Source organism: Microtus pennsylvanicus, chromosome 13 (genome assembly GCF_037038515.1).
Source record: "Microtus pennsylvanicus isolate mMicPen1 chromosome 13, mMicPen1.hap1, whole genome shotgun sequence".
NCBI classification, from domain to species: domain Eukaryota; kingdom Metazoa; phylum Chordata; class Mammalia; order Rodentia; family Cricetidae; genus Microtus; species Microtus pennsylvanicus.
This window is the reverse complement of record NC_134591.1, coordinates 26,933,130-26,991,140: the sequence shown is the minus strand read 5'-3', so window position 1 is coordinate 26,991,140 and position 58,011 is coordinate 26,933,130. Positions and strand designations below refer to the sequence as shown.

At 43.8% G+C, this 58,011-nt stretch overlaps 2 protein-coding genes, 1 long non-coding RNA gene and 1 pseudogene across 4 annotated transcripts; all 4 read left to right on the top strand.

The window, feature by feature from the left end:
- The first annotated feature begins 12,951 nt into the window (after positions 1-12,951).
- Positions 12,952-18,177, top strand: Cdkn2b (cyclin dependent kinase inhibitor 2B). Its single transcript, XM_075944914.1, has 2 exons — positions 12,952-13,352; positions 16,585-18,177. Exons 1-2 carry the CDS (start codon positions 13,221-13,223, stop codon positions 16,843-16,845), a joined length of 393 nt encoding a protein of 130 aa, XP_075801029.1. The 5' UTR covers positions 12,952-13,220; the 3' UTR covers positions 16,846-18,177.
- An 11,251-nt stretch (positions 18,178-29,428) lies between these two features.
- Positions 29,429-53,205, top strand: LOC142833469 (cyclin-dependent kinase inhibitor 2A-like). 2 transcript variants are annotated; one of them, XM_075944912.1, is made up of 3 exons: positions 44,713-45,024; positions 50,959-51,265; positions 53,012-53,205. In XM_075944912.1, exons 1-3 carry the CDS (start codon positions 44,899-44,901, stop codon positions 53,020-53,022), a joined length of 444 nt encoding a protein of 147 aa, XP_075801027.1. In that variant the 5' UTR covers positions 44,713-44,898; the 3' UTR covers positions 53,023-53,205. The 2 variants fall into 2 exon arrangements, with proteins under 2 accessions (XP_075801028.1, XP_075801027.1); XM_075944913.1 differs by lacking the exons at positions 44,713-45,024; positions 53,012-53,205 and adding an exon at positions 29,429-29,708 and having other exon boundaries at positions 50,959-51,259.
- Positions 33,351-40,545, top strand: LOC142833473 (uncharacterized). Its single transcript, XR_012907416.1, has 3 exons — positions 33,351-33,434; positions 38,939-39,096; positions 40,019-40,545. It is a non-coding gene; the product is annotated as an uncharacterized LOC142833473 (long non-coding RNA).
- On the top strand, positions 48,743-49,333 carry LOC142833470 (ATP synthase F(0) complex subunit C1, mitochondrial pseudogene; annotated as a pseudogene).
- Positions 53,206-58,011: the final 4,806 nt, after the last annotated feature.

Here is a 58,011-nt window from a genome sequence, read left to right as displayed (position 1 = left end):
AATGATGCCAGCTAAAACGCCTAGGAGAGGGTGCTGAAACTGGACATCTACTGTAGTCAGAATGTAGTCAGAACCTTAATTGTTATCAGAGAGCTTTTATCCAGTAACTGATGGAAGCAGATGCAGAGATCCACAACCAAGCATTTGGGGCACAGACTCAGAACCAACAGTTGGGGAACCTGCATGGGACCAACCTAAGCCCTCTGTATATGTGTGATAGCTGGGTCCTGTCTAAACTTGATGTGCCTTTGTTCACGCCCATGGGAGGTCTGTCCCTTTCTGAATGGAGACAGAGGAGTGGATGGGGAGGGGAGTAGATGGGAGGAGGACGGGTAGAAAGAGAGGAGGGGAAAATGTGGTCAGTCTATAAAATAAATGAAAAACATGTAATTAAAAAATGCAGCGATGGCAACAAAAAAATCAGTATCTAGACCCTGTCCTGTGGCTTCTTTGTTGGAGTGATTGGTACAGTTTTCTCTTTTGGCCAAAACTGTCTGTTGAAGTAAGTTCACACCTGTAAGGGTTAAGACTCACAGGAAAATTTATTAATGAAATGAATGAATGAATGAATGAATGAAATAAATTATAAAAATTTATTAATAAAAATTTGTTTGTTTTATTATTCTTTTGCTAGTTCTGATTTTAGTTTTTGCACTTTGTGGGGGGTATTGAAAGAGAAAGAACATAAGTCAGATAGATAGGGAAATGAGGAGTTGGAGGAAGAGGAAAAGATGATCAAAATATATCGTATGTAAAAAATGCTTTAAAAAAAACCACTATCACTCTCAAGAGCCAAACTCATCTCTAGAAATGAGGTGGAATTACACAGCAGAAAGTCACTGTGACCTACGCAGGATGTGGGGCTCAACCCGAGAGCACAAAAAAAAGCTGGTGGCCTTTCACACAGACAGAGAAACAGCCACTGTGCTAGCAGCCGCAAGCTACGAATGGACCGGTGCTACCTCTGGCACCACAGACAGAGTTTGAGACGCTCAGACTTCCCACTCACACTGCAAACATCCAGAAGTGAGAGATGACAGGATTCAGCCATGTGTAGGTCACTCTCGAGTATGCTTCCTGGTCCAGATGAAAAAGGCACTTTAATTATGAACCAGTAAAACAGTTCCAAGCACCTTCAACACTGGTTAGCGGAATGTAAACGTAAGCCATTTAGTTAGGCAACAGTCCTCTGAAATGCTTAGAGAAATTAGGACACTAAATTGAGGGTCACAGCAACTAGAGCTACCTCTAATTACATAATTACACAGCTACTAAGTACCATTCAGTTTGGTAGGGTTATGGAGGTCACTCTTAGGCAGGCTCTATTATTTTAGAAATAATAATTTAGAAATAATAATTTTAATAAGTAATAATTTAGAAATAATTTAGAAACAAAGAAGAAAATGTGGTCAAGTTTCAAAACAAACTAGAACCAAAGAAAATCCCAAACGAAACAGGTCAAAGGGATTGGGATCTAGCTCAGATGGTAGTTGCTACTTAGTATTTGAATCATTGGGAAATCCCAGAGACCACTCTAAGCCTCAATATAAACCAGAAAGAAAAAAAAATGAAAAGATTGCTCCCTGGATGCAGAGAGGATGCCCTGATACAGCACCTCAGTACCTAACAAATCACCTGGCATCCGATATGCTGTCTTGGTACCCAGCGAACAAGTTAGGTCCCACCGTGCCACTGCAGGCGCCTGTTAGACTGATCATCTGGTACTCATTACTGGAGAGAAAGCGTCTCTCTACTCTAGTCCGCACAATATTGTGCACGGGACAGCTGCCCACTGTGGAGACAAAACATTCTTACCTGGGAAAGCTTGCTGCTAAGTTTCTAATCAAGTCTTGTACCAGTTGCAAATAATTGTTATAATATGAGATGCTTTTGTGGACAGGCTTGTTTTTAATTAGGAGGGTTTTTATTGGGGAGGCAGGTTTCAGGGTAAGTCCAACTTGTCAGCACTTGCAGAAAGCGTCCATAGCGTGCCTCGTTTGCATATGTGCATTGAGAAGTGCTGTTATTAAATCCTGCTGCCATGCGGTCTCGGGCTTGTGATCCAATTTGTTTCAGACACACATGTCTCCCCCAGCCTGCTCTATCCCTGCCACCGATCAAAGCTTCATTCAGCTTTGCGCAGGTGAAAAGTAAACAATCCGCCAAAGCAAAACAGTGTTAGGTAGTGTCGTGGTTAGAAAAACCAGGGTGGGGGAAGGTGACACAAAGCATAGATGACATTTCCCCACGATCACTGCGAAAGCATCTTTGGGGGGGGGGTACCTGCAGGAAAAGTGGCTCCCATCTGACTCAGCCTGTGATACTGATCAGCACCATCAAGTTCCTGCAGAGGAACACAGAGAGAGCATAAGGATGCGACCAGGGCTCTTTAAAGAACAAAGCCACCTCCCTCCGTGAGAAAAAACGAGAACTCAGGGTGGCAGGGACAGAGATGAAGCAACTTCAAGATGATTCAACAAACAAACCCTCGCTAGCAACACCTACGTGTGTGCACCATGTGAAGCCCTAGCAGGGCATCTGCAGAAACAAACTACAGGGGACATTTTACCAATGCAGGAATCTACTCTGTGTTGGCTCCCTTTATGGGTTTAGCTGTCTTGTTTATTAAAAGAACAGGAAGGCACAGAGCCCATAACAAGAAAGAGGGAAGGCGACAGTGGGAGAACAGGAGAAGAAGCAAAGATGTCCAATGTCAGCTGTGGTTACTAGAGCTGTGCTCCCTGGGGCTTGAGGCCTGAGGTCAGGACTGTTCGCTTCCCACTTCCACCGCAACCCTTCTGACGACAAGTGTGGACTAGTATTATACTGCCAATAAAAAGTTGCCCCTTCCCCAAGAGTAAAAAAACAAAAACCTACTGTCATGAAACATCTGTGAGCTGTTGAAAGGGTTCTGGGACATCTCCACTGGGGCCACTGCGTCATGATGGTTGGTCTCTCACGAGGCTAGAGTCAAGGGATCTCAGTCAAGGGCTGTCTTAGGGATGAATCACAGGCAGGATCTGTTCCCTTGAGGGATGTTGAGCTGAAGGCCTGCGTGCTGCTGTCTGCTGTCCAGACACTACCCTCTTGATCGCATCAGGTAAGACCTCTCCCACAGCGACTTGCCTATCAAAGCCAGAAAGAGTCTTCTTAAGATGGAACGACAACAATTTGCAAACTCATCAGGGAAGCGGCCGGTTCTCAAGGCTGTCATGTTCCATTCATGGCACCAAAGTTACTCAAGTGGGGGTGATTACTGGAGGCCAAGAGTTACAGAGGCTGGCAGGTGGGAACAGCTCAGCTGCGGAAATCCACTCTGGGGGTCACGGCTCGCTCATGTCTTTATGTCTGGTCTATCTTTAAGTTATTACAAGACTCCAACATTCTCAGGTCTAACTGTATACAATTTGACTTTTAGTTCTGAAATTTTCTTCCTTAGTGGAGCTGGTGGCATGGTAGGAGCATTGGGTCCTTATAGAGAAAGCAAGGTGACATGGGTAATTCTGGTCGTCTATTGATCATAACATTTTACCCTTCAGTCTGATTTGCTCATTTGTGAAGTTAGATAATGATGTCGTACCTGCTTACCTCAAGGAGACACACAAGGGAAGGAAAGTTAAGTCGGTATTTTCCAAAGCATAGTGTAACACTGGAGTTCCTGAGCCAGTCCTGGGGGATGCATGGACGACAGGTGTAATGTTGGGGTACAGAAGTGCAGGGAGGGGGACGACTTCTCACCCAGGTTGCCTTTGAACTCACAGTTCTTCTGCCTCAGCCTCCCAAGTGCTTGGCTACAGATATCTACCATCACAGCAGCTCACAAGCTGCTTAAGGTCTGTGTTGTGGAACACATCAGGAAAATATGATATTGCCCGAAAATCCATGATCTTACCTATAAAGTTACTTAAAGTGAGGTGAGAGAGGTTTAAGGAGGTGAGTCACTATGAAGAAAAATACTTAGAAAATAACATTAAATGTTTGAGATCACGTGTTGGTCTTGCAGAGGACCCAAGTTCAGTTCCAAGCACCCAATGTCAGGCAGCTCACAATCACTTTGCATTTCTGGGGGGTTCTGATGCTTCTGGCCTACAGTCATCTGCATTCAACATGCATGCCCGCATGTACACACACACACACACACACACACACACACACACACAACTTTAAAATAGCTTAATAATTTTTAAATTGTTATGAGAAGAAAATAACAATAGTGGTCTGAGAATTCAACAAACATAGTGGAGCAATACAGTGACTGTGTAAAATATAAATACACTCTATAAGTACACCAATTACCTGTTCATTGCACTTCATGATAGTGGTTTAAGGAAGTATCTGGACATGTCTTGTTACAAGTACAGCAAACCTAACTGCACTTGCTTGCTTAAAAAGTGATTATTTGACGAACTGAATAGATAGTTCTCAAAAGAAGAGATACAAATGGGCTACATTAAAAAGTACTATATGATTATCCAGAAAAGAAATGCAATAAAAACTACACTGGTTCCTTCTCTCCCTAGTCATAATAAGGATCAAGAAACAAATGACAAATTCTGGCAAACATGCAAAGCAAAATGAATACTTCCGCATTCTAGGGGGGAAGGGAAATTGATCCAGCCACTGCTGAAATCTGTGCAAAGGTTCCTCCAAAACTGAAAAATAAAGCTTTCCATATGATCTTGCTCTGTACCATTCCTGGGTATGCACACAAAGAAATCCAAGCCCGCTCACCATAAAAATACCTGCACACCCACATCTACTGTAGACACGCTGTGAATTCAGCCTATGTGCTCACCAATAAATGAATAAATGATTATTTGCTTTGCTTAGCTGACAAAAAAATGGGTTCATTGTGATGTCTTCACACACATATATCATTATACCTTGTTCTTACTCACCCACCCACCTACCCTTCCACACTGTACATCCCCAGTCTTGCTGTTCACTCACCCCACCAATGTCCCCCACTCTTCTGCTTTTATGGTGCACATCATCCATTATCACTTGCTGCTCCCCACTGCCTCCCAGTGCTCCTTCTGCCTCACGTCCTACACACATACATGTTTAAATCTAGATTCCACGTGTGACAGGCTTGGGCTCATTTCATATAACTTAATGATCTTCAGTTGCATCCAATTAACCGGAAATGTCCTAACGCCATGCTTCTGCACAGCTGAATGAATTCCGTCATACGTAAGGGCCCCGCTGTCTTTACTCATCTACTGCCCGGAATCTAGGCTGGTTCTCTCTCTTGGCTATTGTAAATACTGCAGCAAAGCACACCTGCACTCATCTCTGTGGTGTGCTGACACCGAATCCTTCAGAAATATACCAAGGAGTGGCATAGATGGGTCATATGGTTGTCTTATTTTCAATTGTTTTGAGGAAGCTCCATACTGCATTCCACGGTAGCTGCACCAGTTTACGCTCCTACAGGCATTGGGCAAGAGTTCAGTTTCTCTACTTCCGCATTTGCTGCTTGTTTTCCTGATGGCAGCCATGCTGACTGCCATGAGTTAAGAGTCGCAAAGCAGCTCTGACAGACATGCTGGCTGCATTTCTCACTGTGCCCCCACTGTGTGACCTCCCTGGCAGCAAGATGCTTCACTGTGGTCCCTAAACGCTTGATGACCTCTTGGAACGCCAAGTCTCACCTCAGAAACAGACATGCATACACTACATGGCAGAAACAACTAAAATTCACTCATTCCCCTTCATGAAGAACTTTTGAGTTTACGTCTTTGGATCCAGAATTTTAAAGATCTATGAGTGGAATGGCACCATACAGAAATCAATACTTGTTATAGTCAGATTATCCATAATCCACTTTATAATAGAATATATTGCAATTTGAATCATGAATCACAATACTAATTTGAGCAGTGTGATATTAATATCACAACATTCAAATCTTGGTGATTACAAAGTGAGCTAAATTAACACAATAAAATGGAAATTTGAACATACCTGAAAACTGGTCCCTGAACTATTTCTGATAGGATACAGACTAAAATAAAAGGGTTATTTTTCCATTGCATTTCTGTTTCCACCCAACCCTGGAATAAGACCAGCTTCCAGATGACACAGGCAACAGCAGGTGTGTGCCGCAGTGGCATGTTCACAGTGACTTCTACAAAGAGAGTCGCGCGGGGGTCGGGAGAGCAGAGACCAGAGGGGAAGCCACACTGTGGCCACCAATATTCTCTTACATTCTTTGGGAAGTAGCACACTACTGCAGAGAATCCAGACCTGTGAAATTCAGGCCAGTTCCTTTCTGGTTAAATTTGGATCAAACAGTCTATTAAGAATTTCATTCAAATGGACTTTAGATTATATGGTCAGGACCTCCTCTGTACTGTGTGGTTATCATAATATTCTTTCAGAGATTCCTTCCCTGTCCCCCTCCCTCTGTGTATGTGTGTGTCTCCCCCTTCCTCTCTCTCTCCCCCTCCTCCTTCCCTTCCTCCTTTCCTCCCTCTCTCTTTCTCTTTCCTCCATTCCCTTCCATCTGTCTTTCATTAATAAACCGGAGGTCGATCATGAAAATATTCTTTCCCCTAACTACACTCTATCAGTGGTTCTGCCACTCCAACAGGGGACTGAGGGAACAAAATATGATATTTTTCTAATTCTAGAACTCACTCTATACTAGGTACCACACTTCTGAAAGATTCCCCCACCCCAGATCTTTTCTCAAATTCAGTGTAATTTAAATTGCATCCTATTGTTTATGTTAAAATTGTCCCAAATTAAGCCGTTTGAAAAGTTCATCACAATCAGCAACAGTTTCCTGAGCATAGTTAACACATGTTTTTGAGATGAGGTCTCATTGTGAAGCCTCATGCGGCCCGGGATTCACTATATAATCCAAGGGAGGCCTTAAATCAAAGCAATCCTCCTGCCTCAGTCCCCTGAGTTCTGGGATTTTAAGTGTGCACTATTCTAGCTGACTAATATTTCTTTGATAATTTTCTCTTTTCTTTTCTTTCTTTTTTTTCAGTTTTTTTTTTTTTTTTTTATTTTTCAAGACAGGGTTTCTCTCTGTAGCCTTGGCTGATCTGGAACTTGCTCTGTAGACCAGAATGGCCTCAAACTCCCAGAAATCTGCTTGCCTCTGCCTCCCAAGTGCTAGAATTAAAGGCATGCACCACCCCCACCCCTGGACTGTTCATTTCAAGTACTAATGTAAAAGCAGCATGCCAAATGAAAATTCCTGAGTTTGCTGCACATGCTTTTGTTAACTCTTGATTTTAACTAGCTCGTCACTTTCATTGCAGCGTGGTCTAGGCTGATGACCACATCAAAGGCTTTGAGATGAGGGTGTCAGGGTTAAAATCCTAAAACTGCTGCCATCATAATGATACTGAACTCTGGCTTACCATGCTTTGGTTGAAGCTTTCAGTTCGACTATGTCTTGGTTTGTGATGACATCTAGATTTCTCACTATTGAATGCCTGAGTATTTTCTAATCTACGAACGACAAAATCAAAAGAATTTAATGCTGTCTTCATTTTCAAACCAAGTTCTGCTTGTTGTAAAGCTTTAATCCTGCCAAGGTTTTCTCAGATGTGCTGTCATTTAGCAGTCAACTTAAAAAAATATTAAGATAATTGTTTTATTATTTATTTACTATATAATATAAATATTTTAATGACTATACACGATTGGATACTCATTTCTTACAAGCCAGTCTTAACCTGCTTTATTGCAAGTATAAAACATGGAGGGTGAGCCGGGCGATGGTGGCGCACGCCTTTAATCCCAGCACTCGGGAGGCAGAGGCAGGCGGATCTCTGTGAGTTCGAGACCAGCCTGGTCTACAGAGCTAGTTCCAGGACAGGCTCCAAAGCCACAGAGAAACCCTGTCTCGAAAAACCAAAAAAAAAAAAAAAAAAATGGAGGGTGTTAAATGATATGTAAATTTTTTTCATTTTCACATTCATTAATATTGGGGGGAGTGAGGTGTGTGTCATGGCACACCCGTAGAGATTAAAGGGCAGCTTGTAGGAGTCCATTCTCTCCTTCCATCGTGTGGATCCAGAGATCAAACTCAGGTTTGACAGCAAGTCCCCTGCCCCACTGAGCCATCTCACAAGCCCAGCAATCTTTCTTCTTCAAGTGTGACTTTATATTTCTTCAACTAGATATGCTCACTTTAGAGAATGAGCTCCACAGCTCAGACATGATGTGATATAATTAACAAGCAAGTTATTACATGTAAGAGTACAATATACCATGTGTGCACCGGAAGGAGTCCAAATCCACCCAGCACAGCTGAGGGGAGTGGGACTGTGTAGAAGGAATGGCCTCAGTGCTGAGAGGGAAGCAACTGTCCCCTAGATGTGGAAAACTCCTGATTTTGCTAAGTAGTATTTTGATTCCATCTCTCATTACCGATACATTATTTAAATGTGGTCTTTCTAAAATAGGCATATTATGGGGGCATTTTGGATATTTATCTGATGCTTTTCTTTGGTTGTAGTAATCATTCCAAGGACATACTTGCCCAAAGGTTCATGCTACTGAATTGTTAACAACTCCTTGGGTGCTCATATTGATGAAATTATATATAATTATTCTGAGTTAAGAACCAACTAAGTGCCGGGAGGTGGTAGCACTTTCCTTTAATCCCAGTGCTCAGGTGGCAGAAGCATGCAGATCTCCATGAGTTCGAGGCCAGTCTGGTCTACAGAATAAGTTCCAGGAAAGCCAGGGCTACATGGAGAAACCCTGTCTTGAAAAAACAAAACAAAACAAAAAAGAGCCAATTATGTTTCATGTATAAACACAAGGGCCAAGACATATAGTGACCAACCTGGAAACAAAAATGTTCCACCAACACCCAGATTGTGGCTTTTAAGTATTATTTCCTACTCAAAAGAAATTGTTGGTAATAAGTATACAACAGGAAGTGTGCAAGATTAACACTAGAACACACCATCAGAAGTTAGAGATTTTGAGCAAGACCATTGGCGTCATGCCAAAAGAATTCAGGAACCAACATACAAAGGACCAACAACAGAGCTCACACATCAGCAAAAATTCTACAGGATTGAAACAAACTAATTAAATCTATAACAATCTTCAAACCATTAATCATTTTCAGAATATGCTAGAGATAACTCATCACCTTGAAAACTTACGAGTGCGTCGGAAAACACTTTAGTGTTTGTCCTGACTTTCTTGGATGATGATGACCAAGCAGTGGTGAAGAGCAGGTCCTCTTTCGAGATAGTCCCCCTGCAAAATAAAGACAATAAAGATACCACTGTTCCTCAATCCCCTAACAATAAGAGAGAGGACCAGAGAAACCAGTGATGGGTGCATGCCTATAAGCTCAGCACTTAGGAGGCTGAGACGGGAGGGCAAAGTTCAAGGCCAGACTGAGCAACTTTGTAAGACCCTGTCTCAAAAGCCCAGGATAAGAAGAGAAGGGAAGGAAGAAAGAAGAACATGATGACATAAAAAAAAAACCCACAAAGTGGGATATGTGAATCCTGTAATAATTATTACCAACTAATGGAATAGAGAAATTAAGCCTTCTGAAGAGGAGATGGGTTGTATATAATTTGAAGAGTCCCAGAAATGATTCTGTATTTCCTTCTCGCCTCACTAGGAAGCACTGTACTTGGACACACAGATGACACCGTTTTGTCACTACTTTTCTCGGCCACTTACCTAATTCCATTCCCACTTTCATAGTGAGTTCGTATCCAGTGTCACACACTGTAACATCAACACCTCAGTGACCTGCATGATAGACAATACTGGAACCACTTTTACCCAGCCAGTTTATCATTTGGCTTGTCTTCCTCCTCAAGTGTGAGCACTCGCTCGACCAGGATATGGCTGAAACCCTTCCGCTGAAGCTATGTTTCAACCCTGCTTCATCTCTCGCTGGGTCTGAGTCACAAACATGAGGTTGTCCTTCATCCTGAAGGCAGCTGGGCTCCAGGGACAGATAAAATGCCTAATTATCTCACTCTGTTGTCCAAGACAAACACATTAACATATAAGTCTTACATATGAAATACCATCACTCAAGTCTTATAATAAGGGTGTGCTATGGTGTGAGCTACCTGAAAAAAAATATAGTTTGGAAAATAATTGCTGACCATGTTCCTGCTTCTTTCCTGTTGAGCCTACCACAGGTGCTGCCCTATACTACCTAGTGTAAAGGGCAGAGGCTCTGAAGCCACACAGGTTAGATCCCACCTCTGTGATTAGGTAATATGCAAGTTACTTATTTCTCTGATTAATTTTGTCTTATCTGGAAAATTGCAAAAGGAGTGTATGTTACATAGGAGTTTTATGGAGGTGGAATGTAATACTGCTTTGAAAGCACTTGGAACAGGAAACAGAATGAGTGTTTGTTTTTTTCTTTCAAATCAGTGAATATTATTCTTTATAGAGATAATAGTAAATAACACAATAATATATGGGAAACAAGTTGAGCAGGTTTTTAGGGGGAAAGCCCATCGAGTTTCCTCATAGGATGTTTCCTGTTGTCTTGTTTGTGCTTTTAAAACAAGGTCTTGCCCTGTAGTCCAGGCTGGCCTCAAACTTGCCACAATCCTCCTGCCACAGCCTCCCAGATGCTGAAATTCCAGGTGGGGGCGGGGGTGGCAATAAACCGTCGAGATTGGCGTCCTTCGAGTTCTGTTTGCTACCGGTAAGGACCACCCAGACTGGCGAGACGGGCTGGCGCTGTCCTTGGTGCTGGTAATTGCAATAGCGCGCTCCGCAAGCGTTGCCCCTACCCCAAATGCTTTTCCTTCCTCTGGATGAGCAAAGCTCCCATTTCTTCCTCATGGAAAAATTCTCAATCATTCTGCTCATTTGCTTTTTTCCTGTATTACTGTGATTTTCTTGTGTTCCCTTTAAAGGAAAACAATTCTTTTTATTTTCTTATTTATAAATGGTTTAATCCCCAGAAACGTTAACTATACAGAAAGTAGCTTAGAAATTGGTTCAAAGTACCTTTTCTTTGCAAGCTTCTAAGAAGTCCAAAGCTCACGGATTACATGAAGTAATGTGATTGTGGCGACTATTTTAACAACTTCAGCACATGCTGGAGATGCAGCCTAGTATGCGAAAGGCCCTGGGTTCAGTAGCCAGTACTAAAATAATTACGCAAACAGATAAAGACTCTCTTCAATAAAACTCCTCTAAAACGTTCCCTGAACCTTCGTCCAGAGTTAAACTCCTCTCTTTCTTAATACCAAAATACCTCGGTAAAAAAAATATATATGTATATTAAAATGTATCCATATTAAAAGTTAAAATATAGAACATAGTCAATAGTCAATAAAAGTATATTAACTAAATTTAATTACTGGATCCATTAGAAAAAAATAGTCCCTACAACATCCTTAAAAGACAGACTCCTGGGGCTAGAAAGATGATTCCGTGGGTAAAAGAGCTTGTGGCATAAACATGAGAATCTGAGCTCAAAATCATAGCATCTGCATAAAAACGATGAGCATTGTCTGGCTCACAGCCGTCACCACAGTGTTGGGGGAGTGGGAGGGGCAGAGACAGAATCACACCCATTAATATCAACCTGCTGGTTTAGTATTTCCACTTGGTAGCAAACACCAGTGCCATTCATTCCAGCAGCTCAGATTTCCCACTATCTTCCTCTCTCCCATTCTACCTGGGGAACACCTGTGACAGCAAATATATTTGGGGCTGGTTCCCAAGAAAAAACAGAAACAGTTTATGCACGTCTCATCCAGAAGGAGACTTTCTTCCCTGCCGAAGACTAAGAGTTAAGCAGCCATCAACAAATACTACTTCACGGGGAATCTCACAAACGGGTACCAGAAGGTGGGTTCTGAAGCCTTTGCTTTTTAAAAATAAAACAGCCTCCCTTGAGGGCTGTCCTCATCAGCACTCTGAACCTGTTTTGGAAATAAGAACTGCCCAGTCATCCTCACGCATCTATCTCCCCAGAGCTGTTTGGCAACAGGCATACAGCTTGTGGCTCTCTTCCAATTTTCACTGCAGCATCAGTTGTAACATTTTAAATCTGTAAAACGGTATGTTCGTCCCAACTCCCCTAGGAAGATTAGGGGGAAGTGCAGCACTTGATCTTTACATCTTCAGAGAAGGGCTTAATGACAGGTTCAGCCTGTTTAATGACAGGCCCAGCACCACGCCCGTGTTTTATTGTTTCATTATTCCTGCGTAAATGCCCTTTATTACACATGATAACTAAAAATCAAATACTGGCTGAGGTGGGTTAAAACAGGTAAGAGGGCAAACTAAGTTATAAGGTGGACACGTGGAACCGGACCTTCGGGGTTGTAGAAAGAGGCCTGGCTAGTTACACACTGGTGGTCTTTGAACTTCCGGATTCCAGGGACCCTCCTGTCACAGCTTCCCAAAGTAGCTAAACCCACGTCCAGAGATCTTATTTTTAAGACCTACTTTTGTATGTGTGACGTTATCTCTGTCTCTGAAACATTATTATTTTAACTTCAGAATTACAACTACAGCTCAAAGGGGAAAAAAAAGTAAAAACACGCAAAACAGGATTCTTGGAATGTTTTACTATTTTTTTTTCTGGCTGACTAAATAGTAAGGCATGGCCAACAGAAAATTGCTCTATCTGTCGCAAGGTGTGAAACTCGTTAAATTCAGATACCACCTAGAGATGAACTAGCCTCGCATGACAGATGCTGTCACTTTCAGATGTCTTCAGAAAGTGGGACTTTTTTTTTTTCCTAAAGACTTTCTTTCGACCTCGATTGCAAGGGAACGATTAACGTCTCCAGAGCGAAACCCGCAGGCCTGGACTAAATAAACGCCTCTGCTCCGCCTGCTGGGTACAGACACTCAGCTTTTTCAAAAATAGCCAACCCACCGTGTTGCGAACTCAAGAGCTCACTCTTCTGCGCATGCCTCTAGGACCTCAAGAAGTGGGCGGTGTTGGACGAGGGGCGTGGTCTGAGGGGGCGGGGCCGGCGGCGGTGCAGATCGCCAGCCGCTGCTCATTGCCCGCGGGCTCCCCACCGCGCCCTGGTCGCCTGTGCGGGCCGTGCGGTTCCCAGGCGCTGGCGCTAGAGCCCGTGCGCTCCCAGGACAGACACAGAAGCTGCTGGACCCCCCCCCCCGGGAAGCGGAGGAGTCGCTCACCGACCAGGGTGCTGCAATCTCTGCCAGCGGAGGACCATCCTTGCCGCTCCGAGTCGGGGCTGCAAGAAGAGGACAAGGGCATGCTGGGCGGCGGCAGTGACGCGGGCCTGGCCACCGCCGCCGCGCGGGGGCAGGTGGAGACGGTGCGGCAGCTCCTGGAAGCCGGCGCGGATCCCAACGCCGTCAACCGCTTCGGGAGGCGCCCAATTCAGGTAGCAGGGGACCCCGGGGCCTCGCCGGCAGGGGGCGCACGAGCACAGTGCCCTCCGCGGCTGCGAGTTGTGACCGCGCACCACCTGGGCAGCTGGCTGGTGCTGGACGTGTGCGGCCCAAGGGGAGGCAGGTTTTGAAAGAGCAGAAGCTCTGAAAAACAAAAATAATCGAAAAAACACACCGCATTTGTGTGGCTTTTTCTTCGTTTTGAGATGCTGGGTCTGGAACCCGCGACTCCGTACATGCTGGGCGGGCAAGTGCGCTACCCTTAAGCAACGTCCCCAGCCTCCCCATCTTTGTATTGGTGGGAAAATACCAATATTTATTCTGCCATCTTACAATTACAGCTACAAGGCCGACATTCGGGGAGCGAAGTGGGAAAGGAAGGGTCAGACAGAGGACGACACGATAAAGATGCGTAGATAGATTACCAGTTACACGGCCTGGATTCAAGGAATTTCACAAAATTGTAGTATGGAAGGAGAGCATTCACTGAAAACTTGTAAACAATGGCATGGATATTTTCTTTTTTTTTTCTCCTCAAAAACCAAAACGCATTCACAGGACTAAGGATTTCCCAAACCCAGCGCTTAATTTCCTGTATGCGGGCAGTGATATGGTGTAGTTTTTCACTGTTTAATGCGAACAGGCAAAGCGCTCCCTACAGAATTGTTGGGTCCTTTCAGAATTAATGGCAAGGCAGTTCGGTTCCCTAAACTTTCTCTTAATTTGTTCAGTGTTTACTAATCCTGCTTTGATTAGTGTTGACTTTATTTCTTGACGATCGAACACAATGGTTTTGTAGTCTGTTGATTATTATAGCAGCCTTTGTTGTTCACCTCCATCCCTCTCTGGAACTAAGGAAACAAAGGCTCTTATTAATAGTGTGGATTTTTAAGAAAATAAGTATTCATCCCTCTTGAAATTTTAGGGGAAAAAAGTGTTTAACAAAAGAATATTTTAAATCAACAAAAACATTATAAAGTGATTATAAAGACCTTATAGAAAAGATTTTCTTATAATCTTATTTTCTGTACCGAGAACTTTTAAACCTTCCTTTTGTGACTGTAAACATAGCCTTTACCTCACTAAAAGAAATAATAAGATTAGTATATTTCTTGAAGGAAGGAATGTTTCTAATGTTCATGTGATAAAAACTGACACATGACCACTGCCTCTCGCTACATGTAAATTTCTAAGCCCATAGACCAAATGTTTAGGACAATTAGATACCTAAAATTGTTTTATTATTAATATTTGCATAGCTACAAAATAGCTACTATAGGATCACATCTCCAAAACATCATTTTTTCCCTAACATATGCATCTTTGTGATTTAATTGCTACCAAGTCAAGCTTTTTATAGTCTTTTTATATAGAAAAATACTTCTTAGCATTAAATTTTCATACAATGTAAATGAATGTCAATTTCATATTACAATAGATTGCTCTAAACTTTCCACTGTATGTCACACTAGGTTTAAGATATTATAAGATGCTAAACATTTACAACAAATAATTTGTTTCTGTAATGTATAAGAAGCTTGGAACATGGTAACTTTCCTCTGATCTCCACTTCTAGCTTAAATGATCAGAGTACAGTTTGTGAGCGCAGACATTTGACACAGAAAGAGCAAAACCTTTTTTAAACTGACTTGTGTGTTGTTTCCTCCTCTAAAGCACTGCTCTAACTTCCAAAACAGAATAAGCAACAGTGAGTACCTATTTTACATGGTGCCTCAGTTTGCTTTCTGTTGCTGCGCTGATAATCATGACCAAAAGAAACCTGGAGAGAGAGGGGGTTATTTGCTTAGATGCTACATTGCATCACCATAGAAGTCCAGGCTGGAACTGAAGAACTGCTTCCTGATTTGCTTCGCAGGCTCCAGTTCAGCCACCTTTCTGACATCTTCCAGGGCCACCTATGGGTGGGGTACACCTAGAGTAGACTGGACCCTCCCCATATCTATCATGAGTTAAGAAAATGTCCCACAGACTTGCCTACACAGGCCAATCTGAGGGAGGCTTTTCCCAGCGGAAGTTCCTCTTCCCAAATGACTAGCTTGTGTCAAGTTGACAAACCAACAAGCATATACGGTTAGACCTAGAGCGATAAAGAAAGCAGTCTAAAAAACAACATAAAACGTTATCAAGCTTGGCTCTGGTATCCTGCCTGCAAGTTATGCAATGCTGGGAAGTAATCAACCAATACCTGATTTGACTAAAGGCTCACTCCACAAGACGGAACCCATCTCCAACACTTCTTGGGCAACCAAAAACCAGAACTAAAAAGTCCCGGGTCCTAGGGGGGGACACCAAATAGTACTGTTTAAAAAAAAAAGCACTAAAATGACTCATACTGACATCCTACTGTACTCATAGATCAGTGCCTTGCTCGGCCATCACCAGAAAAGCTTCCTCCTGCTGCAGGTGGGAACAAATACAGAGACCCACAGACAGACACTATGCTGAGTGGGAGAGACCTCATGTCAGTGTTTCCACCAAATCCCTCCCCCTCAGAGATCAGGAAACCCGTAGGAGCGGAGCAAAGCTCATATGAGCTCAGGGAGACTGAGGCAGCATGCACTGGGCCTGCATGGGTCTGCAGCAGGTCCTCTGTGTATGTTTGGCTTCAGGCTTAGTATTTTTAAGGCTCCTGTGTGGGTCTCTGAGTCTTGTGCCTTCTCTTGGGCTCTTTCCCTTCTGTTTGTTTGGTCCAATTTCCAACATACTAGTTTTTGTTTTGTTATATTTTATTTTGTTATTATTATCCCTTAGTAGCCTGGATTTTTTTAAAACAAGAGATAGAAAGGGCATTAGTCTGGATGAAGGGAGGTAGGGAGGGGCTAGGAGGAGTAGAAGGAGGGAAAACAATCAGGATAAATTATGTGAAGGAAAAAAGTCCTTTTTCAATAAAGGGACAAATGAAAAACAAATAAAAAGCCCGGTTCAAACTGAGCTAAGAAGTCACTTAAGATAAATCCCTCTAGCCCAGTATTCCATATTACAAATAAACAATTTGTCTGCCCTTTCCTGTTACTTGACCTGTAGAGAATAAAATCGAATCTATTTTGAGTTCAGCCTAAACTACAGCGGGAGTGAATTACACAGGCAAATGAGAAACCAGACACCTGAGGTTTGCCAGCTCCTTCGCTGGGCTGGCTCTACGTGTGCCCCCCCCCCACTATCCAGACTCACCCTGAGCACTCTCTTCCCCCCCCCCCACCCCAGGTCATGATGATGGGCAGCGCCCAGGTGGCAGAGTTGCTGCTGCTCCACGGAGCGGAACCCAACTGCGCCGATCCTGCCACTCTCACCAGACCTGTGCACGATGCCGCTCGGGAGGGCTTCCTGGACACACTGGTGATGCTGCACAAGGCAGGGGCGCAGCTGGATGTGTGTGACGCCTGGGGCCGCCTGCCGGTGGACCTGGCTGAAGAGCAGGGCCACCGGGATATTGCGAGGTATCTGCATGCTGCCAGTGGAGACTGATGCCAGGTTCCTCAGCCTCCCGCAAGGACTTTTTCTCACCCCAGCACCGTGTAGGCAGACTGCAAGCATGAAGGGAGCTGTGTACAACCTGCAAGACTCCAAAACTCAAAGCCTACCCAGGACGGCAAAGCCAATCAGAATTAACTCCCTAAGTGTTTTCTTGCATCTGGATCTGGTCCTCTGCCCTCACCCTGAAGCCAAAGGGATCACCAATTCGATTTCATACTGTGTGAAGTTCCCGGGGGGAGCTCGTTACCCTTCAGGGTGTGGTGTAAAATAACAAGGGAAGTTCTTGAATCTCCACAATATGATGTTGCAGTGGGAAGGGGGAATTGAAGACATTTGGGAGGGAGCTGTCAGTACCTCCCCAGGTGAACTCCAAATGCATCTAGATGGTTCACAGGCTAGAGGGGAACCCTGGAGTCTAGATGGATACCACCAAAGTGCACCTGGGGCTTTAAGCGCTGTGATGTGCCCATGGTGATTCACCTGCAAAATGGCATTCTGTTGAAACTGAGGACTCGCCCCCAGCTCCACCTGGAAGATAGTGTAAGAAGATGAAGGCAGATCTCTGTTGAACTCTGTGAACCACGGTGGCTTGATGCTCTGGTTCCTGACAGACTCACCCTACACAAAGTCCAGTGGTGAATTCATATGTAGCAACTTGTTCTATGTAAAATAGCTTAAGAACCCCTTTAGGTAGGCGTTTCCTACATTTGAATTCTTTAGTAACAGTGTATTTAATGAGTTATGCTTTTAACAGTGTAACTTCCGGTCCTCAGCAGAGGTGAGACTGAGGTGCAGCTTGTTATTCTATGGTTGGTTTTTTTCCCTTCCTTTTTTTCCTTCTTTTTTAAGGCAGCACTTTCCGCTGTAGCTCAAGCTAACCTCAAGTCAGGGCACCCCTGCCTTAGCCCCCTAAGTACTGGGCTTGTAGCAGGCATCCCTTCTGTAATACAGTGTCTTAGTCAAACTATGACATGTGGCAACTCCTAGTGGCAATGCACACTCTGCTTTTGTCCTTGACCTGTTTATTTCTCTGATCTTTGCTTCCTGTATAGTGAGTGTCTCAGGGGGGCTATTCTAGGTGCCCTTTTAAATGGCACATGTACCTGTTCTAGCCAGCTTCAGTGGGCTATCTCCTAGAATTTAGGACAAAGAGGTAGGGTATGAACTTACTGAAATTAAACGACAAGCTTGTGAGCTGCCTTGCTTGTCTACTGAACAAACTGTGGATACACTCTGTGGGGCTTCCATTTGGCTTGGTTCATTACAGCATTGAAATGATTGATTCATCCTTGTTTTAATAAAGAATAAGCAGTATAGAGAGACTCCCAAGATGTGAATAATCTGGCGTTCAAGTGTATTTCCAGAGCACTCAGGTGAGGTGGCTCAAAACCATGCACAAGTCCAGCACCAAGGAAGTTCAACACCTCTGCCTCCACAGGCACCTTCATTCATGCCCCCCCACACACACACAATTTTTTAAAAAGCTAAAATAAATCTGGGGCCTGGAACGAGGTCTCAGTGATTAAGAGCCATTGTTGTTCCTCTAGAGGACCCATTTAGTTCCCAGCAACCATATCAGGTCCAGAATATTATGACCTCCACAGGCACATATACATGGCAGGCACTCAAATGTTCACACAAATTTTTAGAAAATTAATGTATTTCCATGGGCTTACCACTAACTCACAAATGTTAAAAGATTCAAAAGTGCTCACGGCTTCTATCCTTTATAATAAACCTATTTTTAAAATATGCTTACTTATAGTAAAAAATGTAAGATTTGTATTTTATGCTTCTAGATGTCTATAGTAAATATTCACCCAAAATAGAGAAGAGGAACTAGAAAACTTCATTTGAGAGTAGAGACAAGGAGGGGTGCCTTTTAACTAGGTACACAAACTCCCCTATCAATTCCTTATTTTCCAAATTAGCACATTACCAAAGATGAATTGAGAACTAGACCCCATCTTCTCAGGGAAGGGAAACATGTTTATCGATTCAGTTTTCACTAGGCATGCTTTAAAACACATTTGTTCCTTCCACACTTAAACCTTCCATGATGTGCAAAAGTAAGTTGATTTGGTCCCCAAATGTGGATCTTTGAAAGTTTACAAATAATGGAATTTATTTTGGCTTGGGGAACAGATTTGCAAGTCTGGCATCCAGAGGCCACACCTTCTGTGGGTTTCTTGCTACATCATCATGTGGAAGACCCTCCCACCCCTGAGAGGGCTAAGTCTCAAGCAGTTGGGCAGCTCCCATTAATTAACTCATTAGGGAGGAGCCTGTTCTAGTCTCATTCTGCTGCTGGGACAAACACTGACCATAAGCAACTTGGGGAAGGAAGGGGTTTGTTTGACTCCAGCAAGAAAAGCTAAGCCAGGAAATCAAGGCAGGAAGTAAAGCAGAGACCACAGAGGAAGGTGCTTATTGGCATGTTCCTCTGCACTTGATCATCTTGCTTTCTCATAGAAACCAGGACCACCATACCTGGAGAGGCACCACCCACAGTGGGCTGGGTCCTCCCACATGAACCAATAACCATGAAAATAATCAAAGATTTGCACACAGGCCTATCCGATAGAGGCACTCCCCAGTTGAGGTGTCCTCTTTCCAGGTGACTCTAATTCACAAGAACTACCCAGCACAGTGGTCCCTTGGTTTCCAGCACTACTCAGCACAGACCACTGGTTAAGTTGAAACCACTGCTTGAGGAGACACAGTTAAAGGATAGCAGAGGCTCATTCTGCAGGTGCCATCTCATTACCCTTCATACCCATGACTTTACACAAGGCTTTCTCTCAAGCTCTTTGTTATGGACCCACTCATCCTTTATGTGTGTTGCTCAGCTCTGCTGAAAGAACAAATCCTTGTGGGTAATGAGATGGCTCAGTGGTTAAGAGCACTGGCTGCTCTCAAAGGACCTGGGATCAATTCCCAGCAACCACATGGCTGCTCAGAGCTGTCTGTAATTCCAGTTCCAGAGTATCTGACACCTCACACAGTCAGATATGCAGGCAGAACACCAATACATATAAAGTAAAAATAAGTTAAAAAAAAAAAAACAGATCCTCAGGGAGCTCCCTCATTAGCTGATGACCTATTGCTGACTAGGGAGCCTGTCCTGAAGCTCTCTCTTGTAGACCAGGTCGGCCTGGAACTCACAGAGATCTGCCTGCCTGCCTCTGCCTCCTGAGTGCTGGGATTAAAGGTGTTCTCCACCACTGCCTGGCCTCCTGAATCACTCCTTTGTGATGATCTGCACGATCCTCTAGCATAGAACTAAACCACATAATAGTGGCTGATCTTCCATCTCTGGTGGTAGTGAGTTGACCCTGATGACAAAACTGGATCTTGCTGGTTTTTGTACCTGAGCATCGTGCAGCCTCTGAGATGTAGTTGGCCCAATGAACAGAAAGGTAATTGTAAATAATTATTATTCAAGGTGGGGGGAGTAAAACTTATGATTGCTACATACTAGATTACAAATATCAATGCTTACTCAGAAAATCAAGTTTCAAGGAATAATAAAGTCCTCCATGTGTGTAAAAGATATTCTACATTTCCCTTTACAGTTTGTATTATAAGTTTAACTCATAATCATATGCATTTGTAGAGTACAAAATGTTAGGATTCCTAGCCAGGCGGTGGTGGCGCATGCATTTAATCCCAGCACTTGGGAGGCAGAGGCAGGCGAATCTCTGTGAGTCCGAGGCCAGCCTGGTCTAGAAGAGCCAGTTCCAGGACAGGAACCAAAAGCTACAGAGAAACCCTGTCTCGAAAATCAAAAAAAAAAAAAAAGTTAGGATTCCTGAACACAGTGGGGAATGGCTGAATCAAGCTAGTCAACACATTCATCATCACAAGCAGAACTAGGCTAAGGGAAACACAAAGGCCACAAGCCCTCCCATATGTGAAGACTCTGGAACTCACCAAAGCAGATATTTAAATACCACTCACAGACGGGAGGCATGTCACAAAACTTCAGAGTAGAGGAAAATGTTTGTTTTGCTTTTGTCTTTAATTCTAGTAAGTATTGTGGTAAATACAGTAGAGTGTGCAGATTTTAATGTGCTACAACAGAAAACAGCAGACAGTTCCTACCACAATGACTACATTTTTGTTCCCATTATTCCCATTTGTATACCATTCTGTCTTCAAATCATGAATGATACATGGATAAACGGGTATTTTTCTAAAGTGCAGAAATACATGATCTTTCTTTTACCTTCTGGGGGTGGCTCTTCTCATATAAAATCTCAGAAGTGTAAACGTATTAAACATGATTTGTACTAGCTTTCAGAGACTAACTCCCCCCAAAAAGCTCAAAAGTATCAACAGAAATCTTTCATCTCTGTCTAAAGAGACTTGCTAAGTCCTCCCCCATCCTAGCTCCACTCCCTGGGGATTCCACCTCTTGGTGAGGCCCCAGAGTCCCCTTAACTCTTTCCTGCCTAGCCTCTCAGCCTTCCCTCCTAGCTCACCTCCATCCTTTTCTGTCAGTCACCGACCTGCAGCTACACTGTCTACCGAAGACCCCCAGTGGCCACATCGATCTGAGATCCAGGGAGAGAATTTTCTCCACCTCCCTGGCCTCCATTCTCCTTTCCATGGTTACTCTACTCCTGTAGCAGCCTGCCTGCAGGACTTCCTCCCATCCTAACTCCGCTCCCTGAAGACTCCACCTTTGGTGCCCCTCTCAGTCTTCTCTCCCAGCCCATCAAGCACTCCTTTGTGTCCTTCACCGACCCACGAAGACACTCTCACAGGAAATCCCAGTCATCACATTTGCCTAAGATCCATAGTGGACAATAGCAGCCAAAGAGGGGAACAATCAGTCAACAAAGACAAGACCAAATAGCTACACCACAGAACACCTCCGACATCGTAACTCCAGATGTTTAGATCCAAGTACCAAAGCACAAACATGAACACCCAAGACAGTATGCCTCCTCCAGAAGTCAGTGACCATATTGCAACAGGCTCTGAGAAGTTCAGTTTAGCTGAAGCACATAAGAACCTCAAAATGGCAATTATGAGTATGTCCAAATCCCTTAAAGAGGGCATGAATGGATACCTTAATGAAGACTGTAAAAACACAAACAGCTGAATGAATAAAAACATCTCAAGACATGAAAACAGAAACAGAAAATATTTCACTACAGAAATTCCAAATTGAAATGAAAAATTTAGGATGTGAAACAAAAGCTGCATAGATATTCCTTCTAAGGTGAAGAATAAGTTGTTGCTCTCTCCATCAAATGGAACCCATACCTGGCACTGCTAAAGTGGCCGAGAATCTAGAGCAAGAACAAGTCACAGTCAAGGGGAAAACCCACTAGCATTACTCTGCTAAAGAAGCAGCAATAAAATGACTCCTAATGACACACTGCTTGCTGAACCACATCAGTGAAGGTTCCCTGCACATGGGAACTAACACAGAGGTCCACAACAAGGTGCTGAGAGATTTTGAAGCACCCAGTCCTGAATGAGGTGTCATTATCAAACCCCTCCCCACAGAGCTCAGGGAGCTACCTGGAAGAGGAGGCAGAAAGATTTTAAGAGCCTGGGGGATGGATGACATCAAGGAAACACAACATGATTGATAGACCTATGGACTCAGACTGCGGCAGCATCTACAAGCTGAAGCACTAAAAGGGTGAAGTGGACACTGGGTCTCACCGCTAACCAGGAAGCTACCTACAATTGATACCCACTGGCTAAGGCAAATTTGTTTTCTTCTATGGAGTCTCACTGGGTATATCAGCCACACCTCCAGGGCAGGTCCCATACTCAGAAGGCCAACACAACACAAATTCAATGGTATATTTGTGAACTTTCTGCTTCCTTTTGCTTTGTCATTTTTGTTTTGTTTCATTGGTCTTTTAATTGTTTTTGATTTTTGTTTTTGTGGGTTCAGGGGCTTTTGCCTTTGTTACTTGTTTGTTTTTGAGAAAATAAGACATAAAGTTGGTGGTAGGTAAGAAAGTGGGCAGGGGAAATTAGGGAAGGGAAAAAACATAATCAAAACATATTGTAAGAAAAAATTGAGCAAATATTGTAGAATACTCATTTTCATACTGAGCTATAAAAATGAAAAATATAATTCTAACCATCATTTAAATAATCAATAATGGCCAAAAATAGAATTTTAAGGATATATTATTATATAATAGCTTCAAAGAAAAATCACAGAAGTGGTAATATAAATCCTCCATTTGATCTGTAAAATCCCTTAGCTTCTCCTTTATTCCTTTTGGCCCAAGGTATTTGAATTTGCTAGTTGAGGAAGAGTGACTCAGAAATTCATTATCTCTTAAAATACAAATATTTGACATCTGTTACTTCGTTCCCAATTTAAAGAAATGGTGGGATAATTCTCAGTGACAGCTTAATATAATTAAAAATAATTTTTAAAATTTATGAACTCCACAATAGTGTAGTACATTGTTTTATTAGTTTTTTGTATAAAGCAAAATCAAAACATTCTTAGAAATCAACCACGACCTGGTTGTACTGAAATGGTGGACTGGACACAAACTAATTGGGCTCAAGGCCATCTGACACACAGTTTGGGTGATGTGTTTGTTAGCAGTGCTGTGAGGGAGCTAAGGTCATCAGGATGGAGCCCTGCTAAATTCAATTGGCTTTGCAAATCCATGAAACAAAGGCAGCTAACTATTGTCACAAGCCTTTTTCCTCATTCCATTGTAAAACTACAGAAGAATAAATAAACCTACTAACTGCTGTGTATTAGTCAAAACACACAGACCCTCTCCACTTGATTCCAAGAGGACGTGGGAGTCAGGCTTCCCACTACAATCCCTTACTCACTTAGTCTTTCATTTCTCATGGTGGTCTTTTTTCCCCCTTTGTCTAAGCATATATTGGAGGAAATGGGTAACTTACTGTAAAAATTTGCTCTGTTCTAATGGTTCTGATTACTTATTTCTGAACTAAGAAATAAAAGATGTTCAAAAGAGGGTCAAGATTCATAAAATCCCCCAAAAGATTTGGAACAGCATTATGTAGATTGTTTTTAGATATTTCATCTCTATATAACAGCGAACAATGCATTGTCCAGTTTATCTTCAGCTAGATACTACTAATACATTCCCAACTGCCCTTAACAGGAAATAATAAAAACAAGTTATGTATATATTTATATAACAGTTAACAGAGACTTTAATTGCCTTTACAATGACTCTTTGACTATTTTTAAATGAAAGATAAGCTAATTTCCTTTGATCCTGGTGCTTTTCATGGCAGGCTCAAAGCTTCACTATGCCAATACTGTACCACTCTAAAAAAAGCAAAGCAGTAGAATTAAATATCCACAAAAGTTGCAGGATCTATCCGAAGCAGCCTTGCATATGGCAGAAGCCAGTGTCCCCAGATGCAAAGAGGTCTGCTACCGTGTGCGTATGACCATCTAGCCACAACCATATTCTGATTTGGTGGGCATATTCCCATTACTAGCATAACTATTGATTAATTTATGAAAATTCAAGTTAGTGTTATTTGCTGTCATTTCAATATTCAATTATTACTACTCATGACTGGATGGATGGATATTATATCATTAAAACTAATTTCAAATACTTAAAGAAGTAATAACAGTTGTACCTCAATAGTTTGAAAAAATTCTCCAATTCTACTTGAAATTCCTGCACAGATTAGGGGAATGAAAAGGAGAAAAACTAAGCACTCTTTCATGTTATTAGTTAATTTAACATGTGACTGCTAAGCCACATAGCTTTAATTATCTCAATTTCCTTTATATATAAATATGGAAACTGGATTAGGGTCTTTCTACATTCGTATCATAACTAAAGTTCTATGTTTTTTGAATCTCTGTATATCTTACAGTGATATATGTATGTTGTATATATATATATGAAGATAGATCTGTGTTTACTTGTGAATATTTATTTCCATATCTTATTAGCAATTATTTTTGCCATGAGCTAAGCAAAGATATATAAGGGACAGGGACAAGAGGGAAAACACTGAAACTCTGTGCTCTGGAGAAAGGAGAATCCTTTAAAATGTTACTATAAAATGTTACATTGAGAGTTCTACCCCGGAACCACCCCTGCTGCACTGGTTCACTGAAAAATTAACAGAGAAATCTGACAAAGGCCATTGCAACAGAAATACATGGCTCAATTTAAGTCTTTCTCAGTTCCTCTTAGTTCTGATTTTTCTGGTGCTTTTTCTGTATTTTTCATTCTACTGAGACCCCTGAACTAAATAGTTTCTTATAATAATCTAGGCAGGCAAGTATGCTATAGAATATGGGGATTAGCTATTATAAATTAATATCAGTACACTGAAAATGTAATTTTTGTGTGATTACATGACAAGGCTTTCCACTCTATGTTTGCGTAAGAATTCAAAGAGAACATGGACTTGCAGTGGCTCTCGGGGGACTCCCAAATCAGAGAGTGACCTGAAAGTTTTCTGTATCCTCCCAAGAAACATAACATTCTTCAATCCAGTCTCTGTATCTCATTAGGCTGAAAATAATTTCACTGTATGCTACTACATATTTTATAATATGTTTATGAGATAATTAAACAGTAACAGTCTAGTGCATTCACAAAAATGGACAACTCAGTAGGTAGGTTACTGGTAACAAGAGTTTCTTCTTCCAAGGGTGACAACTGGGAAAATGTATGCACCGCAGCTCCTTGCCTCACTAGGGATTAGGATGCCCCAAGATCTTTCCCTCCATGCTGTACTCCCGGCTGGAAACAATCTGATCACCTTTACTAGTCCCCTCTCTGGACAGCCACTGAAACCGAGTGTTGCCACAGCAAGCCCACTCTAGGATTTGCAGTGGCTTTTTTCTGTTTAAATCTTAAACAGAAAAATGGAAGGTTGTCTTCTGGGGAAAAAATTAAATGGCACTTCATTCTACTTTCAAGCCTTTTTATATCATATAGACATAATAGATATAATACATGATGATGTTGGCCCCATTAGTTACTGGAAGGCAACAAGTTCAAAAACCTCTTTCTCTTGAAAAAATTGGGCCCCAGAAGGCCCCAAGGCTCAGAAAACACTGGAAAAAATTCATATTTGCTAATCAGCTCCAGGTTTACTCGACGATAATTGATCTGTGATGGTTACTATAATTCTTGTTGATGGCAAACTTTGAAATAGTTCAGAAAAGTAGCAAGTATTAAATAAAATGTCAGACTTTTATACTATTTTGTTTGTTTGTTTGTTTGTTTTTCGAGACAGGGTTTCCTTTATGTAGCCCTGGCTGTCCTAGAACTCGCTCTGTAGACCAGGCTGCCCTCAGATTCACGAGATCCACCTGCCTCTGCCTCCAGAGTGCTGGGATTAAAAGCGTGCACCACCACACTTGGCTTTTAAACTATTCTTACTATCCAAAAGTAACTAACTGTTACTCAACAATTTTAAGTATCATTCCAGAAACTATACAAGTGTTTGTGTGCATGTGTGTAATTTAAGCATGCCTACCCAACAGACATTTAAAATACACGTAGGATTATTGTATTCTAGAAGTCACTCTCTGCTGCTGTCATGGGCTCTGTGGCAACCGCTCCCCACATATACAACTGCGCTCCCATTTTCACAGCTATGAAGGCTTGCCTTTGTGGTGAGTCATGGTTTTTAGAAAACATCAATGTCACCAAAACATCATGTTTTATGTTTATTCTTTCTGCTTTTGCTACTGTATACTGTTATAAAGAACGTTTTCTCCAGACTTCCACGATCCACAGAGTGAAACAATTTGAAGTGAAATTTCTGCAGCTAAAGAGATATTTGTGTGTTCCCAATTTTTCTGTATGTGCATATATTCCTCATGCTTACAGATATGTGTGCACATATATAACACACATGAGCTTTAAGGCTGATTTAAAGCTCATGTGTACATATATAAATATACACAAACATCTAACATGCACTTCCCTATATTTTTGTACGCTATCTGTAAGTACAGTATGTATGTGTGAGGGTGCACGTGCCTGTGGAGAGGTCAATGGGTGAAGTCAAGGGTCAATCTCTCCACTTTAAATATTGAGGTAGGGTTTCTCACTTGAAGCCAGAACTCGCTGATTTGGTTTGTCCAGTTAGCCACCTTGCTCAGGGAATCCCCTTTCTTCACCTCTAGCAGTGGGATTACAGGGTCTGAGTTCAGTCCTGACATTGAGCCATCTCCCCAGCCCTACAGTGTCTTCTGCCTTATGTCTTGGTGGATTTGAGACTGAGTGTGTGTAATGCTCATAACATTTGTAATGAAAACTGGTCAGTTAGAGAGCTGAGATGCAGCTTGGTGAAGGAGTGTTTGCCTGGAACTCTGGGTTCTATTCCCAGAACACCTCAAAAAAGGAAAAGGTCCTCCCTACCCGAAAGACAAAGAAAACACTGTGCGGGAGGAGGGGGATATTTTCTATTCCTCTCTATAGAATGAGTTTGCTAATCCAAAACAGTACTGTTTTCCTTTATAAAAGACATAAAATGGACCATTATTTTTTTCAGGCCACTGATAAACAGCAAAGTCCCAATTACCACTGATTCTGTTTGCAAAATGACTCACAGATAACTCACTGCCCGTTCGTTGTCTCTGGGGGAAACAGAAAGACAGCACCACTTGAGTCCAAGGATGGTCCTGCTGGGTCTAACCTGCACACTTGAGGCCAGGCAGTGTCCAAGGCTTGAGTCACCTGTAACATAACGACAACCATCTTGAACTCAAAGGGCAACTCTGAGAACAAAATGGGTGATTCGAGTTTAAGTAAAAACTCATATCACCAGGTCATTATCAATTTTTTGAAGAGCACGTAGCCAAAAGTCACTTGGGACTCCAATATCTTCATGATTATATTTAAACGAAAATAAAATTTCACAACTCCTCCACATACAACTGATAGAGAAGAGACATCAGGGAATGCAATTAATTTTAAAAGTTCAGATTTTTCATTTTACATTCTTCAAAGAAAGGCTACAGTAGCCCGCCTATTCAAAGGGCCTTCCTGGGAAGTGGGAAACTGCCTTATGCAGAAACTTGGAGGAGGCCGCAGCTTTGTGAGGAGGGAGAAAGTTCTAAATAGAGTGGTCAGAAGCCCCAGGGCCAAGCACTGTTTGGGAAGTTTGAACTCTCAGTGAAGCTTACCCAAGGGCCTCTAGAATCTCATCCCATTTAGCAGACCCGGGGCTGAGAGGTTCTATTGCAAGTCGCACACCGAGATGAGGATGGGAAGGTAGCGGCTGGCTGGCCAGACCTCCTAGCTACAGCAAGGCCTGAACTGGGTTTTAGCTAAACTAACCCCAGGTCTCGCTTTCCTCTGTGTCTAGGGCTGGGGCTCAGAGCACTGTAAAGACCCTTGCCAGCTGTCACCCTGATGTGGACTTTTTACAGCAACCAGACCACTAGGCCCCAGCCTGTAAACTGGAAGCCACCGAGTCTCGGGCCCGCAATTCCAGGTTCCGAAAGCTAGCCCGGCTTCCACGTCATCTCGCACAGCTGGGCCACCCAGGCCCGCCAGGACCTTGCCGGTGAACTCGAAACAGGTCCCCTCTGCCCGGGGAGCCGCGACCCCGGGAAGCTGCCGCGCGCCCGCTAGAGGCGTCCTGGGCTCGACTTCCCGCTTTCGCAAGCGCAGAGGTCCGGACCCGCGACTGACCCAGCGCTTTCTCCGAGTCCCGGGTCGACTCGGCCCTCGGTTTTTACCGCTCCTTCCTCTCCCCCCCCCCCTCGCTTTTCCTGTTCCGCGGGGTCCGCGGCGGGGGAGGAGGGAAGGAGGGGGCAGCAGCGGGGTGGCGGGGAAAGGGGCAGCCCGGAGGAGGGGGAGGGGATCGCGGAGGGTGGGGACGCTGGGCGGAGAAAGAGGAAGACAGGCAGACGCTCCACTGGCGCTCTCTCTTAAAACCGAAAATAAACACGGTCCCCGAGCGGCGGCCTCGTGTCTGCCCATCCACTCGGGGACCGGCCGGGCCGCACCTACCGGTCCGCAGCGGAACACAGGTCCTGGGTCCCCATGCAGGCAGAAGCTCTTCTCTCCGTGCGGTCCTCCGCCGAGGAGCGCAGCTACATGGCGCTCGCGTTCAAAACGCCCGCGCGCGTCCTGATTGGCGGGCTGACACATGGCAGGCCTCGCTGATCTTCCTTTTTCTCCTTCAAATAGTTGAATTCGGAACCGGGCAAACCTCGCCAAGGGGCGTCGGGCTAAGAGGAAGGGGACCGGGACCCAAACCTGACCGCAGCGACAACGGACCCGCGCGCGGGGCGTGCCGAGCCAGCCGCTCTAGGTGACCGCTGCAGCCAGGGGGCGGGCGGTGCGCACGCGTCCCGAGGCGCCGGCTGTCACCGCGAGGGGTGGCGAGCGCGGCGAGCGGCCGGGGCGGGAGGCGTGCGCTGGGCGGGAGGCAGCGGGACCCCGGATGCGGCCCGCCGGCCCCGCGCGCGCCTCCCTCTGGGCGCCTCTGGGAAGCTTTCCCGCGCGACTGGGGACGCGGGGACGCGCCAGGGGGGGGCGGAGATGGGCGGGAGGGAAAGGGGGGCGGAGATGGGCCGGGGGCGGTGCGTGGGTCGCGGGGTGCTTCCGAACAGAATGGGCTGGGGGCGGCGCTTCTCACCTCTCGTGGCACACGGAGGCGACCGCTGGGCGAGTGCGGCGGCTGGAGCATGGGGTACAGGTTCCTGGTGACTGTGCGGATTCGGGAACGCGCAGATCGCCCACCCCGAGTGAAGGCTTTCGTGGTGCAGTTCCCGCGATCTTCGCGACACGGGTCAGCAAGCCGCGCACTGGCTGTCGTGGCTCTGGTTTTGATGCTAAGGAGGAGCCAGCGCAGAGGGCGGCCGCTGCATGCTGGACCAGGTAAGAAAGGCCCTCCAGAGCCCGGCTCACAGGCGCTGTGGTTCCGCGTGCTTTCGTGCATCTGACCCACGAGGTAGAAAGAGGACGCGTCCGGGTGCAGACAGGAGGGGGGAGGGGAGGGTCGCTTTTCCACTTTCGGGTGAGTTCCTCGGAGGTGGCGCACTCTCTTTACCACATGGTGAATCTGAAGGCCCCCCCACCCCGCTTCACACAGTCTTCCTCAATCCTGCGAAAAGTTTAGGATTCTCGAATTTCTAAACCTGCCGCCTTAGAATGAGTGACTCCTACGGTTCTCCGTTATGCTTTAGTAAGGTGCGGTCGTGTGTATACACACACACACACACACACACACACACACACACTACTATAGGTAAAGTGGTTTTCTAGAACTCATAATTTCACCCTGGGGGCGGAGCGGAGGGGGGGAATACCTGCTAACGGTCTTGTTTTCTAAGCGTTTGCCTATTTAGCCCCCATCCACCAGGCTGGCTCACTCGGGGCCTGCGAAAGGGGCAGCGTGAACAAAGATTGACTTCCTAAAATAAGAAGACTTCGCGTTACGATTTTAAATATAATCAGTAGGTGCTAGAGAAGCAAACACTCAATTCTTCAAGATTCCTCAGCCAGTATGGACAGTTGCAGTCCATAGAGTTGGAAACTTTTTACTGGCTGGCCTAAGTCACTGAAACATCTTTGGATAGTGCTTTCAGGATCCTCAGGTGTAGAACTTGAACGTGCCGTCCAGGGGGAGTCAGAAGTAGTCAGATTTTAAACATCTCAGACCACATTTAGCATGGGTTTTACTTGAGGCCTACTGCTTGAAAAATAGAATCTGACACGTTTTATCCTCGCATCGGGTGATCTGGAAAACTGAAAGAAAAAAAACTGTGTAGATACTGCATGCAAAAATCTTAGAGCACACTGGGTCCCAAAAGTGAAGCTCCCACCGCCTGGGGAAAGCTTTTTATTGTAGTACCAATTGCCTTTTAGGCATGGATATGTAAAACTATTAACACTACCCAGGAGGGCTAGGGCAGCTGGAGCCCTGGCCTGGACCAAAAAGAAAAAGAAAAAACGTAAAGGAAAGCTGTTAAGTTTTGTTTGTTTGGTTTTTGTTGTGGTGGTTTCTTTTTCAAGAACGTGTTTCTCCGTACAGCCCTGGGTGTCCTAGAACTTGCCCTGTAGACCAGGCTGGCCTCCAACTCACTAAGACAGCTTCCTGGGTGCTGATACTAAAGGGGCGCGAAATTTCATTCTTCCAAAAGTTAGTAGAGAGCATTGGTAAAGGTTTCTGTGACTTATTGCTAGATTTGATTTTAGTTCATTTCAAAACATTCGCAGGATCCAAGTCACCTTCCTTAATGGTGGGTTTTTGGTTTGTGTTGGTTTTTTTTTCTGTACAGCAGCAAATGTCTACCCCTTGTGATGTGTGGGTTTGAATATAGTTGTTAGTGCTATGCCCTATTAAAAAGCTATTTTATGATTCTATATATTTCTCCCTACATAATTATTTTATATTAATTAATTTGGTGCCTTTGGGAATTTGTGGTAAGGAAGTAGAAATTTTTAGCATTTGTAAATGTTATAATTGTATGTTTTCAGGAATATAAAACACAATGCTGTAGCCATTTAGAGTTAAAGAAGGGACTGTAGTTCTTTTCCTAACATGCACAAAATCCTGGGTTCCATCCCCGAGAGGCAGAAGTAGGTGGCTGTGGTGGTGCTTTTCTGTAATTCCAGCTCTGGAGAGCGGAATGATCCTGATTCTTTGGGGAACCAAGCAGTAATAGAGACAGGAGAACCCAGGACTTAAGGTTTTCTTTTATGGCATTCATAATTCAAGGCAATCCTGGGATATTTGAAGCAAAATCAAGCACAGAATTGTAATGTCCATTTATAATATTAGTTTTTACTTTTATTTATTTATTTATGTTTGGATTTTTGAGACGGGATTTCTCTGTGGCTTTGGAGCCTGTCCTGGAACTAGCTCTGTAGACCAGGCTGGTCTCGAACTCACAGAGATCCCCTGTGTCTGCCCCCTGAGTGCTGGGATTAAAGGTGTACGTCAGCTGTAGTGCAGACTGTAAAGTATAAGAATAGATTTGTTGAAAGGAAGCGTTCACTGTTGCAAGTCAAAACCAGTTTTGAGGAATTAATGTGGGAAATTATCTAAAAGGCCCAATTACCAGCAAATATTTGATAGTAGAACTTATAGCACGCAGAGAATGTACCCCAAAATAAGGCCAATTTCCCAACTTTCCATTTGAAACTAAGCGTGTAATAGAAATATTTGAGGTGTTAATTACCAGGGTTTTTATAACTATGCACCTCATGTCTACATATCCCACCACAGTGGTATTGACTTAGGAATATACTTGGTGCTCATCACGTGGAATCACTCAGGCCCTTGGGGTGCAAATGTTTAAACGTTCCTTATACAAATTATTGACTATTGGTGCAAAGATGTCAATATTCTAACATTTTGAAAGTTTCTGTAGACGTGTTCATTGGATTTTTTTTATTCCTATGACTGAAAATGTGTTTAATAAAATTCTGTGAGGGAGTGGTGATACAATTCAGTAGTAGTCTGCAGAAGGCCCTGGGCCAGTTTCCAGTGCACACAATACACGGTACTCTCTGCTAAGCTCTGCCTTTCCTGAGTATTCCTGGCTATTTAGGAACTCTCTCCTCCTTCTCCTCCTCCTCCTCCTCCTCCTCCTCTTCCTCCTCCTCCTCCTCCTCCTCCTCTTCCTCCTCCTCCTCCTCAACCTTCAGAGCCTTGCAGCTGACTGAAGCCAGTATTTCAGTACGGACGTGATCCCATTGGTGCTGTGTTCTACACACAATACCAACCACCCTTTTCTTTTTATATTTTGAGTTTTAAGGCATCATTGCCATCCTAGAAGCAGGATAACCTACCTCTGCCTGTGTCTCTAGCAGTACTCTAGTCTACAGTTCTGCCACTCACACCGACTCAATTCTAGAATCACTGAGCATTTTGAAGCGTGATTTCACTCCGTCTCTCTTGTTCCTTCACACTACAGTACTTTGGGCCCCTCAAACTGAAACCCCGTTTCTGTGATTCAGTGTTTCTGTATTCTGGTTTGTATAAATGATGAGTATTATTTCATCTTCAAACTATAAAAATTATAGTATTAAGTATGAATTTTCCCTAACTTCAGATCTTCACATAGCTCATCTCTAATATGACCTTTTACAAGCACATTGCAGGTAAGAAAAACAATTTTTTAGGCGTGGTCTCATGTATTTAGCCCAAGAAGGTTGTAAAATAAACATCTGAACACCTCTGGGTGCTTGGATTACTAGCAGTCGGCCACCCCACCTTGTTTATACAGTCTGGGGACCAAACCTAGGACTCCCTGAGAGCTAGCCAAATCCTCTATGAACTGACCTGCATCCTCAGCCAACTTTATAGCACAGAGTGAGAATTTTACAAGAGCTTACTTACACTTGAACCTAGCTACTCTCAGGAAAGAGAATACTTGATGAAGATCAGTACAGGAAGAAAGAAAGTTGCCTAAAATTATAACAATATGGTATTAAAGTATAACCTGGAATGAGATCATTATTAAGTTGGGATAATTATTAGGTTTTTCCCACTTTTCCCCTAGGTAGCCCTGACTAACCTGGAACTCTATGTAGACCAGATTGAGCTCCAACCACAGAGATCTGCTTGCCTCTGCCTCCTAAGTGCTGCAATTAAAGGTGCGTACCACCAAGTTTGTTTGATTTTAATAGCCTCCCTTTGTAGTCCAGATTGACCTGAAATTTCCCTGTTCTCCTCCCTCAGCCACTGGAAGACTGCAGGTGTGTGTGTGTGTGTGTGTGTGTGTGTGTGTGTGTGTGTGTGTGTATGTGTAGTGTGCCCACCGTGGCTGACATATTGACATACTTTTTTGTAAAAAATTTAATATATTTTATACAATGTAAAATAGTTGCCTACAGGTATGCAATTATTTTTGTTTGGGTTTGGTTTTTGTTTGGGTTTTCTTTTGTTTTTGAGATAGGGTCTCACTAGCCTTGACTGGCCTGAACTCCGTGGGTAAACCAGACTGGCTTTGAATTCAGAGACCAGCCTGTGTCTACCAAGAGCTAGAAGTAAGAACTGTGCCGTCTTGCTCCTCACCCCACTCCACCCCACAACAGGCAATTTTAAAAATGAGACTTGGCATAGTAAACAATTTCCTCAGACAGGGAGGGACTGGGGACATTCACTTTTGAGTTTTATAAATTCATCTGCTATCACATATAGTCAACAGATTTCACTGCCAAAGCCTCCAGCACCGTATTACACTTGGGGGTTGAACGAAGACTGTTAAATGAGTCAAGAACTGAGTTGTGAGTCTCTCGCCTCTATGAAGGTGGCTTTGAAGTTTGAGACTGCTAGCAAGGGCTGTGACTTCAGGCTTTAACTCTGCAGCGCTAGTTCCCCACACTTCAGGAAAGGATGCTACTGCTGCCCTCACCCATCTCTGAGGCTCTTGGATGTTGGGTCTCATTTCAGCCTTGTCACCCTCCCTGCTATCCTTCCTCTTTGCTTACTCCCCCCCCCTCACCTCACCTGCTAAATTCATACTCAGGCATTTGAGTGACCTCAAGCTGGGAATCCCTGGTTGGCAGTGCTAATGTCTTAGAGGTTTTTCCAGGCGTCCTGTCCTGAGACCCCCCATGAGCACCAGTGAGTAGCTGAGCTCCACACAGCTCCAGCCCTACCTCCTCTCTCTCTCTCTCTCTCTCTCTCTCTCTCTCTCTCTCTCTCTCTCTCTCTCTCTTTCTCTCTCTCTCTTTCTCTCTCTCTGTTTCTCCCACCCTTTCCCCCAATCTGGAGAAATGGTGATTTAGCAGGTGGCCAAAACAAGACCTGCTACCCAGGCACTCCTTCTTCTGTTTTAGTCCCCTCTTGACCACTTCCCTCCCCAGAGACACGGCCTCAGGTAAGATTTAATCAGATAAAGGTAACTGTAGGTCTTGTGGGAAGGGGAGCAAGGGGAGCGGCGCTGCGCGCAGCAAGGAGTGGTATCAGGCAGACTCAGACTTCTCTAGATTCAGACACGATAGGACATCTCTAAGTCACTAACTCAGCTGTTATTGAAGGGTTGATGGTGGGCAAGAGTAAATCAGTTTTATTTGGGTGAACACACAGGGTCAAAGCACTCCCAATCCACCCCCCCCACCAGCCCCTCAGGCCACGTGGGGTCCAGGCCTCTCTGCTTTGAGATCGGAAGTGCAGCCACACCTTCAAGAGGCCAGCACTAATTTTCCAGTGCTGACTCGGCCTTCTCTTTGTTGTGCAATAGCCTTCAATTAGAATGTGCCCTTGAAATTACTAATCAGAAAGGAACCTCACCCACTTCAGGGATGGCAAACAAAATATAGTCCAAGAAGACCTGTGAATAAACCTCCTACAAAATATCCCCCAACTTCAGGCCTCAACAAATCCTCCACGTGGTAATTCATGCTATGGGCTGTGTAAATAGCAAGCCCGGGTGGACTTAAAATTGTTGGTGCTACCAAATACCAATGTCATCTTTTTATTTTAAGAAAGATTAAAAGACACCCTTCTTTTCAGCTCATGCTTGTTTCATGAGCCCCAGAACAGGCACTGAATTTCTTTCAGCAAAACCATGGTCAGGAGAAAACGTGAAAAAGTGGGAAGAATTAAGATACAAATCTTGCTAGAAGATTTGAAGTCCCACAAAGTCACAATCCCTCTAGAGTTTGGTTTTTGTTAGGAATTCTATATTGACCTTGTTTATGAAAATGAAAACCCATTATCACAAAAGACTTTTTAACTCAGTGTTGTCCCTCGGAGTCAAATCACCACCTCCTAAAGTACTCAGACAGAAATCAGGGAGGGGGGGGTTGGGGAGGGAACTCTGGATACACGGGGTCCAGGTTCCACCCCCTGAGAAACCACACTCCCAATCCCCAAGAGAAATTGTGTCCAAGGAAAAGCTACTTTGTAGTAGTTTAGAATTGTCTGAATAAAGTTAGCTAATCTCTTATGCACATTGAAACTAGTAACACTGCGCAGAGTTCTCTCCATGTGTTTGCTTTCTTAATGGAAGCAGGCGAGAAACCAGAAATCGGAGGAGTGCAGCGCATAGCTCGGCAGAGCCAGCGGCAGCACCTCGGCCTGAGAGCTGTTCCGGTGGCTTTCTCATTAGCTCTCAATTTCTACCCCAGCAGAGTTCTGACAGATCCCTGGAGTCTGCTCTGTCCTCAAGGGGCCTCTGGGCATGATTTGCAAATGTCAATATTGCTCATTTCAGATCTTATTTTTGCTTGTTTTTAAACTTAGCAAAGCCACTTAAAGTTTAAAGTTAAGTAAACTCTGGACTCCAGGTAGGAGAGGAACTGAATAATCAAAGAAGAAATTGTTTCACAAAATGAAAAAGAGACCTTTCCGTGTTAGAATTTGCAGGGGGGAATCTCAGGGCCACCAGATTTGTATAATCAAGGGTTCTATTAGGGAGGAGGACATAACAGGATATTTTTAAGGCTCACAGTGTCAGACTGAAAGTTGCATATACGAAAGCCACAATTCTAGGTATACTTCACTTTTTTTTGTACCAGGTGAATAAATCTCTTCATATGCATATAAATAAGGGTTTTTTATTTTATTATCGAAACCAGACTTGGAGTAAATAGAACCTAAAATGCTGTTTTAAAAGGAAGGAAGACAAAGGGGTTTCACTGATTTAAATAATTTATTTAGAATCAAAATTTAAAGCAAAATGTTACCATAACAGAATGAAGCTGACCAACAAAATGTCGGACCTTTGTGTGTCTGTAAAAGCCCAGTAATGGGAAGAGGGGGGAAGAGGTGGATGATGGGGTAGGGGGTAGGGTGGGTAGATTCCTTGAGCATCCATTCAGAATGGAATCAGTTTCTCTGGGCCTTACCAGGGGTCTCCTGTTACATGTGTACATTAATACAAAGTCTGTGTTTTACTTTCCCTTCTGAGCACCACCACTTTTTTTGCTCTATTTCTGTTCAGTTGCCAGATCGTCTGACTAAGCATTTGTGCGATTCTTGCTTCCAATTTAAAGAAACAGCAGCCATCTGACTCCCTTTGGTTGAAAATCCTCTCCCACAGGAAGAAAAGTAGCATCTTTGTTTGAGATGAGTAAGCGCCCCTGTAAAGTGAGATACTTTGAACTTTACACGCCAAGTAGCTGCAGCAAAATGTTTTGTATGGAATACCACATTTCTCAGAAAGAAGCTTATCCAGTCATTCTTCTAAAGTTAGATTTTTCTCTCAGAAGTGATTATGAGGAGCTCAGTGGAGAAATTTGATCCGCATTATCTCAGTTGTCTTACTGCTCCTGCGTTTTTGATGTTTTACTTTCTCTTGTGTTGTTTAAAGATTAAGGCTCAAATAAGTATCACAACCTGTCAACCGTCACTGGTTAGTGACTGTTTACTGCTTTTGGTTGCCTCTGGAATTAAGAGCACACACACACAACTTCATTTTTATTTTTTTCTAGCTAATACTATTATGTGAGCTGTTTTGAGGGGTTATTTGGCTGTTTGGTGAGGCAGGATCTCTCTCACACTGTAACCCAGGCTGGCCTGGAATTCAGAGCCATCCTCTTGCCTCAACCTTCTCAGTGCTGGGACCACAGGTGTGCACCTCATGCTTTGGGGTTCTATACATTTTTGACCCCCTTAAGTCAGTATGAGGATATATGTCCCAGTAAATATTTACTGATTCAATGGAAAGCTACAAAACAGAAGACAATATGATAGTAACTAAAGTTCTTGAATTCCCCAAGCCATTGCATCTCATAAATTTAAACTGAAACCTCTCATAAATATAAATCACTTGTTCTTGCATTGATTTAGAAGCAGCAAATGAGAACCTTTGTACTAATGCAGGAGCAGTTTGAAGCAGAAGAAAGCTCATTGTTGGTATTCACGGGGCCTGCATCGGGTGCTGTTTGCATGGCTTCCTAGCTGGTGTGGCTTCAGAAGGGAGCTTTAGGAATTTCTCGGCTTCCACTTTCTCATCTGGAAGTCCGGGGGTGGGGAGAGCAGCTTATAGTATTTATGCAATGAGAAAAAGAAGGAAGTAGAGCATGTCAAGACTCACTGAGAACATCCAAATAAGGCATGGATATCAGTCAAGTCAAACATCCGTGTGCAATCAATGTAAACTTACCTTCTTTTAAATCTACACCGCACAGAAGCTCTGTAGGAAAGCCTGTAGGGTGTAATGCCACTTGCTATCAGGATAAAACCTATAATTTCCTATAGTAGAAAATCAGTGTAATCATTGAAACTAAAAGTATTGTTATTAGCTTGTTTTTAATCTCAAAAAAAAAAAAAGGTTAATGGCCTGGAATAGGGGTTTCTACAGAGAGCACTTTACTGAAGTTTACTCAAGACAGTTTTTAATATCGTTGTGTGTGTATGTGTGGTATGTGTGTGTGGTGGGATATGTGTACAGAAATATTAAAGTCATCTTTAAGCCCTTCAAGATGTCTGAAATGTAGAATTCAATGTTTTGAGTCATTTGTAATAACAATTTAAAGGAATTATTCAGAATTTGGGATTCCAGACACACAAAATGCACAACATACCATTCTTCCCATTGTCAGAGGGCAAAGATTTGTTTGATTGTTTGTTTGTTTGTTTGTTTATCAGGGAAAATCTATAAGGGATTTTTTTAAAAGAAGGTAGAATATGAAAGTTTGTCAAAGGTGAATTTTGCATTCCACTGTTTTGCCTAGTTTTCCCTAGGCCAGCCTAGAATACAAGGTGAGACTGTCTCAAATTTCTGCTTGAAATACACGCAAAGAGAAAGTGGTAGGTGGCAGCGCCGAGGAAACATTGGGCACAGGGATCCGCCCTAGAGTCACTTCCCATGACTTAGTGGCTAAGTTTTTCTCTGGAAGTTCTTTAGTTGGAACACAGGTCCATCTATTACCACAGTGCTGTTTTTAGAGAGTTAGTCCCCAAAAGGAGAATTAACCATAACTATTAGGAGGTTATTTGTTGAACTTTTTAACATGTACAGGAAGGCGCAGTTACGAATCAGGGAAAAGCAGACTTTGATTTTGATGGCCTCTATGGACAACATGAGAGAACATGTATGTGTTCTAAACTCATCTTTTTTTATTGAGAATCCTCTGTATTCCTGGATTTTCACAGATCTAATAGTCCCCACAATGACCTTTATTAGGTGAATTTTATTTTCTTTCAGACTTCAGGAAGCTTACATAATTTACGTAAACCTGGGGAGAAAGAAACAAAGAGAACAAAAAAATTACATAATTTATTTAAACTAAGCCCAGTTTGCTTGGTGCAAACCTATAATCCCAGCAGTTAGAAGCAGGGCCCACCTGAGGATTCCCGGAGCTGGTGAGTAAGGGGTCAGTTCTCTGCATTCTCTCCTGGTGGGTTTGTCCTGCGACCCAGTCCCTCGTTTGTTTGCCTTCCGCCGTTATTTGAAGGATCTGATTATCATTCTCACCACACACGTGTCCAAGGCAAAGTAGCTGTGGCCATGGAAAGAATATGGGGAGAGAAAATCATTCAAGATCTACAGAAAATAGTGCCAGTCCTGTAGTTCCAGTCCTCAGAAGGCGGAAGCAGGCAGATCCAGAGTTCCAGAGCAGCTTTCTACTGTTGCTGCTGCTGTTTGGTTTTTCTTTGTTTTGTTAATAAAGTCTATAGACACTATTTATTAACCGGGTAGCTAGGACTGTCATATATATCTATATAACTGGTAAGTTATAGAGCAAAAGAATGGTTCCTTAAAAGGCAGGTTTGTTATACTTGTCAAGTGTCTTATTTCCAGGGCCATGGGTAGGAGTAGAGTGCTTACCCAGAGTGTGGGCAACTCATGACTTGACCTCCAGTACCACAAAAAGGTGGGCAGTGGGGAGTCATGTCCCTGAAACATTGCAGTATTGTAGCAGGATTAGAGCTACTTAAACACATCTGACGGATAGTGTGGAAATTGTAACTTTCGTTGCCATGGTAGAGCTGTTGATATATATATATATATATATATATATATATATATATATAAAGAGAGAGAGAGAGTCTTCGTGCTATACCTTTGGGGAAATTTGGAACATTCTCATAAGCAGGAGTGAAATATCTTAAATGGTACAGGATCTTCAAGGTAAAGACTTAAAAGCAAGGAAGGGAATTTTTTTTTCAGCATTGTTATTTCTGTGTGGCACAATTTCTTGTTTTCTTCATGAAGTTCATATCTCTCTCTCTCTCTCTCTCTCTCTCTCTCTCTCTCTCTCTCTCTCTCTCTCTGTTATTTTAGCTGTGTTTAAAGGCACATACCACAACCACCAAGCCCTGGTTTTTCTACATACGTGAGCTACAAGCATTCAAAATGAACATGGAAAAACATCATCTAGGATGGCCGTGACTACTAAGTGACTTCTGGAGGGACCTAGGGACCCAGTTTCTGACACTGTATTTTTACTGACAAATATCCCACAAGCTAGTACTTCTTACCCATAGATATCCTGCTGCATTGATTCAGGCTTTGCCGTTTATCTGAGTACTTGGTTCTCAGAGAAAAAAAAAATTGCTGAGTTGCACACCACAAACGCGCTGCACCTTAGTCAACAGGAAGACATCTGTCTGGGAGACAGAAGGGGCCTCTTGCTCAGAGCACGGAGCCTGGGGGTTGGAACTGTGCTTGCTATAGAAGCACTCTTGGCTTGTTTCATTCTATTTTGTGAAGGAAGGATAATACTTTTTTTATTCCATAAGAGAGCAGTCTTGTTAGAAATGATGTATGTAACACTGAGTAATAAATGATGACCATTATGATTTTCTTGACCACTTTGAATGGATTTCTTATTGTCTCTATTTCTGTGTCTCTTAATTATATGCCTGTCTACTTGTCCCATTATATATGCATATAAGCATGTATGTATATCATGCAGTACACATATACATGCATGTCCACATACATGCAATTGCTTTTTTATCTATTTTCCCTATAATAAGCAGTTTCTCAACAATCAGAATGCATTTACATTAAAATAGTTTAGTTAGAGAGTAGTTATTTCCTTGGGCTGCAAAGTTAGCCTATGCCACATAAAATCTACTCTTTAAGATATTTTAATGGTAAAATTTTTATTTTTAATCACACTTGTTTTGTACACATTTTAAAAACTCTGCCTATAACAGGTAATGCACTTCTAACTTCTCCTGAAGATGGTTTTGGTATTACTTGATTGTATTCCCAGATTCCAAATCCAGTTAGCAGCTTGGAAACTGAAGCTGAAATTTTGTGACTTGCCTACAATTATGCATCATGTCTTCAAAAGATGGCATCCTTGCTGTGGTCCTGCTTGAGCAGGAAGAGAACGTTTATAATAATTTTAAATGAACAGGTGGAGTCCCAAAAATGTTTAATTTGTCACAACTAATAATTCCCAAGAATTAACAGTCCTGTTTGAGAATCTGATCTGCTCAGGGGCTAGCCTTTCTCCATGTGAAATATTACATCACTTGTCATATTTATCAATTGAGAAAGTTTTTCCTTGTATAAAAAATTAACTAAAATTTGACAAGATCACAATAAAAAGGCATTGCAATTGGACTATTAGATTCTATTAGATTATTAAATGATAACCATTATGATTTTCTTGGCCTCTTTGAATGGATTTCTTATTGTCTATTTCTCTGTCTCTTCTAATTATATGCCTGGCTATAATAAATAATGAGTATTCTCATTATTTATGCATGTAAGCAGATTTTACATGTACTCATAGGCATATGCCTATATACAGGCATATATGATTGTGATCTTGTCTGCTCTGTTACTTTGAACAAGGGACACGTGCTTCCAGTTGCAGTGCCTTCACCTGGGGAAAATGGCAGCTATGTCTCAAGAGGCTGCTGCTTTGACTCCAACAAGAAATATGTTTCTCAGTGAGTAATGTCACTCTCTCAGTGAGTAGTGTCACTAAATTGTAAGGGCTAGGTGGTGTCACATCTGAGTGAGAGATAACAGTATTTCAGATGAGAAAGAAACTTTGATCTGAGTATACAGCCACAACCCCCAACCAGTTGCATTCAGTTCTGCCCTTATTGCATACCGGCCGCCTTCTGGGTCTCTGACGAAGGGCTAGACTGTAAATGGTGAGAAAGGACTACAGAGCCTTCTACAAAGCCACAGAGGAGTCATTCATGCTGGGTCCAGACCTCCCTTGCACTGATGGCTGCTTCATACCCAGATTCCTGTTCATAACCCTCACCCATTGTTCAGTATGTAATTCTAATAAACTCATTGGCCCCCCACAGTGAGCTTGGTGGCATCTCATGGTTTGTCACTCGGTCCTAGGAGGAGAGGGTGAGTTATGTCTCCTCAAGAAGAGAAATTTTAGCCACACCTCACAACTGCCCCTCCTCTCTCACTTCAGTTTCCCTTTGAGCCCAGGTGCTTTAGTCTTTTCTGGTTCCCTGTACCTGTTTCACCTGCGTCCCTGGGCTTGACCAATCCCAGCAAAACTGGAAAGGCGTGCGGTCCGTCCATCCCACCGGCTCCTGCTTTCCATCTGACTTCTTCACAGCTCTCTTTGCAGACTTCTCTTCCAGAAGTTTGTTCCTATTTTGTTTTCCCTGCTGCCCAATATATCTCAGTGATGTTTTCCTGCACGTCTGCACCTTTACACCTCTACCTGGAGTAACCTCCTTCTCCATCTGAATACACAGGAAAGTCCAGGTTTGAACCTATGAGGTCTAACTGCAGAGCCCATTCCTTTAATCTACTCCCTACTTATCTACTCTTAACCAGGAGACTGGATTTTATATTTTACTCCATGTGGAATGTTGGCATCAGGTCCAAGCTGAGATGGATGAATAAATTTTGAGTGTCATAGTTTTGTTTTAAATTTAAAAAGGGTTTGTACCACCATTATTTATTATTTATAGTAGCAGGACCCATACACAGATTCCATCATCTTGGATGACCTCCACTGCAAATGCCTGCACTGGTGTATACTTACTTAAAACGCATTGTTGATATTTTCTTTTTTGTTATATTTTTATTATTTAAAATTTTTAATTTAAATATGTACTGATCATATTCTGCCCCTCCCACAAGTCCTTCCAGATCCTCTTCCCCTCACTACTTACCAAATTTTAAGTTCTTTATTTTAAAAAAAATACAGCTGGGTGGTGGTGGTGCTCACCTTTAATCCCCACACTCAGGAGGCAGATCTCTGTGACTTCAAGGCCAGCCTGGTCTACAGAAGTTCCAGGACATCTAGAGCTGTTACTCAGAGAAATCCTGTCTTAAAAAACAAGAAAAACAAAACACCACCCCCAAAAAAGTAACCAAGTAAAACCATGCACATGCATGCACACACACACACACACACACACACACACACACACACACACACCAAACAAACAAAAACTATGGAATCCATTATATCTTGGTTAACTATTCCTGAACATGAGAGCTACCTAAGAGTGGTTGATATACCTAGAGTGTCATTACATTGTAAAAACTGATTTTCCCTCTCCAAGAAGGTATAAATGACAATTCAGTTGTTAACCTTTATCCTGGTGACTAGGTTTTCATTTATTCATTCATTTTTAAAATAAAACAAAATAAAATATAATCAAGATAAAAACACATAGAAGTTGGACAAGATAAACCAGCAGAAAGAGCCCAAGAGAAGGCATAAGAATCAGAGACCCACTCATTCACACACTCAAGAATTTCATAAAAAACACTCAGCAGGAAGCCATGATATGAGCACAGACCTGTGCAGATCTGTGTAGAGCTCATGCATGCTACCCAAGTCCATGTGCATACGTATGAGCGTTGATCCTGTGGGTTTAGAGGGCCCTGTTTTCTTGGTGTCCTCCATCCCCTCCTACACTCATCTGCCTCCTTTTCTGCAGGATTCCCTGGGCTCTGAGGGGACGGACTTGTGAGTGTTCCCGGTCTCTCACTCTGCCCTGTGTTTGGCTGTGGGTCTCTGTTTTTGTTCCCATCTGCTACAGGGGGAAGCTTCTCATGGTGACTGAACACGGTCTTGAAATGCTCAAAGCAACCCTCTGCTCTTTAGTTGCTGTTTAACTTCCTTGTATTAAATGCAGGAGTAAAAGAAAGGGTCTTCGTGTTTTCGGTGATGTTTTTTTATCCTCTGTTATACCTAATATTCATTAAAAATGAATAACGTATTAGTGTCGTGCAGTCGGATTGCTGCAGTTCTTAGCGTTTATAAGCATATCAAGTCATTTAAGTGCACAACAGCCCCATAAAATAGGCATCAATTATGAGCAAGAAGATTGTCCTCCAGGGACTCTATTTCCTCACTTTTGTATTTGCGTACAGAATCCTTCTCTGGCTGTTGTTTAAAAGAATTCACAATTTTAAGAGCTAGCACCCAATACCATAACATCAGAACGGTTTCTGAGACCCCTCGCCAAGAGGCGGGTTTCACAGGGCGCTTGGGTCAGAGACCCCGGGCAGGCAAGAAACTGCAAAATTAGTTGTTTGAGCTAGGATTGCTGGCATTTCAGAGCGGCGAGAACGTAGCTCTTTCTTCTGAAGAAACGAGGCCATAATCTTTGCCTATGAAGTGAATACCTTAAGTTTCAGTTTGGCGGTGAAAAATACCCGCCTTCATTTTTTTTTCTAAAAACCGAGTATTGCACTGGGGAGGAAGGAAACGGGAGAGATTTCACGCTGGTGGAGAATGGACTAGCTCACCAGCTCAGGAGCCCCACGTGCTCCTCTTTTGCGCGCCCGGAAGAAGCTTAGCGTCAAGGGGTGTCTGGGCATGGGGGTGGGGTGGTCAGCGCGGGCAGCAGGTGCCCCCACCCCATCCTCTAGCACTGCTGCAGCCTCCAGCTCTCTGCAGAAACCCGACTCTTTTGGCAGGAGTACAGAATACCGTCCCCTCCACACCCGGGGCGGGAGGGGGCGGCGGCGATGGGGGTGCGGGGGGGGAGGGTCGGCGATGGTTTCAGAGATGTTCTATTCGGGGGTGTTCAGGGCGAATTGCGCTTCCTATAGCAGACTGCGGAGCCACGTCAGGCACTGGGAGATGCTCGTCCCCCACCAACCTTAGAGGAAGGAAGGAGGGCCCGGCTGGTCACGCGAAGGCGGGCTAGGCACTGAATCTCCGAGAGAGGCGATCAAGAGGGGAGCGATTTGGAGCCGCAATGGAACTCTGGGCAGACTGGCTGGCTAGGGCGGCGGCCCAGGGCCGCGAGCACGAGGTTCTGGCTCTGCTGGAAGCAGGGGCTGGGCCCAACGTTCCGAACAGTTTCGGTCGCACCCCGATTCAGGTAGGCACCGGGTGTCTCATCTGCAGTGGGATGGTAACTTTCGTACGAGAAAAGCCAACATCTCTGGGGAGTTTTCTGGGTGACCCTAACTGCAATGGCCGTTCAGTTAACATTTAGAGTACATCCCCTAATATTTTTCTGCCCTCCGCCCTCTTTAAACTAACTTAGTACAGTGTACCATTTGGGCATCAAGTTTTCAAATTCTCGTAACTGAGAATTATTATTTGTTCTCATCCATCGTCAGTAGATTATTTCTGGTTTTGCTTTCATCAATTTACTAAGCTTCAACCTAGGAGGGAATTCTTTTACCGGCTAGTAATATCCATCCATAACCATTCTTTCTAATTCTCACAAAGAGAATTCCATGAAACAAATAAACACTCTTAAAAGCCTGTGCTTAGCAAAGTAAAGGAAAGTAGCACCAGTTGCAGCTATGCAATACAGAATACATTTTACACACTTTAAACCACATAATAGAAATAAAAGTGTTTGGAACCTTGAGATCTTTTACAAGTGAGGCTAGACAATATGGGTGGTTGTACAAAATAGGTGTGAGCCTTTTTAAAAATCTGTCTATGGTTTATAGTTTAACATCTGAAGCATTACCAGCATCTGGAGAGTTTGCCTTTGGAGTCCTAAGATATGTAAAAAAAAAAAAAAAAAGACTTTATTTACGGAATACAGAAAAGTTGAAAAAAAAAGTCAGGTCGATAGTTTTGACAGCCATTTAATAAGAGGAAAAGAGTAAATCATTTTGGTTCAGAACCTTAACCAACTTGTTGTTTGAGACAGAAATCCTTAGTTTCTAAAAAGAAAAAAGAAAATAAGCCGGGTCTGGTGGCCAATGCCCTTAATTTCAGCACTCAGGAGGCAGAGGCTGGTTTACAGATCGAGTTCCAGGACAGCCAGGAGACTACACAGAGAAATCCTGTCTCAAACAAACAAAACAAAACAGAAAAAGAAAAAACCCAAAAGAGAGAGGGGGGGAAGAAAAGAAAAGAAAGGAAAAGAAAAGAAAAAAACCAGGGGACACAGTTCAAGGTACTTTCTTCAAAGGGTGTAGGCACTCTCCACATGTTCACTTATTTTCGCATTTTTCAACCTTTTTTCGTGCCATAAAAGATGTGAGCAATCTTTAAACCCAAATTTATAAGCAATTATTGAGGACTTTAGCATACACATAAAGCACACAGTATTTTTTTTCTCTCTCTTCTTTCTGTAGTTCGCTCGCAGCTTTCTTGGAAACTAAATTAGTTCCACTTTCTTCAGGGGAAGATGCAACAATACTAATAACAACTAATTATGCTATCTTAATCTAGAAAAACTGAGTGATTCATGTTTAAAAACTCACAGACTCTGGGGGGCTATGTCTCCTGCCTTCCTTCTCTTTGGCTCCCAGCAGCAGCCGGACCTGCCACGTGGTGGTTCTGAAGTTGCAAAATTATCTGTGGCCATCAAAATCCAGCCCCTCTAACAAATGTTAGTGCCGGTTACAGACACACACACACACACACACACACACACACACACACACACATCAATGGTGAATCTAAAAGGATGACCTGCTTTCCAGGAGATGTGAGAGCACAGAGCAGAAAAACTGATCAGGGAGCCAAAAATCCTTGAAGATTCACTCTTCAAGCTTATTTCGGTGGCGAACTTCTTGGATAGCCAGGTTTTTGTTTGTTTGTTTGGTTGGTTTGGGTTTGTTTTTTTTTTTTTGTTTTGGTTTGGTTTTTTTTTTTGTTTGTTTGGCATGCAAGACTGTTAAGACTGTTGCTAATATGATTCTCAGAAAGAGTCTTGAGGCTAGTAAAACTTTCACCGGAAAAGAGGAGGTGGCAGCTGGAGCACCCGCTTGTAGAGGGGGCAGCACAGGTGGGTACACAGAAGTAGGGGTGTGAGGAGAAGGGAGCTGCGCCTGACTTTGTAGCACTAGGAATAAGACTTGCTCCCAAGGCTGGTTGCCCATGCTCAGTTTATGATTGTTACTAGACACACAGTAAGCAAATGCAACAGCACATCAGCCTGGCACCGTCCTCCTGTAGTCCGAGTGCAAACTCTAAACCTGTGGCCAAGTTTATTCTAGTGGGAGCAAGTTTCTTTATTCTTTACCCTAAATAAAATTTGAATTGTAAGTTCTCTGCAAAAAAAAAAAAAATAGTGTTTGGGGGCTTTCTCCTTTGCTCTAAAGCAATTTCTGTCTAGTTTATTTTCCAGGTAACTTTACAGCGCTTTAAATCTTTTACTGCTCTGATTTATTTATTTAGTTGAGAGAGGGGGTCTGTGTGGCGGACAGAGGACAACTTGTAGGAAGTGGTTTTCTCTTTCTACCCTGTGAGTCTGGAAAATGGAAGGTCAGGCTTGACAGAAAAGCGTTTTACCCGCTGAGCCATCCTGCTCACCCTAAAGGGCTTTTAAAAGTTGCCTTTGTAGGTAAAACAACGTGGGGAAAGTCTTATGTGATAGCTAATACAATATGACTTTCATTCATGCATTGAAATTGAAAACAGGTGACTGGAAATTAACATTCCTATTGGGGTTGTTAGCATGACTTCCAGCCTCAGAACTAAGCTTACAGTTTAGCAGCCCAACTACTACTGCTTAGGCTTATATCTAGCTGGGTTCTTTATTATTTTGTTTGTGTATAGGTGTTTTGCCTGAATGTATATCTGCACCACATGTATGCTTGATGCTCACTTGAGGCCTGAAGAAGGTGTGGGATCCCCCCAGAATGTACACATCACACAATACTCATTTGCTTTTCTGGTGATTGTGGATTCCATTTCAAAATTCCTCTCTGGTGGACCGAGGGAGCTAAAGGTCAGAGCTCTTGCTTGGTGTGCACACCAAGGATTAATGGTGTGTGCCACCTAGTTTAGGATTGGTTTTATTTCCAAGACAGTTTAGGAATCAAGAGCAGGCCTGTAATCATGGTTTCTTGGGAAGGGGCTTGTACCAGGACTGATGGTCCAAAGCTAGGCTTTCAGAGCTTAAACTTGAGAAGTGTTTTTTGTTTTATTACTATTCTAACAAATCCTGTTTTTTCTTTTATTGGAAATAGGTTTTCCCCTCATACACCATATCCTAATTACAGTTTCCCTCCCAGTTCTTCCCCACCTTCTTTCCTTTAGTTTGTAAAAAAGAAAAAAAAAACAGGCAGCTCAGAGACTGGCTTCCAACTTGATATGTAGGTGAAAGTTCTGACTCCCTTCCTGTACCCCCTGAGTGCTGAGAATACAGGTATGCAGGATTTATGTGGTGTTGGAGTTTGAGCCAACACTTCACATATAAGGTCTTATAGTTGCCTTTATGGTCAACATGACAAACTGGAGTGATTTAAAAAGAAGATACCTTGGCCTGGCGATGGTGGCGCACGCCTTTGATCCCAGCACTCGGGAGGCAGAGGCAGGCAGATCTCTGGGAGTTCGAGGCCAGCCTGGTCTACAAGAGCTAGTTCCGGGATGGGCACCAAAGCTACAGAGAAACCCTGTCTTGAAAAGCCAAAAAAAAAAGCCGGGCGATGGTGGCGCATGCCCTTAATCCCAGCACTTGGGAGGCAGAGGCAGGCAGATCTCTGTGAGTTAGAGACCAGCCTGGTCTACAGAGCTAGTTCCAGGACAGGCTCCAAAGCCACAGAGAAACCCTGTCTCAAAAAACCAAAAAAAAAAAAAAAAAAGAAGAAGAAGAAGATACCTTAATTTAAAAAATGCTTCCGTGGGCCGAGCAGGGGCTGCAGGGGAGTGGGAGTGCAGATTGAAAAATGCAGACCACCAAGGCACTGCTCCTTACTCCAGTTCTGATCCGCTCCTGTACCAGGGGTCTAATCAGGCCTGTGTCTGCCTCCCTCTTGAGTAGACCAGAGGCCCCATCTAAACAGGTTAAACAGCCTTCCTGCAGCAGCTCCCCTCTCCAGGTGGCCAGACGGGAATTCCAGACCAGTGTTGTTTCCCGGGACATTGACACAACTGCCAAGTTGATTGGTGCTGGGGCTGCCACAGTTGGTGTGGCTGGATCCGGGGCTGGCATCGGAATTGGTAGCTTGATTATTGGCTATGCCAGGAACCCGTCTCTCAAGCAACAGCTCTTCTCCTATGCCATTCTGGGCTTTGCCCTGTCTGAGGCCATGGGGCTCTTCTGTTTGATGGTCGCCTTCCTCATCCTCTTCGCCATGTGAGGCTCCATGGGGTCACCCAGCCGTCCCTGTTGCTTCGACTCCATGCTGGTCCTGGTGCTGGAGTGTGCTGAGCTTTACCATTAAACAACGTTTCTCTAACCAAAAAATAAATAAAAAATAAAATAAAATAAATGCTTCCATCAGATTGGCCTGTGGGCAAGTTTGGGGGGTGCATTTTCTTGATTTCTGATGTGGGAGGATCCAGCCTAGTGTGGGCAGTGCCATACCTAGGGAGGTGGTCTGGGTTGCATAAAAAATCAAGCTGAGCAAGCCAGTGAGAGCATTCCTCCATGGTTTCTGCTTCAGTTCCTCCCTGAAGTTTTCTGGACAGGTTCCTATTTTGGCTTCCCTCAGTGATAAACTGTGATACCCTTTCTTCCCCAAGATACTTTTTAAAAAAATTTATTTTATAAAAATTGCTGTGTTACCATGGGTGTTGGATCCACTGGAACTGGAGTTACAGACAGTTGTGAACTGCCCTGTGGGTGCTGGGAATTGAACCCAGGTTCTCTGGAAGAGTAGTCAGTGCTCTTAACCTTTAAGCCATCTCTCCAGCCTTTACCAAGATACTTCCGGTCATGATCTTCATCAGGGCAATAGAAAGTGAACCAAAACACTAGGCAAACATTCCACCAATGGAGCCAGTTACACACGGTTAACAAGACTAAGACAAACACAGCATTGTCATTATGAAATTATAGGAGCTGGAAGTCTAAAATGAAGTCTATAAGTCAGAATCTGTTTTCTTTTTCCCCTAACTTTAGTGGCTATTAGCCCAGGACTCCTGCATCTTTTCTTTGACCTCTGCATCCCTGCTTCCATCTTCCCTTTGGCAGGATATTTGTGTTAACATTGAGCCTACTCTGGTAGTCCAGGATAGTGTATCTCAAGATCCTTAGTACAGCTATGTCTGCAAAATCTCTTCTCTCTATAACATGTTCACAGTATAGAGGATAAATAATGTATAATGGGAAGGGAATATTAATATTTTAGGGACATTTTAGACTTTCTGATTTTAGACTTCAAGGAATACAAGTATAACGTCCCAGGAAGAAAAGGTTAACAAATTTTGTGAGAATTCTGGTTGTCTTTTTTTTTTAAGGTTTATATATTTATTTTATGTTTATGAGCACTCTATTGACATTATGCCACAAGAGGGCATCAGATCCCACTACAGATGGTTGTGAGCATCTACATGGGTGCTGAGAATCGAATTCAAGGCCTCTGGAAGAGCACCCAGTGCTCTTAACCGCTGAGCCATCGCTCCAGCCCCTCTAGCTGTCTTTTATCAACCACTTCTAGCAATTACCATACAACCATAGATCGTCTTTTTTGTTTGTTTGTTTTTCGAGACAGGCTTTCTTTGTAGCTTTGGAACATGTCCTGGAACTAGCTAGCTCTTGTAGACCAGGCTGGCCTCCAAGTCACACAGATCATCCTGCCTCTGCCTCTGAATGCTGAGATTAAAGGCGTCTGACACCACCGCCCTGCTCAAAGGAAGAAAGTGATGTTCTACAAAGGTTTGAGCACCATGAAAGCATGGGAAATACCCTATTAACTTGTGTGTAGAAAAAATGGAATGGGTGGGAAGGGAGCAGCAAGTTGGTACAGGAAGTCCTTAAAGGGTAGAACGGCATGACTGGTTGTCAGCACAGGGTAGTTTAATTTAGTGATGAAGCTTCTTAAATAGGGCTTCTTTCTCGGTCCCTACCACACTCTAGCCTTGACCCCTCTACTCTTCTTTCTGACTCTTTCAGGTGATGATGATGGGCAACGCCCAAGTAGCCAAATTGCTGCTGCTCTACGGTGCGGAGCCGAACTGCCAGGATCCAGCCACCCTCTCCCGACCCGTGCACGATGCAGCGCGGGAGGGCTTCTTGGACACCCTGGTAGTACTGCACCAGGCGGGAGCGCGGCTGGATGTGCGTGATGCCTGGGGTCGCCTGCCGATAGACCTGGCCCGGGAACAGGGTCATTGCGATGTTGTGAGTTATCTGCTTGCAGCTCAGAACGACCCCCAAGGCAGCGGGCCAGCAAGCATAGCTTCTGCTCAAGCACCCCCAGGTGAGCTCAGCTGGTCCAAGAGTTTCAAATCTGAGCGTATCTGAAATTCGTTTACCGATGGAAAAGTTGAGCAGGGTCAGCTGGTTGCCTTCAGCTCACACAGCCAAGTTGTGGGACAACCTAAGAAGATGGAACCCAAATGAACCTGAGAACATGAACGCTGTCCCATAAATCCCAGCTGTACACACCCTCTTACCCCTAGTCAAGGCCTAGGTGGAAGTCAGGAGGGCCAGAGGTCTAGGGTTCGGTTCTGCACCGTGGAGCAGCAGCAGGACCTTGCTGCCACATACAGAGCCTCGGTTTTGCTGCTTCGCAAACTTGCTTGGTGGACTGATTCTACAGTTTCAAACCCCTAGGCCCTGTCGTCCTTCAGCCTGCAACTTTGTCAACCTTAGCCCTTCACCTTCTCAGTGGAAAAATTTTTAGCCCTCCCTTTTCCCCGCGAGGGCGTTGCAGTCTCCCCTTCTAAGGAAAAGAGACTCCTTTCTTTCCTGTCTTTTCAACCTTTCCATTTCATGCTGGGGACTCAGCTGGCAAGAGCGCACTGCTCTTCCTGAGGCAGAATACCCAGTGCAGAACCCACATCAGACAATTTACAACAGCCTGGAATTTCAGCTCCAGCAGATTCGATTCCTCTGGCCTCAGTGAGCAAGAACAACAAGCACGCGCGCGCGCACAAACACAGCACAAATTATTTAAAAGCTCTCTATTTCTTGGAGACATGGCTAAACCACAAATCAGTATAAGCCTCTTCTCCCTTTCAAAGCCTTCAGCAACCACAAAGGCTTTCTTTTTTTGTATCCCCACACACGAAACTTCATGTTTAAAGTCGTTTATTGTCTAAAAAGAAAAAAATTTAATTAAAATAAGATATATAAAGCAATACACCAAAATAACATAAATGTTTAGTGTAAACCATGACGTAGAAATTACTAGAATATATACTGGAGCAAGGGCGCGAAAGAGTCTCGCTCTGGCCCTCTGGAAGTGGAAGTGTTAACTGCCAACAGAGAATCCAAGTTGCCAGCCAGGAGAGGCTCCGTGCAGGCTGGTCCTTATTTGGTGGTTCCGTTCCGATCCCTCCGATCCCTCCCAGTGCAGACGTCTTCCAGGGGAGCTTGTGGGAGGAAACCTGTTTTCAATAGTAGGCTTGCAAACCGGAGCTCAGAAGTGTGGCCAGGAGAAAAAGTAATTAAAGAAGCTGCTCCAAGAACGCGGGAGCGAGGGTCGCAGGTGCAAAGGCTGCCAAGGAAGCAGTCGCAGAGGGAAGGGGAACTAGCTAGCAAAGGCTGGTCCGGTGGGAGCCGTGAAGACCTAAGAAGGGGGGTCCATTTTGTGATAAGAAATCATTAATAGGTTTGCGGGGGGGGGGGGGGCGGGAAGGGGAGGCAGATGGAAGCGGACACTGTGGGAATCCTCTGCCTTCCAGAACCCTGGGGGAGAGGCCGGGAGGCGACTCTTCCCGGCTGCCGCAGGCCGGGTAGGACTCGCCACCAGGTTTTTCTTCCGCTGCAGAAGAGACAGCTAGGCCCAGGACAACTTTCACGGCTTAGAAAGGGTGGGAAAAGCCGGGACTGGCGGGGGTCTGCGGCTGGGCTGGCGGGAGCGGCCGAGAGAGCCTAGCGGGGGCGGGGCGGAGGGGGGAGAGGGTTGCTGCATCAGCCGGGGGCACTGCCGAGGCGGGGCAGGACTGGAGCCTACAGAGCTGTTTTCTAAAACGCGTTTTCTCTCTTTTTGTCTCCGCAGACCACCCCTAAAGTCTGGCTAAGTTCCTCATCTCACTCGTCCAGTTCTCTTCCTTGGATCCACGTCTGGAAAAAAGAACGGCGCTTGGCTGGTCCCGATTCGCGTCTGTGATTCTAGCGTGTGAGAGGCTGGGCGCGAGCACTTAGAGGCCACCTTGCTTTACAAGGAAATAAAAGGAAATAATGCCTTTTAAATGTCATCTGTGTTTTTTTTAAACATAGAATTGCCTTCCATTGTCCCCAAATCCCGCTTCAGCTTCCATTTCTATATCATTTTACAAAAAGTATTTTGAAATAAGCTCCGTTTTTTGTGAGCAGTGCTCTGGCGCTCCACCCCACCCTACCTGGTTCTGTCAACGTAATAACAGCCATTTAACGAAATAAAGTTCAAAAGGGTTATTGACTCTTCTAAAATTTCCTACAAATTTGCAGACTCTTAACTAAAAATAGTTTTTATCTGCTCATTCCGTCAACATTTATTATTAGGGCACTGTGCTAGAGACTAAGGAATCCTCACATGAAACATCAAACTAGAAGTTTTAACAATTTCACTGAATCACAGACATTATCTCTGATACTTTGTTTCGTGTACCCTCTACCATAGACAAAACGCACGGATCTCAGAAACAAGATTTAGCAAACAAAAATCCTTGTCTTGAGGTGTGCTTAAGATGGTGGACGGGAATTCCAGGGAGCCTGGGTTTGCACACTTGGCCCTTGGTCATGACTGGACCACAGTTAGCTAAGTGGTTCGAGATTCTTTGCTTAGGTAATATAGCAGACCCCTTATCTCACGCCTCCCTTGCCGGCTGGCTGCGGAGGACTGCGGGAATCCTAGCTGAGCTGGGGTTCCCTGACAGTGACCTGGGGAGAGATTGCCAGCTAGCACCGCTCCAAACCCCAGAATGCAATGCGTCACCAGAGCAGGAATAGTGCTGCGCTGCTACCCAGGCTCATCAGATCATGGCTGCTACATTTTTTTTTTTATTTTGTCTGCATCACGTAATCCTGTTTTTAAAATGTACAATAAGGGTCAAGGTGTCACACATCTATACTCCCTATACTCCAGTCCTCTTGAATCCCGAGACTGGAGAAGTGTGCGTTCCAGGCCAACCTGGGCTACACAGTGAAACTCCCGAGATCTCACGAAGAGAGATCACAAATGACACCCTTGTTGTTGTGCAAAGGACTTCCTCATCTAGTCCCAACACATTTCTCCAACTGTAGGGCGCTCCCTCCCCACTTCTACCGTGGAGGTGGAGGTTCTCAGTCTTTTCCTTGCCAGCAACCACGGGCCGGGCAGAGCCAGAGTGAAAATCTGCCTCCCGCTGGCTGAGACACAGCTCTCACAACCCGGGAACAGCTCCGGAGCCAGCAGGGAAAGGGTAGCTTTAACTACCAGAGGGCTGGGGAGGGAGCGGCAACTCGCAGATGGCAGCTAAACTTCAGGACTCAGCAGAGGCTGTGTCTTGGGTAAAGCCACGCGAGAATGCGGAATTCTGGAGCTTTTCCTGCCATGATCTGTGGACCCTGGAGAGATCCCTCCACCTCCGCAGTGACCTCGAAGGGACCAGAAGGGACCAGGTACAGTGCAAATGCCAGTCGACGCCGGCCACTTCACTCCCTCCAGATCAGGCAAAGCCAACGAAGCAGGCAAGCTCAAGTAGAAGACAAATAAGTTCGTTTCAAAACGAACAGGTTACTATTTCCCCTTTGGAACTTTTCTCTGAATGATTTGTCTTACAGTACTTTAGAGATTCTGAATCTTTTTTTTTTTTGGAGGGGGGGCAGTTGAGACAGAGTTTATCTGTAGCTTTGGAGCCTGTCCTGGAATTAACTAGTGAAAGCAGATAGAAAGCTTTAGAAGCCAAGCCATCAGTGCTTACAGACCCTCAACCATAAAGAGAAAATGAGCTTCATGAAGTTACATGAGGAAATAAAGAGACTGACGGCGAGTGGAGTGTGTTCTGCTTAATGTGGGAAAGCATCTCCAGTGGGGAATTTGCAGGAAGGCCATGACTTCTGGGTGCCACCACAGGACCAGTGGAGGACACTCCAGGGCACTGCCGTCTGACTTTGACCCAGGATTGAGAAGCCATGGCCTACTTCAGGGCAGGCATGTAGATCAGTTGTGTCTAAAGTAAAATAGAAATAGATTCCTGTTTCAACTAGGAAGTGATACTGTTGTAGAAAATAGGAAAGTTGATACCATAACTCCTGGCAAACCATTTTAAAAGTACCTTTGTATGCCCTGAGCAAATTAAATTGTTTTCTCTTTTTCTTTTTCTTTTCTTCTTGTATAAGAGAACATTCCTACAGCATTGGGGGAGGTGTGGATAAATTTTTCTGAAGGTAGGGCCAGGATTGGGGGCTTACACCTTTAGTCTCAGGACTCTGGAGGCAGAAGCAGTCAGATCTCTATAGGTTTGCAGGCATTCTGATCCAACATAGCAAGTTTCAGGACAGCCCAGGCTACATAGAGAGACCCTGTCTCAAAACAAAAGAAACAATTTCTGAAAGAAGTTATATTTAAATATGGTTAGAAGTTAACAGTTGTCTACAAACTACCTTTTTTATTTACTTTTTCAGAGACAGGGTCTTGCTGTGTAGCAAAGACTGACTTCAAACATCACTGAGGGCTGGATTATAGGCGTGTGCCACCACACTCTGTCTTCTCTATGAAAAATTTCGGGGAATATTTCTTGGACTAAGCAATTCAGCTTGTGAAATTGATTCTATAGACACAGTTTCATGTTGATAAAATAGCCCATTTATGAAATCACGTTTGAAACTTTGTAATAGGAAAAAAATGAAACATCTCAATGACTAAGCCTGCATCACGTGTTGCATTTTTGAAACTTGCTATAAACTTTGTAAAGTGTTACAGTCTTTGAAACATTGTTTGTCAAAATAATTGGAGGACTCTGACCAAACCGCCTGTCTCCAGAAGAATCCATCTTTGTTTTGCCTGGCAGCAGTGTGCTTCCTACTCAGGACTAACTCAAGCGAATTTTGCTTCAGGTATTCTGTGACTCACTGGAAAAAAAGTGGATCTGATCTGAAGATACGTGGACAGGCCAATTTGTTTCTAATTCCCTCTTGCCTGGAAGGCACAATTCAGCTGTCCAGAACTGGTAAAACAAGAAAGCCTCTTATCAGACATCTTGTCTGGAAAAGGTCTTGGCTTTAGCTCCACCTCTTTCATTCTCAAGACCATTGATAGAAAAGGGAATATCCAGCTGAAGCACTAGACTGTGGCAAGTTCAAGGCTAGCCTGAGCTACAACGCCCACAGCAAGCACCCCCCCTCCCGCCCACCCGCAGTGAGGCCACATATAAAGCCATCATACAAAAGAAGAAAGGAAGGAAGGAAGGAAGGAAGGAAGGAAGACTCTGCCAAAGAAAAGGGGAGGGGAGGGGGAAGGAAAGGGAGGCGAGGAGAGGGGAAAGGAGAGAAGGGGAGGGGAGGGGAGAGGAGAGGTTCCTCGTTTTTCTTTGGCATTTGCCTTGCTCATGGCTTATTAGTTTGTTGGTGTTCCAATATATTTTAAAAGAGTTTTAAAAACTATTCAGAGCTATTACGCTTGCTTTCTTTCAGGAGGAAAGCTTCAAGTCCCTGGATTCATGCTCTCTGTAAACAAAAACCCAAGCTAAGGAGTTACTATGTAATTCTTGAGCTGTAGTAAGAAGATAGAGTAAATCTAGTCTTGGTCTTCTGCCTTCTTGGCCCGAAGCACACACAATTTTGTTAGTCAATAGCCTAGCTTTTTTGTTGGATTCTGGTTTTATTCTGTCCATATAGGTCGGTATACCCATTGGAATCTTTCTAGCTGAAAAGTAATGGCCCTGGTCTCTAACAGCATGCTCCCTATTCTTCTTCCAATTCAAGGTTTCTATATAGTCTTAGTTCTCTTCCTGTAAATGCCTGACTTATAACCCCTGCTCAAACCCAAAGTCTTCCTATACAAATATCATTATCACCATCGTTCATGGGTTTTTTTTGTTTGTTTGTTTGTTTTAGGTTTTTTTTTTTTTGTTTTTTTTTTTTTTTTGTAGGTGAAGAAAGTGTTTGTCACCGTTTGATTTCCGTTGCTGCGGTAAAGCAAAACACAACCAAAACATCACAGGGGAGGCTTATACTTCCAGTCATAGTTCATCACTGAGGGAAGTGAGAGCAGAAACCCAAGCAGGGACCAAAGGAGAAATTACAGAAGGCTGCTCACTTCCTGGCTCTTGCTCAACTAGCTTGCTTAGGCAGCCCAGACTCTCCTGCTGCCCACAGGGGCCTGGGCCTTCCCACCTTGATGGTCAATCAACACAGTCTGCTACAGACACGCCACAGGCCAGTCTAACCTGGGCATCTCCTTAAACGAAGTTTACTCTTCCTAGATGGTTCTAGGTGGAGTCAAGTTGTCAATAAACATTAAGCGCAACACAGTGCTTTATGGTCCTGAAGGGAGTCAATGATCACACTTCACCTTAACAGAGAAAATTTGAACTCCATTCTGACACATTTCTTCATATGTTTTGTGATTGGACACAATTCCTCATTCTTTTTTTTTCTTTTCTTTTCTTATTTATTTATTTAATTTTCGAGACAGGGTTTCTCCGTAGCTTTTTGGTTCCTGTCCTGGAACTAGCTCTTTTTTTTTTTAATTTATTTATTTATTAAGGATTTCTGCCTCCTCCCCGCCACCGCCTCCTGAATATTAACCTTCATCAGGCGATGAAAGGAGACAGAGACAGAGACCCACATTGGAGCACCGGACAGAAATCTCAAGGTCCAAATCAGGAGCAGAAGGAGACGAAGCACGAGCAAGGAACTCAGGACCGCGAGGGGTGCACCCACACACTGAGACAATGGGGATGTTCTATCCGGAACTCACCAAGGCCAGCTGGCCTGGGTCTGAAAAAGCATGGGATAAATTTGGACTAGCTGAACATAGCGGACAATGAGGAAGAATGGGAACTCAAGAACAATCGCAGTGGGTTTTTGATCCTA

What these genes read in the sequence shown, in the direction of transcription:
- Cdkn2b (XM_075944914.1), top strand. Translation starts at nt 13,221, where the DNA reads ATGCTGGGCGGCGGCAGTGACGCGGGCCTGGCCACCGCCGCCGCGCGG. An exon ending in TCGGGAGGCGCCCAATTCAG is followed by an intron (nt 13,353 to 16,584) that starts GTAGCAGGGGAC and finishes CCCCCACCCCAG; the next exon opens with GTCATGATGATGGGCAGCGC.
- LOC142833469 (XM_075944912.1), top strand. Translation starts at nt 44,899, where the DNA reads ATGGAACTCTGGGCAGACTGGCTGGCTAGGGCGGCGGCCCAGGGCCGC. An exon ending in TCGGTCGCACCCCGATTCAG is followed by an intron (nt 45,025 to 50,958) that starts GTAGGCACCGGG and finishes TGACTCTTTCAG; the next exon opens with GTGATGATGATGGGCAACGC.